This window comes from Tenebrio molitor, chromosome 1 (genome assembly GCF_963966145.1).
Source record: "Tenebrio molitor chromosome 1, icTenMoli1.1, whole genome shotgun sequence".
Lineage (NCBI taxonomy): Eukaryota > Metazoa > Arthropoda > Insecta > Coleoptera > Tenebrionidae > Tenebrio > Tenebrio molitor.
Window position 1 is genome coordinate 19,011,303 of NC_091046.1, and position 67,745 is coordinate 19,079,047.

The 67,745-nt window shown below is 31.7% G+C and overlaps 2 protein-coding genes across 6 annotated transcripts; one reads left to right on the forward strand and one right to left on the reverse strand.

Moving 5' to 3' along the window:
- Positions 1 to 27,724: 27,724 nt before the first annotated feature.
- Positions 27,725 to 35,218, forward strand: Picot (putative inorganic phosphate cotransporter protein picot). 2 transcript variants are annotated; one of them, XM_069045176.1, is made up of 9 exons: positions 27,725 to 28,206; positions 30,741 to 30,925; positions 31,039 to 31,296; positions 31,457 to 31,544; positions 33,709 to 33,929; positions 33,984 to 34,133; positions 34,200 to 34,332; positions 34,390 to 34,631; positions 34,686 to 35,218. In XM_069045176.1, the coding sequence occupies exons 1-9, from the start codon at positions 28,107 to 28,109 to the stop codon at positions 34,860 to 34,862; spliced, it is 1,554 nt and encodes a 517-aa protein (XP_068901277.1). In that variant the 5' UTR covers positions 27,725 to 28,106; the 3' UTR covers positions 34,863 to 35,218. The 2 variants fall into 2 exon arrangements, with proteins under 2 accessions (XP_068901277.1, XP_068901286.1); XM_069045185.1 differs by lacking the exon at positions 27,725 to 28,206 and adding an exon at positions 28,640 to 28,661.
- Positions 35,219 to 35,628: 410 nt separating this feature from the next.
- On the reverse strand, positions 35,629 to 60,570 carry LOC138128913 (protein kinase C, brain isozyme-like). 4 transcript variants are annotated; one of them, XM_069045144.1, is made up of 14 exons: positions 60,038 to 60,570; positions 55,990 to 56,021; positions 54,448 to 54,530; positions 54,275 to 54,386; positions 43,247 to 43,375; positions 43,002 to 43,155; positions 42,720 to 42,948; positions 40,999 to 41,130; positions 40,776 to 40,949; positions 40,625 to 40,716; positions 40,374 to 40,575; positions 39,923 to 40,111; positions 38,958 to 39,098; positions 35,629 to 38,889 (listed from the first exon to the last, which is right to left on the reverse strand). In XM_069045144.1, the coding sequence occupies exons 1-14, from the start codon at positions 60,214 to 60,216 to the stop codon at positions 38,737 to 38,739; spliced, it is 2,001 nt and encodes a 666-aa protein (XP_068901245.1). In that variant the 5' UTR covers positions 60,217 to 60,570; the 3' UTR covers positions 35,629 to 38,736. The 4 variants fall into 4 exon arrangements, with proteins under 4 accessions (XP_068901245.1, XP_068901259.1, XP_068901249.1 ...); XM_069045158.1 differs by lacking the exons at positions 54,448 to 54,530; positions 55,990 to 56,021; positions 60,038 to 60,570 and adding an exon at positions 53,040 to 53,138 and having other exon boundaries at positions 54,275 to 54,292; XM_069045148.1 differs by lacking the exons at positions 54,275 to 54,386; positions 54,448 to 54,530; positions 55,990 to 56,021; positions 60,038 to 60,570 and adding an exon at positions 53,040 to 54,139.
- Between the last annotated feature and the right edge of the window lie 7,175 nt (positions 60,571 to 67,745).

A 67,745-nucleotide genomic window follows, 5' to 3' on the forward strand; every position in this document is an offset into this window, starting at 1 on the left:
CTGCTTCCCATTATTATTATGTCAATCATTTATATTAAATGATTGAGGCTCGTTGGTTTCACTTTTGTTTCAAATCGCAGGAAATAATTTCTACTGGTGCACTTGAAAGTGCGATAGGTTTGAATAACCGTAACGACTGCGCTCGGCCTGCTTTTAAAGAATTAGCGCCCCACTTTTTGACGCGATAATTTTATTGAAATATTGACCTTTAAATGTTTGTCGATAAGGAAATCTCCAAACACCGAGAGCAACAATAACCTATAAAATTTAAATAGAAGAGTGTCGCTTAGGTGTGCGACGCGGATTTCTAATAAAAGTATGAAGACATCCGCGCAGAAAGCGTCAGTGACCCAACACCTGTTGCGCGGTGCAAACCGCGCGTCCGCAACTTTTGTACACTATTTTGTTATTTCAAATTACGCGATTTAGCTCTCAGCAGTATTTTTATAACTACTTAGTTATCTTTGGTATTGTTATTATTTACCTATAATAATTTATTGTGTTAAAACATTCCGATTGATTTTGATTAAAATGCACCAACACGTGAACGGCATGGAACTGGAAAAGAAACCCCCGACAGATGACGAACACCTAGAACCACCGCAACGTAAGTAATCATAATTTAAATAATTTATTTAATATTACTAAACTACACAAGTACCCAAAAACTAGGTCAACCTAAAATACCTTAATAACCATGTAGTCAAATGTACACGATATCGAAACAGCAATAAAATAATAAAATTTAGGCAAAACTGAAAAATAATATGTTATTCAATTTTATTTGAATATAAACAGATGTAGTAGTCACATATCAAAAATCAAAATCCTAATTTAATAATACGATGTACTTACTCAAAAGAATAAAGGATTATATGAATCGAGACCACTTTATTTGAGAAAAGGGTTTATTAACAAAACAATTTATATTTAAAAGAAATATATTTTTTATTGTTAGATTTTTGCACATAAACTCGTAAATAGTTAATCACACTAACTTAACATTGACGTTGAACAAATTGTGGTTATCCTAATGATATGTAATAAAAATGTAATTAAGTATTATTAGATACGTATTTTTTTCTTATGAATGTTATTTTGTAATGAAGAACATTATATAACTAATTTAATTAATCACTAGAAACAAGTACCATGGACAAATAAGTATTAGAAGTATTGTACAACGAGTCATACTTTTCTCTGAATAATCGTCTTAGTTATCATTCACCAACGTAAAGGCTGAACACTTACAGCAATAAATATTTCCATATGGCGTAGAGAAAACAACAGCCATTTTTATATCATTTTACATTATCAAGGTTTGTTCCTATTAAATTATAATTCATTAATCCCTTTTTTGTAAAGTTAATGGAATGTTAAAAACATTGTTAAGGTGTGGTTGTTAAATACAATGAGAGGTTTTCCTATGTATAAAATGTCAGAGATATGGGGGGACAAATAATATATGTATTTGTATATTTGAAAAAGAGTAACTAGACTACATACATTTCAGTCATATTAATTCAATCATTATCTTAACTGATACAAATACGAACAGCTCTTATTTATTTTTTATTGGTAAAATAAAATTGATAAATGATAAAACAGACGTTGTCATATGTTTTCGAAATAATTGGACTGACCATTGTTTTCTATGTGGTTTTATTCTTATTCTTACCAATCTTAATTATTTTGATACATGACACTTCAATAAATATAGTAAAAGTAAATTATTAAAAATTACTACATAGATTAGGTATTTTATTTTGGCAAATTGTGGCTAAACCTAAGCCGTCTAAAACCTATTGTTACTTGTGTAGGTTTGTAAAACAAAGAAGAAAAGCTAATAATAGTGATTTAACAACATCAAGAATTCACAGACATGATCTAACCTGACAGGCACCTCTTGGTATTGTTACATAATTTATAAAAACTGTGGCCAAAACAGGTTTGTCTTTGGATTTTAAAGTCGAATCTTGTATTTATTTTCACGTCTTTATTTTTTAAAATAAACAAACAAATTTTGTTTTTCACTTTATTACTGAAATATTCTTTTAGGTGTTTTTAAAAGACACATTTCTTAAATATGCTTTGATTTTCATCATCATCACTAAATTTCTGGTGAAATAAATGTCTAGCACGCAACTAAATTTAGTATCCATTTGGAAACTTCCTTTTCTGTGTATTAATTTATGCATCAGGTGTCCTTCAAAACAATAAATGTGCTTTCGGTATTTCTTCAAAATTCAATTCAAATTCAAATTTTTTTGTTCACGTTTCTACTTATTAATTACTTAAGCGACTATTTTTCAAATTTTATCGTACTTACTCATTTTAAAATTTTTGCTTACATAACTTTTTGTCTCTTACTTAAACTGCTTTTATTTACAACAAAATAACATTTATACAAACACATTTCAAAACCATATGTAGTTATGAAATTTTGTATGTGAAGGACAAGAGATAAAGAACATCATTTCTCCGTGAAACATAAAAGAACGAGACGTAAGAAGGCTACCGATGAATTTCTTATCATTTCGTGTTGGTAATTTACTGACATTTCGAATAAGTTACCTTCTTAAATTTGCATATATGTATTCCACGTAAACAGAGCTCTAATCAGTAGGTATATCACTTTTATGTTAAATGTTAACTATGTACATATAGAAAAATGAAAATTTTAGAAACTAAAGAAAAAATTGTTTAATGTTTCTTACAATTAATAGACTTAAAACAAATTATTAAGAGCTACTACATACGAGTATTATCACAGTTTATTAAAGTGCCGAGATTTAAGCATAAATACGTTCAAATACAATAAGTTTATAGAAAATGCAATTTAAAATCATTTGTTGATTAAGGCCCGGTTGCATAAAGCTTAGTTAACGTCGTGTCAGCTAACAACGCGTCAAGTCGGAAATTCGTCCATTTGATTGGCTGATTCAAATTCAATGTTAAATATCCCCCAATCAGATCGCTTGACAGTATGTTAACTTTAACAACGAATTGACATCGCTTTATACAACCGGGCCTTACAGTTATAATAAAAATGTTATCATCATATTTCTTGCCATTCTCGTTTTTAAAATGTGGATATTGCTCCTTCCAAATGCTTATTGGGTCAGGGCTTCACTTTAAGAATATACAGGTGTTATGGAAGTCCACGTAATAAATGTAATCACCAATAGAACTCTTTAAAGTATAAATTTTTATACATTGATCTTTTTTTAATCGAATATTATATGTATATATATTATATATTATATATTATATACACTGCTCAAAAAAATTAGGGGAACACTTTTTCCAAAACCTGTAACTTTTTAAATAATAGTTCTAGGCAAATCAAATTTGGTATGCTTTAAGGGCATACAGGCTGTTTGATGAAAAACGCCTCAACCCATAACTTTGTTATTTATTATCCGATTTCAATGAACAAAAAAATTAAAGATATGGTTTTTCAAGTGCTACAAAACAGCCATAAAATGTTTTTTTTTTGGCGTTATCTTCAATAGCTAACGATAGTCAACTTTTTTTTTAAATGGACACATGTAGTTTTTTAGGCTTGGTCTGGTAAGGTTTTTTTTCTGGATCTAATGATGTATTGAAAGTTATCATTTGGTTCATAGCTAACTGAAAAAAAATAAAACATTTTTTTGTGGTTCAGCTTATTATAAAATTTTTAAGAGTGCCGTGAAAAACAATCGGAATACAAAGTACGATAAATGTCATCTAAACGTCAGCTTAGAAGTTTTCATCTGCTTTTTTAAACTTTTTTTATTTAAGTATAAAATAACATTGTCAGTCATGCAGGATAGCAGTCATTTGACTATTATTTATGTTCGAGTGTAATAAAAATCGTAATTAGTCAAAAACAAAAAGTTAATAGAAAAAATAATAATTAAAAAAAAATATTTTTTTTAAATTATTATTTATGTTTTCCAAGAAAATAATAATAAAACTCTTCAAGATTGCACCTGAAAATTTTCAAACTCACACTTGACATTTGTTGCTATTTGTATTCCAATTGTTTTTCACGGCACACTTGAAAATTTCATAATAAACCGAACCACAATTAAAAATTTTTTTTTTTTTTTTCAGTCAGCTATGAACCAAACGATAATTTTTAATACATCGTTAGATTCAGAAAAAAAAAACTTTATCAGACTGAGCCTAAAAAACTACATGTGTCCATTTAAAAAAAAAAAGTTGACTATCGTAAGCTACTGAAAATAACGCCAAAAAAAATTTATTTTATGGCTGCTTCGTAGCGCATGAAAAAACATATCTTCGGTTTTTTTGTTCATTGAAATCGGATAATAAATAAAAAAGTTATTGGTTGAGGCGTTTTTTATCAAACAGCCTGTATATTTAACTTAAAAAAAAATCAAAAACAATTTTACAACTCTTAGTTACTTCTAAGTTACACTTAAAAATGTAAATTAATAACGCAAAACAAAATGGAAAAAATGTCATGTATGCTTTGAATTTACGTATGAGAGCCTACTAAAGATGACAAATGAATTCAGTTGTCAATTTTCGTTGATTAGAAGTAAAATGAGGCATCTTAGTGAAGTGAAGTTGCTCGTGCTGTCGCCCTCATTCAGCACGGCCACTCTATTCGACATGTTAGCAAGGACCTTCGAGTTTCCCCTTCTGTTATTCAGCGTTTATGGATCGGTTTCGGGAGACTGGCCAATATGTTAGAAGAGCTGGACAAGGTCGAAATCGAAAAACTACTCAAAATCAAGACCGATTTCTTGTCCTTTCCTCTCTACGTAAGCGTACTGCCACAGCACGAGACCTCCTAAACGACCTAAGACGAACACATGGAATAGAAATTTCTGATCAAACTGTTAGAAACAGATTAAAAGAAGCGAATTTGAAACCAAGAAGATCTGTCCGCGCACCACGCCTTACGCAGCATCACAAAGCAGCGCGAATGAGGTTTGCTCTGGATCACAGAGATTGGCAACTTCGTCACTGGACGCCTGTACTGTTTACAGATGAGTCCAGATTTCGTTTAACTCGTTGCGACGGTCGAGTACGTGTATATAGACGTCCTGGTGAACGCTACACAGCCGCTACTATACAGGAAGTGGATAGATTTGGTGGTGGATCTATGATGGTTTGGGCTGGAATCAGTATAAACAACAGAACTGATTTTGTTGTGGTTCCTGGTAGACTAAATGCCAAGAATTACATCGAAAATATCTTGGAGGACCATGTGGTGCCTGCTGCATATGGCGTCGGTCAAAATTTCATCCTAATGCAGGACAATGCAAAGCCACATACCGCCGGCATCACCAGAAACTTTTTACAAGAACGTGGAATTCAGGTCATGGAATGGCCGGCGTTAAGTCCTGACCTGAATCCTATTGAACACGTGTGGGATCAGCTTGATCGACGCGTTCGCAAGCGCCGTAATCCACCACTAACCATACAGGAACTGACACAAGCCCTGATTGAGGAATGGGAAAGCATACCTCAAGAATCTCTTCGCAGACTAGTGCGAAGCATGCCACGCAGGTGTGAGGAAGTGATTCGTACTCGTGGGGGGCATACAAAGTATTAAAGCTCACCAATCCACAGAAAACCCGACTATCATCGATACTATGACAATCGTTTCCATTTTGTTTTGCGTTATTAATTTACATTTTTAAGTATAACTTGGAAGTAACTAAGAGTTGTAAAATTGTTTTTTTAATTTTCTTTAGTTAAATATATGCCGTTGAAGTATACCAAATTAGATTTGCCTAGAACTATTATTTAAAAAGTTACAGGTTTTGAAAAAAGTATTCCCCTAATTTTCTTGAGCAGTGTATTATATATTATATATTATATATTATATCGTATATTACTGTACGAGTGGAGAAACTAAAAGTTTCACTCACGGGTGTGTCGAATTTACATACGAGGCGAAGCCGAGTGTGGAATGACACAAGTGAGTGATTTAGTTTCCCACGAGTGCTGTATAGCGTTTTGTTCATCCTGCAATTAAAATTTCAAAAGATTTTAATCATAAAATTTGTTTGAAAAAAAAAACATAGGAGGCAGTTTCCGTTGTTATGATTCTCATAAAACAAACAACTGATCTGTCAAAAAAATTATAATTTATGGCAAAAGTGTGTGCAACCCTTTAGTTCACATTACTAAGAGAATATAGAGGAAGAAGACGGATATTCCTCAAGAAGCTAATGTAGCCACATTCAATCTACTCCCGCAAAAATCTAAAGACATCAAGCAGTTGGAAAAATTTCGGTCGTGGATGAAGAATATAAACGTAAATGTTGTAACCGAAGAAGTAGTGGTTGCTTTTCCCTGTGGTCTACATTTTCGATGCTTAAATCCACCCTATTTGTTTTCGAGAAAATACACGAGCCAGTAAGTTTTATGGTTCGTAATTAATTTACTGATTGTAATATTTGTTGATGTATATTAGTGTTACAAATAAATTTTGGTTAAATGTTCAGCTTATGTACAGAGCGCCCAGAAATGTGATAGCAAATTTTTCAATTGATCCCGCAAGATGACACTTTTTACAGAGACCTTTTTTATGCATGGCAACGCCGTTATTTAAATTGAGGTAAATAAATCTCAAGAATTGTCAAACGAAAATAGTATATTAAAGTATAAGTGGATAAATAGGTCTTTAAAACACGCGCGATTTTTCGGGCACGACGGCGCAGCCGGAGTGTTCGAAATAGAGCAAGTGTTTTAAAGACCAGTTATCCACGAATTCTTTACGCTATTTTTTTTTTATTGGTACACTTTGAAATCATAAATATTACAAAAAATGGAAATAAGAACGTGAATACATTAGTGATGTACATGAATATACCTTTCGTTGTCATGGAAAATGAAAAAAACCAAAATTAATTTCCAATCCGTCACTTAATCTCAACTATATTATTCACATTCATTTAAAAGATTAAGATTGTTGAATATTTGATTAAAGCTTTTGAAACGTTTGTTAGTAGTATTTTATTTTATGTTACAAGGTACTCCTGTCAGATCAATCATTAATAAGTTAATATTTAGACGTCACGTTTCTCCGGTCCTCTCGGATTTTTGATGATGCATTGATGCCATGGAAAAAAACGCGCGTTTTTAAAAGTTCGATTTATACACGCTCAGGCGTGTTTTAAATGAGCAAAATAGCTTACCAATAAAAAAAAAGCATTCAAATTTAAATTTTTTTGAAAATGTTCAAATTGACCGCCATTATGCTCAATGCATAACTGAACCCTTCGAGCAACATCTCGACAAATTTTAGTGCACAAATCGGGGGTAAAAATTATTCGGAAAACCTCCTTAACATATTCTTTTGAAAAAATTCAAAAATTGAATGTCCCAAGATTGAACAAATTTGGCTTTTCGAAAATGCCATCTTGTGACACTTTGTGTAAAAGTTTCTGGGCGCACTGTATGTATATTGAGAAAATGAGTGAGTGTAAAAATTTTCATCCACTGCTTTCACCCACTCGTTGCTATGCAGACAGTTTGAATGGACAAAACAAACGCTTTCACGTTTTGTATCTAAGTACGAAACAGTAATTTTTCTATTTTGCGTTTAGAATAAGTCTATTCTACACCCAAATGGCGTGTTAGAATAGACTAGTAAAATTTACTGTATTGATGTTGGTAGCATGAAGTGTCAAAACTGACAGACGTCAAAAAATAAATCTCGCAGAGAACAAAGCAAATTAATAAATAACAATGAACAAAACGTTTAATTTTCATTCTGGCATTTGGACTTCTCCGGCAGTAAATTTTCTAACGTCTTTTGTGCAATTTGCCTAATTTGCAGCGGCGTTAGTGATAAACTTTCTTCAGCATTCATTTTCAAACATCAAATGCGAAAAGTTTTAAAGTAATTTTTTTCACAGCCGGCTAAAATTATGCCACATAAAAAATGTCACCGACCACCGTAAAATTCCCTACATTTAAAATTTTTATTTTTTTATTTATAAAATGGTATAAAGCGGCAAAATAGAAAAAATAGTATAAAAGATTCGTTGCAGAAGGTCCTTCAAGCACTCATTTGTTCCTCAACTCGCCGCTACGCGGCTCGTTTCGGAATTTCAAATTCGTGCTTGAATAGATGCCTTCTGCAACTTATATTTTAATATACTCTTTCAATAGCAGGATTGAACAAATACTATAACAGCACTATTTTCTGACTTCGACGCGTCCATTGAAACTTTCTGTCACTGACATTATCCAATTTTATTCTTTAAAAACAGGTGAGAGTCAACATGCGGTGATAAAATTATCATCGATTTGATTGCCTTTTCTGCGTCTTTGTTTCTGTATTTTAACCAATGAAATTAATCAAAAATGTACCATGTGAATGTACACGTGAATTATATTCTCATTTAAATATTATCGTAATGATAAGGTGTATTTATGAACAATATCCATTATAATCAATAGTTCCGTAGTTACTACAAAGCGGTAATCAAATTTTTGCATTACTATATTTAATGTTTATTAAGAGGTGTATTGATTTGTTTGATATGTATACCTATTTATCTTACCTGTACTGAAAAATCGCGTGCAATACAACCGAACTTTCTCGATTTAAAGTTTTTCATTTTTTTCTTACTACATACGGTTGGCTTAAAAAAAACGGGAACTGTCAGAAAAAGTTCTGTCAGATTTTATTAAATTTTTATAGTTTGAAACGGCCTTTTAGAATTTAGGTTAAAAAACTGTACTTATGTGTCAGAAATACTACTGTCAAACAGGCACAAATTGACATAAACTGACAAATTAAATTTCCAATTCACATTAGGTCAAATTTCATTTCCCGTTTTTTTTTGAAGCCAACTGTACATATTCAAAAATATAAAATATCTTCATTTTTATATAGGAACAGTTTGATAAAAAAAAATGACGCAATTTTTTTGGTTTTTTAATAGTGTGAAACCGTCTTACGAGAGATAGGTTAAAATTATGGTCAAAATTTAATGACATTTTTAAAAATTATTTCATTGTCAAGTAGACAATTAATTGACAAATGGACAAATCAAATTTACATTAGGAAAAGATTCATATTCCGGTTTTTTTTAATCCAACTGTACCATCAGTGGACATTAAAAGCTTGTGCACGTACTATGGCGGCGAAAAAATTTTAACCCGTAACCCCACTTTCGTTTTTTGTCATTTTGACATACATATTGTTATTCTGGCAATCAATTTAAACTGTTTAAAGCTCAGATATTCCAAAAATCCGACATGAATGAACAAAATTAGAGCAGTCGTACTATCGTCACCATCGAAATGTGAACGAATTTCTGGTGCCATAGAAACGTCTTCTGTTTTGGTGTAGATTAAATAAAACTTTGTTCAGTGGCGTACTATACTATGTATGGGAGATAAGAAAAGATTTCTAATACCCATAACTTTCTATTACAATTATTACAAGTGACAGCGATAATCAAAATTAAAATTGAGAAAAGAAGGGTGCACCAGAGAGAACTTGAGAGAAGTGCTACTACAAATCAGTTATGCTAGTGCGTCATGATCTGTAAGTTACGAAAAAGGCGAAGGAAACGCCAAACAGCTTGAAAACCTTCAGTTTGACAAACTGACACATCAGTCATAATGACAATAAATGGTCGCTTGCATTGACTTTTTTGAAATGTCAGAAATTTGCCGGCCTAAATTTATTGTCCGCCATAGTACCATAGTGGCAATACGCGACTAACTATTATCGATTTGGTATTAGTTAGCGTTTGTTTCACTTGTCAAATAATAGTATATTAAAAGACAAGTTTCATAAGACCAGTCTTGAAGCACGAATTCAAGATTAAAAAACGAGTGGTGTAGCCACGAGTTATTTTAAAGAATGAGTGCTTCAAGGTCTTATGAAACGAGTTTTTTATACTATTTTTTGTAATTTGCCCTTTTTACGTCGTTTTTAAACAAAAATTTTTACTTTCCTCGATTTAGGGATTTTTGTGGCGGTTGGTAATGTCTTAATTTTAAAAGTGAAAATTTCATCAAGTCTTGAAAGTCGCCTTTTGTTTTATCCAAATTCTGTCACAAAACACGAATATGAAAGATAATCTTTCATGTACGCCCGCTGAAATACGTGAAATTGCCAAAAATACGGTCGCGAATTTGTTGCCTGATAAATCCTGATAAATAATTCTTTGCACATTTTGTAATTTAAACTGACACGCATGACCGATCAAGCTTTGCCAACCTAAAAATTTTCGTAAAATGTTCCGTGAAATAATGGCTATAAGGACATCCCAAATGATGACGTCGCGTTCGTTAATATGTCTGTTAGAGAATCAAAATGGAGGCAAATTACAAAAAATAATTTAGAAAAGACAAACGTCAGATACATTTTTTAAGTGTGTTACGCGCATTTCCAGAAAGAAAAAGCACATAATGACTCGTTGGGGTAAGCTTTTTTGCTTAGATGTGCATCTGTGGTCCTTATTTTAATTTATTATATTCTCTTCCTAAATATAATTCGTGGTACGCTTAAGAATCGATAATTTTTTTACAAATGTCAACTCATGCCAGCCCCATTCTTTGGAAAATACAACTCGTGCTTTGCACTCGTTGTATTTTCGTCGTTGGGACTGGCATTGGTAGCATTTAAAAAAAATATATCAATAATAAGCGTACCACTTATTATATTATCCCTGAAAATATGTCACAACTCACAAATCTGACACATTAACGCACGCCTATGATTGATGTTTCAACACACACTAGGAAAATTTGGCGTTCATATTTCCATGGCGCCGATGGTACGTTCTGTGTAGTAGAAAGTGACAAAATAATTTCGAGTTTTGAAATTTACGACCCAAAAAATACCAATCATAATCAAGACGGTAATCATAATGACAATAAAGTATGGATTACAATTTTTTTTTAAATGACAGAAAATGACTGCTAAAATTTTTTGGCCGCCATAGTACCACTATCAATGTGAAATTTTATTGATATTTCAATTAATATCCGACTATCTACCTACAAAGAGAAAGCGTAAACAATATTTCTCAAGGTAGTTTATGAAATACAGTTCTTTAAATTACACAAAGTTACTTTTATTAACTATTTCTAAATAAATAAAGAAAAGTAAAAAATACATACAAAACTGTCTTGTAAAATTACATGGGCAATACGGCAACCTATATCATCTGAATACTTTTAGTTAATTAAAAGCAGTTTTTTGTTCAACACTGTCAGAATTTGAGAATTTTCTCCTGTGTGAAGGGACTTTGATAAATGTCACAACTTGTCAAAACGAAACGTCAAGCTAATTTTAAAGATTTTAAGCGATTTGGAGCCTTTAAGGGGCTCGTCGAACAAAAAACGTTGTATTCAACTCATTCGTGTGTAAATAAACTACTATTTTGATAAAACATCATTTTTAAAATGCATATTTATGGCCACTAAAAATAAAAACAAGAAAAACAAGGAAGAGACCAGCCGGTTTAGCAGAATGTTTACGTAACGCACTATTCCAAACCAAATGTGTTATACTCGTATGTATAAAAAACCGCTCCCTTCAGAACTCTTGATAACTACATATTTATCAACTAATAAGTAAGATATATTAAAAATTGTTGAAAACAACACTAAACAACCACGTTTAGGTTGTCTTTCTTTCTTCCTAGATTTTGTTTAGTTTACCTTTACCCCCTTACACGTTAACTTGAATTGACATATATCAATTCTTAACTGTCAAAATTTATTTGAGAAAGGTTTATGAGCATCTACTGGAATACTCTAGTAATTTTGCTAGCGATACCTATCGATAATATGTACTTGAAAGAAATTTTTACTTCTTGAGCCGATGAACGAGCGTTGAGTCATTCAAGGCTTGAGTATAAATGAACTAATCACTTCCTTATTTCTTTCATTTTTACTTTCATTTTATTTTTAGCGAACATTCATACACTTTAAGTTGTGGCGACGCGAAATTAAAGTTAATCTGATTGTCACATTTTGTGCTGCTCTGATAAAGTTTATTTACTTACCCATAGGTACCTCTTATGTTCTGATTATGAATATTACAAAAAAGAACAAAAACCCATTTCAACAATTAGTTTTATGTTGACAGTGTAAAGGTAAATTTTATGAAATTACTAAGAAATAAAGCACATGGTAAGTTATTAATCATTATCTCAGTTGGCTAATACCTACCAATTTTGTTCCTAAACAGCAGTGGCGGCTCCTCCGAGGAGGCAACGGAGGCAGTGCCTCCCCAAATAAAATTAAATAAAAAGAAAATAAAAAATATAAACTTTATTAAATATTATATTAAATCATATTATTTATGAAGATATTTGCTTATAAATGATAGTCATTCTTGTAAAAATGTATTACAAGAAGATTTTAGCGGTTAGCATTTGTTGCTTTTGTCGGCCGGAGGCAGAGTTTAATTTAGCGCAGCACTATTCGCCGGTAATCGAACGAAAATGCGCCAAACTAGCATCGACTCTCTCGGAATAAATCGTTTTGTGCCCGAGAAATGACTTCGGCCGGAGGCTTGCCGCGTTTACAGACGTCACGATTCATGTACATATGACCATCGCGGGAACGAACGCTGTCGGGTCTCTCGAACTGTAGCCGAGCTCTAACGAGTCTTGACTCTTGACCACGCACCGGTGATCGTTTACAAGTGTAGATTGTAGGTGCTCCGGTGTTCGTTTGTTTTTGTTTTGGATTTCGAATGGTGTTACTGGTCCCTGGTCAAAACTCCGTATTTTATTTATTTTTATATTGTTTAATAAAATGAATGAAGATATGTATATTAAAGAAATTGCGAAGATATTATTGATTACCTATTTGTTAAATCATCCATTTAATTCATTGTCTTATAACAAATTACTTGTAAAAAGTCAAAAACAGTCACAACCAAATTTAACCGGCCTTATCTTATGTGTAAGTGGAAAGCAGAAACGGTCATTTAACACTACGTGGTATCAGAAATGCACATGGCTCGTCGGAAGTGTGAACAAAAATTTGTTGTTTTGTTAGCCTTGCTTGCTATTTGCTGCTGAAACAGAAAACACGGTTTGGTCGCGTTTAGGATTTAATGATTTTAAAAATATTGCCCGTTGTATCTGTTCTGGGAAAACAGAACAGTAATAAGTTGTTTGTCAAAAAGCAAGGCTAACTGTAATAAACTTTATTTGCTTTTTTTGACAAACAACTAAATAAAATACATTTTATTTAGTTGTTTGTCAAAAAGCAAGGCTAACTGTAATAAATAAAAAATGTTAATCTAAGAATACAGTATATCAATACTGAGATTTTAGTAATACAAATGGGGGTTTTAAATGAAGCAAAAAATGTCATTCTCTGAAGTTTTTGCGTAAAATCAAAAATATGTTGTGGATAAAATGTTGTAATTACTGCCTTTGTTGATTATTATCGGCAAATAAAACTCTTGAAAATTTAAACACTCGCCCGTGCAGCCTCATATCTAAACTTTCTCGCGAGTTTTATTTTTTCCTTTTTTAAACTCAATCCGGGGACATACTGTATATACCGGTGCGCCAAAATTCGTGGAACAACTCAGTGGGACAATATCAAGTCATGTTAAGAAATTATTAGAAAAATAATTAAAAAATTCTATATCTTTTAGATTTGAAGATATGGGGGCTCAAAAGGTGCAGCTTTGATTTCGTTTATTTTAAATATTAAAAAAGATTTTGACTATTTGTTTTTTACTAGCCAATGTTATAATAATTCTGAATGATTGTGATGAGGTTCATTATTTCCAGCATTTCCAAGAAGTGATTTTATGTCGGTTTTGATTTTTCTATCTTATTTCCATTCCAAAAATGAAATATTTATAGTGTAACAAATAGGTCCATTTCTTCTACAAAAAAGAAAATTGAACATTTTTACCTGATATTTTAATGACTACTTAACAACGTACTGCTAAACTGTTCCGCGAATTTTGGGGCACCCGGTATATATAAAAAAATATATTATGGTGTATTATTAATATTATTATTATTACCATGTTTGCTCACGTTTGCCTCCTCAACAACAAAACCCACGAGCCGCCACTGCTAAACAGCAACCAACAAATTCATTTCCACATGGCTACAATTAAATAAAGTTAAAAAACCGCTTGTTTCTGTAGGTATAGTTAAATTCGATTTGGACCTCAACTTCACAGACGAATCGCCGTCCCCGTCACTGCAGTAGGTACTATCTACAGGGCTATTATAATTAAAAAATTATTGTCCCAGCGCACCCTCGAAAAGAAAAATAATGCCTTGAACTACGAATGCGCACGGCCGGATAGACTAAAAGTCTATCGTTATATCTAGGAGGTCGTGCTCATAACCGTCCCCTGCGTTGATTATAAAAGCCTGCCAAGTAGAGAATGAGACCATTATGCAACTTTCTGCCGTTACCTATATACTCGTGGCGCTAGTTATCCTCTGGTGACATTGGTGACAAGTTGAATTTGACGATTGTAAAGTTAGGTTAATATTTCATTTTGTGTTTTTCTTACAAAAAATACTCAATTTAAAACAAATCTTTTTATTGCAACAATGAATATTTATAATTTTAAAACTTTTCTGGATACTGGTTTTGACTAATTTGGCAGGTGATATTATGAACTAATCGATATTTAATACGTACAATATTATATTAATTAAATCATAATTTACAGTAGATAAATTATAAAAACCTTTCAAATTTTCGCCTGTAGTAATGCTACTTATCCACAAAAAACGCTTGTTTGTCGCCCGGAAATTCGTGATATGCGACTTTTGGATTGGACTTTAAAAAAGAGGGGATACAACAAAACATCTGTCAAATTATTACAACTCTATTGCTATCAAAAAAACAAGAATAAATAACGCACTTCAATTTAAACTACACGCTATTTAGCTGTCAGTGAAGTGATAACTAGCGCCACGGCAAAAATTGGAATTACTCGATATTTTGAAAACTTGCTTACGTGGCAGGCTTATAAAAGCCTGCCAAGTAGAGAATTAGACCATTATGCTACTTTCTGGCGCTATATGCTCGTGGCGCTAGTTATCCTCTGGTGACAAGTTGAATTTGACAATTGCAAAGTTAGGTTAATATTTCATTTTATGCACAATATCTCCAATTCAGAAATCCTCAGTTTATTTACAGGACATTGGTCTGGTATTTTATGATGTTGTAATGATCTGAAAACATTACTTTTTCCGCCAAATATTCGAACCTGCGCAAAACGGTAACAAATGTGGTCGTGATCGTCATCGAATCGGAGGAGCCCTACGTTGTGATTTTCTTTTGGCGGAAAAAAAAGGTTCGGAATGCAAACGGTGAGGGTTCCAGTTGGAAGTGTGCCGCAAATAAAACACACATGTGAGGGACGCAAAATACCTTTTATTAAAAATGCCTGTAATAACTTTGATGAAAAAAAAAAAAAGAAACGAATCCAAAAAGACAGAAACTAAGTTTAACGAAGTACAAGAAATTAACTAGTTGAGTACATCACAAAGATAAACGACAAGATGAATGCAACAATATTTAAAATAACAGAAAACGGGTACGTAACAGACAAAATGACAGGTTAAAGCTTGCAAAACAAGTGAACAAATTATGGTGCAGTTATTACAGACAGGGACGGATGAAAAACCCTCTCCAAAAAATATTTTACAATTTGATTAATGGCCAAAACAATGTTTAATTTGGAACTACGCGGTCAGGGTACGCCAACGGGAACTTAGAGCTAGAGGTAACAAACCTTCGGCCGCGAAAGGACTCAGAAAAATAATCTGAATCGTCTTGAAAGCAGCGACATTTATAGGTACTCGGGGTATCGCGTGTCGGACTACTGTGTCCCGACCAATTCCGAGTGATATAAGCGTTCGGGGTTGTACGATGAGCTTCTCAGAGTCGCGTAGAGCAGAACTTGTTCCACCTTCCCCAACCAACCGTTTACCGACAAACTCCCGAGATTCCAATAACTGCGACGGGGGCTTCACGTCAGCTTCTCAGAGTCGCATACAGCAGAACTTGTTCCACCTCCGTTATACGGTCCTACCTAACCGTCGCCCCCACGGAAATTTGACTAAACAACCCCTCCGACCTCCTGAATGTCACCTAGCCCCCATGTGATCGTACTTACAACATTTTAACTTTAACTTTTCCGAAATCTAGCAACAACCCAAAGAAAAACAAAAACCGAGTTTAATTCAATCAAACAAAGAGAAACATTCAAGGATGAGAAAATCCAGCAAAACAGAGCGCAACATTAAACAATGATAAAATAAGCAAAACAAAACGCAACATTAAACAATGATAACATAAGCAAAACAAAACGCACATTAAACAATGAGGAAATAAAAGAGAACAAAACGTGACGTTAAATAACGATAAAATAAAACGCTTTAAAAAGGAATACCATACTCGCTGGCAATATTAAACAAAAAGAAAATGGCGGGTCGAGTGCCGTTAGAAAATGTTAGTGGAAAAAACCAAAATGGACGCACGCGGTTCGGACGACGGCTCCGAATTTTCGAAATTACCAGATTGCTAAAAAAATGAACCTCCCGGGAGAAAGATAACGCTTAAAATTAACGAATGGGCGCTTCTTAAAGAAACAGCATGCAACAAAATGAAATCTACAACATACCCTTACCACGTGGTCCTGGTCCCAAAAACAAAAACAAAAAGCCAACGAACGTGGAATAAATTACCCAGGTGAATGGAAAACGTCGAATTCCTCACGGGGACACAAATATCTACACGGGACGGTAGTGAAATTGAGTCAGCTTTAACTTACAAATTTGAGAAACTTGGATCGCTCTTCGCAAGGTGTGTTCGTTTCGAAAAACTAAACAAAAGTGACCTACCCCCCTTCAACCACCCGCGCGAGAGAGCTTCAACCCCCGCTATATTTCCGCTCGCAGTTCCTAGTCTAGTTACAGCCAATATTTGATACTTTTGTTCCACCCTGTATAACAGACGAGGTTGAGATTTTATAATCAACCGAGTCTGTTATATCCATATCGGCCGTATGTTGCAATGACAAAGGTCTTGGTAGACAAATCAACGCAAACTGATCATCTTGGTGGTTCTTATAACTTGCAATTTGTTTTAAACCATTTATTATAATGTAAAATGTCAAAAATTGTTAGCGGCAAATTAAATCCAAATACAAATGAAATCAGCTGTTCTTTGTTTTCCCTATTTCGTTCAATTTGCAAAACTGGACAGATGTGTCATTCAGTTGTCAAAATTTCTAAACCACACCTTAACTACTCATAACCAAGCTTAAGTTAATTTGACAGTTTTTTTGAAAATATCAATCATAATGACAGTAAAGGTGCATTTACATTGACACTTTTTGAAATGACAATAGCAGACTGCCCAGGATTCCATGTCCCTCATTGTATCGGGCGGTCAAATGAAATCCTGGGCTGGGAAGGCATTGGAAACCGTGAATTGTTGTGCTTTTTTAAAGCGTAGCATGTTGACAGCTAACCTAAAATTTAGAGTCAAAAAAATATTTCCTTTTTTTTCTTTGCAATGTTTTATATTAAAAATAGAATAACCTAACGATTCTTATTCTCGAAGCAAATATCTAAGAGCACCCTTTGCTGAAAACAAACATGTTCAATTATGTCCAGATTAAACATAAACAAATATCACTCGTGTCAAACGGCGGGAAATTCAAACTTTACACTGTTCTAAGCGGTTTCATTTTTCCAACGCCTACTCAGCCCAGGATTTCATTTGAACACGCGATATATACGGAGCGATCAACAATTACTTAGATAAGGGGCGGCTATGACTTTGACAGTGTCAGATTTTTCGTATCTTTGTTAACTCAGCTATTAAACGTCAAACAACTGTCACGATGAATCAAATTTTAAGGCAAAAATAGTTTTTACTTCAGGACATAAAAACGAAGAACGAACATACAGCGCTGTTCCCTTTGCCTGTTTGGCCGAGTTTCGGTAAAAATTTCGAAATTTAAATTGTAGCGGGTATATGCAACCAGAAATAGATTCTATCCCCGCCGACATAGGTACGGCCGAGATTTCAACGCCTTCTTTGATCTAAATAATTGTTGATCGCAGGGTATGTAGTAGCTAAATTATTTGATAAAAGGATTAGACATTTTATAAAACCCAGCGAAGTTCTAAAATGGTCGTCCACCTTCATTATTTTACACTCGGGTTGGTGTTTTCAGTCATTATGAAATGACGGATCAAGAAACAGCCACATTATCAAATACAAAGAACGCTGAGATTTTATAAAAATTTTAATTTTCTAGTAATTTCAATTAATTTTCAATACTGACAATCTTGCAATTTATATCTACAATTTGTTTTGTTTAGTGACCTGTCAGAATCAGAAATAAAGGAGAAATAAAATCGAAATAATTAGATCAAACATTTATAACATTAACTGTTTAATCTTTTAATCTTATTTGTTCAAATAATGCGACGAATAACGTTGTATTTTGCACACAAACAAGCGTGATCATCACGAACAAATACGTTCGTTGTTTTGGAGGACAATTTTAGTGTCCATGTCTCATGTCCGTCCACCAACGAATATGCTTATGTGAAACTTATCTAACATTGTGCATGAAATATAATTACAATTTATACACTATTTTTGGAAAGTCAATTCTGATAATATTCATATCAAGTATCTTACATATTAAAATGTATTAAATTTACACTGGTGTATGATTATTTACGCTGCGAAAAAATGTTTAGACAACTTATAATACAGCGAGGTAGAACGTGTTATCTAAGCTTTAATGTGGTACAAGAATAATAATAATTATGGTATTCGGTAGGTATTACTCTAATTGTGAATTCTTATTCAATTATATACAGAATGTCCCATCACACGTATTACTCTAATTGTGAATTCTTATTGAATTATATACAGAATGTCCCATCACTTGTGTCAAGTAGGAAAATGACTTTAAAACTAAATTATATTTATATGAAGGCATTATAGATGCATAAATACTGTTCACCGCCACAAAAAATGGGTATTACTGTTTTGTTAAAATTAATTACCTAGGTAGAGCAGGCAAAAAACTATCACTTTAAAAATTAAATTTTGTTCCATGCAGTTCAAATTTAGTGTACGTTATGAAAAAATGATAGAGAAATAAAATCCGTTATTAGAATTTAATTAAAATATTTTAATGTAAAGATATTTGGTTAAACTAATTTGGGCCGTTCTACTTTACTACTTACCTACTACCTCTACCAATCCACATATCTTCAAAGTTTTCGTCTAAATACTCTCCAACAACTTGTCACCGGAACACACGCTTTCCGTATTTGAAGGAGTTTGCCGCCGACTTACGGTAACAGAATGGACTTGCCGGGTTTTCCTTCGTCCCATTGCTCCCCAATTCTGTGGAACACACGCACGATAGGAATATATATTTATTTATATAAAAGAAAATTAACTTGTGGTACAAAACCAAAAAATTGCTGTTTTTTTATTGACAGTTACATATCATTCATTTATTTTTTTTAAATAATCGTCGCTCGTCGGTGCCTAGCGTCCCGCTCCCTGGCAACAAATTCAATGATTATGTCCACCATCATGTTGATACCAAAATCTTGGCGACAAGCGATCGATAAATCGATAACAAAAATTGCAACTCATGAAGGTTATATTTCTTCAAAAAAAAAAGACCGATAATGAAGGCACAGAATATTCTACACCATTCAGTGCATTTCACGAGTGCCCGACGGAATTGAAAATGCAACCCACAATACACTTGCAAAGCTAAATTAACGTTGTAAGAAGAAATATTGGAAGAAATCAAAGCTAGACAAAAATGTTAGAAATAGGCCTATTTGGGTATCTTTGAGAGTAAAACATATGCAGCTTGAACAGCATTTTTACGGCATGGCACTCACCATAGATCCGAATCATGTTTTTTCATCGTTTGAATACATAAAAACGGACGCGGCAAAGAATTTGCGCTGAAATGGAACAAATACGCCCTGACAAAGTGTCGGTGAGTGCCAAATGGTTGGCGGGAAGTAATTTCAACATTTGCGTTAAATTTTATTGTAAACCTTAGATGTTTGTTTGTTTTTGTTTGAGGTCAATTAAAATTTTTACATTAAAAATTAAATTAAATCTTCTAAATTGTTTGATCTATTAAAATAAACCTTCAATTTTAACTAAAACCATAGAAAAAACTGTACCTTAAAAATTAAATTAAATTTTTGAAATGAAAATTGTCATTTTCTCAAAAAAATTGTTATGTAAGGTACCAATTTTTTTCACTCATCATTTAGGTGGTACAATGGTCCATCAGAAAGAGAAGAAAAAAGTGGGGGTTGTCATTTAAAAAATATATTGATGACGTCATAATTAGGAGATGAAAAGCTGTCAACATAAGTAAAGTATTGAAGAATATGTACTTTTTAAAAACAAAGTTGACCTCTTCGAGGATTTTTTTCAGAAACTAATACTTTCAATTTTATCGAATTTATTCCGAACTTTACGAACGCACTGTATAAATGTAAAAAGAAATTTTATAATGTACACATAAAGATTTAAGTAAGTTTTAAATTTTTGTACAATATGTGCTAGCTTACCTACAATGGATTTATGTTGCCTAATAAACGTTGTTGCATTGCTAATATTTTAGTATAGTTCGTCCAGCGAAAGATTGGTTGACATAGAAATCACTAAATTCTACGTAGAGAAAGTAGTACCTACCTAGCGCACGTAAAATTTGAAATATATTCTTCAAGCAATAACATTTTTGGCCTGAAATTATGCTCTAATTAATGTATTCTACTGCATTTTGTAGTGTTGGGTTACAAGCCTACAATTTAAAATCTCCCAATCTTTCGCTGGACGAAATATGTACATATATCAATTAAGTTCTTAGATGAAAATGGTGTAATAGTTATTAAAGATAAAACCCAAACGTCATGGAACACGCAGATTGTGCAATAAAAGCAAAATGTAAAACAGCTCATTTTTTCTTGTTACAACTTACAATTAATAAAACATAAGTAAAAAGTAAATATGATGACAATACAATGTTATTTTCCGAATTGCACAACGTTGAGCCTAGTATTTTATTTACTAAACAGCTAGTAGTGTTAGTACAATTAATAAAATGTATATATATTTTATTAATTACATTATATTTTAGAAAGCTAAACAGGCATGATCGGTTGATGTTTAAGCACTCATTTTTCAGCCTTCATCAAATTTATTTTATTCCATAAATTCTTTTTAACGAGAAAACATATTTTATTTAAATTTAAAAATATTTTTCTGATTGATTTATAATAACACTAAAATAAAAAAATCAAGGTAAATCATAATCATATTCATTATTAACAAAACAAGAGGCCATCGTATTACCTAAAAAGTAACACTTTTCTCCATTTGAATACATATATAAAATTGAATTGCAATATTATGAAATAAAACTCATTGTGACTAGCAAAAAAAAACTATTCAAAATTTCCTATTCAGATTTTTTGGAACTAATCTTAATGACTGACGACATCGTCAGACATACACATAGATTGACGTTTGATACCATGTGTCAGCTAAATATAAGTATCTTAATTTGATCTTATCACCGTGCTGTTACATGTAATTGATTTTATGACAATATTTGAAAATCATCACGTTGTTCTTTTTTTGAAATCTCATTTGGTTAACTACCAATTAATGGTCAAGTTTCGGGAACTCGTTAACGCATAATTGAACAATAATTTCACTTCTAAGAACTTCAATTAACATATCAAATATAAAAGTAATTTCTCATGTTAATCATTTTTTATCAACATTTAAAACTTAAATATATTAAGTTTTTTGTAAGTTACAGAGGTTCTCTGGTTGTATCTCACATTTTATTAAACACTAGTTTTTGCCTGCGGCTTTGCCCATGTATACTAACACTTTCAAGCGCCCGTAGTACATATACCACACTTTTACATTAATATTGCATTAACCGATAATACATAATTTGTACAATGAAAGCGTAATGGAATGCGACAACGTCAATGTCAAGATGAATTTTTTTGTTGAAAATTTTTCCAAAGGTTCTTTTAACTCGGCCTTAGTTGTCACTTATCAATTTCTGAAACGTTGCACAAGATAAATAAAGTAAGTAGTTACAATAAATACCAACAAATTTAATTTTCTTATCAACTAATTACACATAACAAATGAAGAAATGAAATTAATCACGAATTAAGGATTTTTTTTTTATCTTAACTGTAAAAGTTCATAAGATTTCTTCATAGACCCTTTTTGATGACATAACTGCTTCCCGGGAAGTCCATCCTTGGACCATAAAGATTAAAAGAATAATTAAATTAAAAATTACTTCTAACGTTTAAGATTGCAATGTACAGGTTATTCTAAATGATTGTAGTCGAAGTAGGCGTGAAAACTCAATGTAAAATTTATGGTTGCCGCTCCATATAAAAAAAACATCAAAATTATGTGAATAAGTGAGTACACACGGGAGTTAAATTGGGTGCAAAACAACTCAATATTTCTGGATTCAATCGTTAATTTAACAAAAATAAATAAAAACCTCATCATCGCACTTTTCACCTAAAAAATAACAGTGACAGCGACAAAACTGACAGTTCACATGAAAGCGGCAAAAATGTAATAACATGGGCATGGCCTACTTCGACTACAATCATTTAGAATAACCCTGTATAAAAAGATAAGATGTCACGCCGCCGCCGCTGCGATTGAAATCGACGAAACAAAAATAAGAGAGGCAAGCTCATATCGTTATCGTTACTACGCACCTCCCTGACGTCATATCTTGATGAAACAAAGTGCAGAATATCTTTGTTCTCTTTCTAATAATTTTTTTCTGAAGAAAGTCGATGTATTACATGGTTTTTAAGTCAAGTACTGTAGTGAATTCAAACAGAGAACCCGAAAGACAGACAGATAAACAATTCTAAAAACTGCTAAAATGTCTTCAAAGTACATACCGGGTGTAGAATGGATTTTGGTACATTGGCACTTTACGTGTAAAACTAAAAATCCTCGGATATTGGCTCCCCTAATCATTTTAGAACAAAGCCTTAAATACAAAAGTTGTAGAGTTTTAAAAATGGTTTCCAAATCTTTATCAAAATAGCAATAGCAGTGAAGTGTAACCGAGGTGAAAACCCCAAATTCTCCGTTTTGTCAAAAAATGAATTTTATTGCTGTCGGGAGTCATGGCAATTACTATTTTATCGATAGATTTTTAATATTTAATTTTTCTCGTCTAACAGGACCAGAAGGTGTTAGAAAATAACTAGAAAAGGATTTTGTTGGAAAATAATTAGGGGAGCCAATATCCGAGGATTTTTACTATTACACGAAAAGTGCCTATGTACCAAAATCCATTCTACACCCTGTATATGGTATAAGCAACCAAACAACTTCAAAATTTTGTTTAAACATTGCAATAACACACAGATACATCAATTTAATTTATATGTGTAGATATTAATAAAGGTACCTATTATAATTATTACAACAATTTCTAAACATTTTGCAATAGAATCGCTAAAGTACTTGTTTTGGAATGTAAACAGAACTTTTAATATCCGACAACTAAATAAAAGAATATAAACGTGTGTCAAACGTTGAAGATTAATTACTATTTTGAAATATGTAGACTTTAAATTCATTTTAAAATCCATGAACGATTTATCACAGGTCTCAATCCTTTAATAATAAATATACATCAATAATAAAATGTCAAATTTTTAGAACTAAATAACAATAATGTCCAAAGGGAGTAAACCCACTATTGCCTTTAGAAAACAAAACTTTGCAGTTTTTTTTAACATTTTAAATAAAAAGTCAATTTGATTCTATCCGCCTTAAGATGAAGAGTGATCGAAATCAATTTGTTTTGTAACCATTACCGAAGAAGGTAAAATAGAACTGTTGAAACGTTTAGCCATTAAAACCGTTTGTATTTATCTTTTGTCCTGATCCTACGATTCCAGACACAAAAAATAATGAATGTTTGCAAAATTCAGATGTAGGTACGTTACTGTCCTAATCCTTAAACCTAAACGGATAAGAATTTGAGTTGTTTCCGAACTATAAAGTATCATGTAAGTGTTTAATATCTAAATCAGAAAACCTAGAGTACCTAACAAGTTCGATTCTATTGCACATGTTAGGATTTATGTTTATACAGTTTGTTGAATTCTTAAGATTTTGTAAAAATCAAAAGTTGTTCAATAACCATTTACCCTCTAAGTCCGACTGCAATATACTGGGGGCCCCAGAACCCAGAATTCGCGGAACAATTCAGTGGAGCAATGTCAACTCATGTTAGAAAATTATGAGAGAAATAATAAATACATTTTATAAATATTAAAAAAGATTTTGACTATTTGTTTTTCGTGACTGTGATCAGGTTTGCAATTATTCACTTCATTATTTCCAGCATTTCCAAAAAGCATTACCTCAAATAACGTATGGCAGCATGGCTTTGATTTTTCTTTCTTATTTCCACGGAGTACGGATACAACAAAAATGAAATATTTGGGACACAGAATGTTTTTAAATGTTGCCACATTTAGTGTATCTTCTACAAAAATTGATTTTTTAACCTCATATTTTACTGACTACTTAACACCGCACTGCTAAGCTGTTTCGTGAATTTTGGGGCATCCAATATACAAGGCGATTCACGAAGCCCGTTAGTTAGAAACTTTCTGATTTCCCAACATCGTATTAATACGAAAATTGGTAGTCAGTCGACTTCTCCAAGTTCAAATAAAATATTTTCAAAATGGCGACACTTCCGGAAATACCGGAAATCGACGCCAGCTTTATTTTTTAAATGGAAAGACCCCATTTTGATTTCACATTTGGATTCTACGTTAAATTTTCAATTTAGAACGTCCTTCTGTTAACACTTATCTGTCATCGTTTTTGTCATTTTTCGCAAAAAAGCGGTGTTGCAGGGCTTCATTATAAAATTTATAACTCCTGAATTATTGGAAATAAATAATTGTTTTTTTTTTTACTGATATCTCAAAGATTTGGTCGATTTTCTACGTTATTATAGATATTTTTTTAATGTTTCATAGGCCTACTGCAATTTTTTAAAATTGATAATCAAAAAATGTCAAAAACCTCATTTTTTTAAATGGCCACTACCATTTGTGAGAGTCGATATAAATGTAAAATTTAATTTTAAGGCCACTTTTATTAACATTGTGTATACCTATTTCCAGCCATTTTGGCGTAATTTCAATTTTTTGAATAAAATATTCTTTTTTTTTATAACGACAAAATAAGAAAAAATAAGCAAATTTAAAAAAATATTATAATGTAAATGGGTGCACCGTTTTCATTTTTTTGTTAATTTGCTCGTTTTTTATTACCGCGTTGTTATCTACTACAGCGTCATTATAAATGATTGTCCCATCGCAGTTGGCGTTGGTGACGTAGTTGAATGTGCCGCAACCCTCATAACATGAGTGAGACTAGTATCGCCGATAGGTGGCGCTCCTGGCGGTAATGGAAATCAGTTTACTTAGTTAGTATAACGTTGCAAGGATGGCGGCATATCCAAAATTTGTGTGGGTTTTTAACGCCAACTACGATGGGACAATCATTTATAATGACCCTGTATTTATTGCATGCGATTTTTGAATAAAAATTCAAATAAAACAAATGCTTGATAAAAAAAAGAACAAAATATTCAAAAAATCGAAATTACGCCAAAACGGGTGGGAATATTAATAAAGTAGTCTTAAAATTAAATACTACATTTATATCTAGTGTCAGAAGTAATAGTGCCATTTAAAAAAAAAGTTTTCGACATTTTTTCATTACCAATTTTGAAAAATTGCAGTAGGCGTATGAAACATTAAATAATTACACTAATGACGAAAAAGATCGGCCAGGTCATTAAGAAATTCTATTAAAAAAAATAATTATTTAGTTCCAATGCTTCAGGAGTTATTTTTTAATGAAGCCCTGCAACCCCGCTTTTTTGCGAAAAAGATGACAGATGACAGATAAGTGTTGACAAAAGAACGTTCTAAAGTAAAAATTTAACGTAGGATTGAAATATGAAGTCAAAATGGGGTCTTACCGTTTAAAAAAATTAAGATGGCTTCGATTTCCGGTATTTCCGGAAGTGTCGCCATTTTGAAAATATGTATTTCATTTGAACTTGGTGTAGTCGATTATAGTCAACTACCAATTTTCGTATTATGTAATACGATTTTGGGAAATCAGAAAGTTTCTAACGAACGGGCTATGTGAATCGCCCTGTATACATACTTTTAAATAAAGTAAGATGAATAATGTACGTGATAATGAAGTGTTTATGTTATATGTAATTTTAATTCAAGCATTGTAATTATAATTCACTCACGTTCTGATTTCACGTACAGAATACGTAGTACAGAAAGTTGTAGCATCCAAATACAAAATTTCCGTGGAGATATTGCGATTAAGGCCCGGTTTATTCACCTTCAAGTGAATTTGTCTGGCCAGTAGTTGCTATGATTTAGAATCTGCAATTGGTAGATCCATGGTAATTACCGTTCAAATAAAGTTACTTGAAAGTGAATAAACCGGGCCTTAATGTGTATGTGTGTATATTTCTAACATATTTAATTATAAATTTTAAACTGTAGTTTTAAAAAATTCAAAAAAGGAAAAATTCCCTATTAATTTTTGCCTAGTTTACTTAAAACATGCCATTTATCTATATTTATTTAATACAAATTAATAAAACAATTGTTTCAACGTTTCAATGTCTTTAATTCTATTTTTGTTTAATCTACACATCTATTGAAAAAATTATTTTTCGTACTATGTATAATCCAATAAACCCCATTACTATTTGTGGAATGGATTGTCTAAATTTAAAATGTATTGTTCTATTATTATTAAATAATAGAAAATTTTAAACCCCTCCTGGGAGCTCAACTTTGATAGAAGGTTATATTTAATACCTTTAACTTGATTGATAGGAAAGGAGTATCTGTAATTCTCAAATGTTATTGGTTAATTTCGTACGAGTAATATAATAATACCTCCTGTAGAAAAGCAAAGCTTAACACTGATCCTCTTTATGCCACTCAGAATCTCTCATATTTTGTGCTAGGTATTTTGTGATATGCTGAGAAGAAACATTTATAATCACGCGGGAGATTATCCAGTAGTTTTATAACAATAACGTTTGTTTTAAATTGTCAAAAATGGCAGAAATATATATTTGAAAATAATCCCTAATTCCAAGTATTTCTGTTATGAGACAACCTTACCATTTTATTTTTAACTATGTTCGTCTAGGAAAATCCATTACATTTTCAAATCAATCTTCATTACATTTAATTCTAGAGAATTAAAAATTATTCTTGTTTTGAAAATTTAAAGACAGACAGAGATGTAAGATTGTAAGTGAGATTACAATGTTTTTTTTATTCCGCATTTATTCGTGAAAAACACATATCAGCCACGCAACAACGTAATGACTGGGCAATAAATTCCGGCAATAAATTGCGGCAGTTCACTTTTTGGTAAACCCGCGACATTTTAAAAGAGCCGGTACAGTCATGCGCCAAACCCCACTAGCTACATTTTTTTCTATACGTACTTACGTATGTTATCGCCCGGTCCTGACTCCTTCGTTTTAATGTGTAACTGATAAAAAGTGACATCGAGCATCGGTTCGTTCTTCCATATAAACATCCAGCAGAAGCGCGTACCATCAAAGCATTGTGTTTGAGTGTTGTGGCGAGTTACGTGTTCAAAGTTTTAAACGTTCGCAGAACAAAATTATAATGAACGTTTGATTATGGTTTTTATTTTTAAGTCATTTCTTGATCTACTACCAATAGTCTCATCAAGAAAGCGGAAGCGTCTCAAGTCGTGAACAACTCGTGTACGAATTGTTGCATTTCCGCCATTTAAATAAGAATTTATTTTTGGCGCCGCTTCATACCAAACTTATTTATTTTATTTTATCGTTGTTAACTATTTGTTTTTTTAAATCGAACATGTACCCTAACTTCGTGTAACTAGTGCTTTAACGTATCCTCGATTTAGTAGATTTAAGTGTAATTATAATTTATTGCAAAATGAAAGGCAACGTGAAAAATGGAACCACAAATAACGCAAGATACACAGTCGTTTTCGACCAAGAAAACATCAACACTCAAACGCAGAAAAAGAAGTCAGGTAATTATTGCACATGAAATTCGCTTAACATAATTGCATTGGTTGATATCAGAGTTGATATAACGTACTGCACCGACCACGTGCTCCACGTGCGGCTGCACACCGACTTACCTCCATTTGAGTGTGACTCGTTCCGCGCATGCTTGATGTGAGGTTTTTTCCCGGAATTTTGGCGGGTTTTTCGAAGGCGAACCATATTTTCATTTTGATTGTGCTCGAAATGAGCAGTAACTTGAAGTATTTTCAACGTAAATAGTTAACAAAAAAAACATATCTTATCTTTTTATCGGAAGTTTATTTTCCCGTCGAACAAGGCTAACAATGAGAAATAGTCATAAAAATCATCCAATTGTCGCATGTGCCAGTTGTGAAATAGAGTGACGCGAATGCGAAAAAATAAATAACCTTGGTTTAATTCGAAATTAGGACGTTTTAATGTTTTAGGTTTATCTAAAGTATGTGCTGTTGTATTTTTGCAAAAATCATGGCTTTGTTAGATGTAATCCGGCGACGTTTCCGTCAGTTAGTAGTCATTGATTGATTTGACAGATAAATTATTGTTTAATAGAGAGATATCACAACTGTTCCATTAATTGTTGACAGCTCTTTTCTGTAAAGTTTATTGTTCCACGAACATATTTATTCAAAAGTGTCATCTAGAATTGTGTGAATTCCATTATTTTAATCAATTTCAATATTTTCTTGGAAAACTCTTACCCTGAAGTAAGAATATTTTCCGTTAGGAGCTTTTGACACTTATGTAATATGTAATTATAAATCAGTGTTGTTAAAAAATTTTGCTTGTTATTTTTCCAAAATTCAATGCCAGCTTAAATATTGGAATACATAATATAGTTAACACATTAACAGTTCAAAGTTCAGTAAACAGTTTGTTTCTAACATTGCAATAAATAAACGTTGATTAATCTATTTATATTTTTGTTTATGATACATCGGTCACTTGGAAAATATATGTATTTTACATCTAGATTCCATTCGTTTAATTACAATAAATAATATTGTGACTGATGCTTTTCTAGTAAAATCAATAGATAAATGTTATTTTACCGATACTACAAAAGCTTGGTACCTATAGTTTCCCTATACATTATTGCAGTTTTAATTAACGTGATTATAATCACAATCAAATGCGTCTACTAAAATATTTCAACATGTGAAAGATAATTATCACGTAAATAATAAAAATCTTGTAATGAGTAATCATATATCACGCCAACTGATCATAAAACATGCTATAAAACTTTGAGGCCCTAATAATTTATTGTGCTGATCATCAGACTATAATCTGAGGTTCGCCGACTAAAGGTCAATTTCTAGGTTTAACTTTACAATAAAAATGATGACTCAGTCAAATCATGGGTACCCCACGGACCCACTAATGACAGTTTACCGACCACGTTTTTGCTTGAAAAGTATATAAATTAATGTACATTATGTACATATAAACTACTTTATTGATATTTATAGCATCAGTCATTATTTACTTAAAATTAATAAATTAGGTGCTGCGTAAAATTTTGCATTCTGTTTGCGAATTAACATGTTTCGGGTACAGGAAGTAACCACATTGATACTAGCTTATTATTTTAATTAATGTCTGTTGTCAAATGATGCAATAGGATGAACTTGGAGAATTAACAACACCGTCATTAATTTATTCTTCATCAATGAAATTTTCAGTATGCACACGTTAATTTATTACTGGAAATTCAGACGGAAGTTGTTAAATTGCATTATACTCTATGTGTTTCAAACTCGGAAAATTAGGTTTTGTAATGATTGTTACAATTCTATGTCCTCTAATGCTTTTTAAAACGCTATTGGTTTTTGTTAACAAATAGGAATTGTTACTATCCTAGAAGTATGCAAAATATGTAAAAGAAAATTGCTCAGCAGAACCATAAATTGATTACATGTTTTAAAGCATTAATTTAAGTTCTGTTAGTTGCACAGTATCATGCAAAATACTTATTCATTGTACATATTATATTATGTACTTACCTATATTTTTCTTTGATGCTTAACGACATTTTTGGGTCTATTTCGATCTGAAACCCCGAATAACAGAAAAAGGATGATTATTTTGTACGAACTAGAGGAGTTTTGCTAGCACAGAAGCAACTTGAAAGTCCTGCGTTGTTCAAAGATTTTGGTTGTAAATATAAAAATCCGGACTTATTTCCAGGAGAATGCTTATTTTACGATAAGAAAATTTTGATGAAGTGCAACAAATGTTCTATGAAGGATAGTGGGTTCTTGTTTTTCGAATTGAGGTCTAGGTGAAAATCTGACTACCAAAATATCAGCACATTTTCTTTTTTTTAAGCTCTTACATTACTGTCTCGAAATTGGTAACTTAGGAAAAGTAAATGAGTTATGAACTTTCTCAAATTTGGCACTTTGCCTTGTAACAAGTTTACGAAAATTTATTAGCGTTATAAGAGAATATTTTCTGTTTTAATCGTAATGCACTTATGTTAATTTTGAGAAAATAATAAGTTCTATTTTTTCAGGATGGTTTGGCACCAGACATTTTGTTACGTTTATGCTGTTTCTTGGAATGGCAAACGCGTATGTTATGAGGACAAATATGTCGGTGGCTATTGTTGCCATGGTTAACCATACAGCAATTGAAGCCAAAGTCTCCAGCCATGATGAACCCATCGATACTGAATGTGGGGATGTCGCAATTGATCGGGTTAGTAATTTTTTTTTTTTTAAATAAATAACAATTATACTTAATCAGAATTGGTGTCGAATACGTAATAAAACTTGTTGGCTGTTACTAAAACTATCTTCTGTCTCTTACAGGGCAACGGATCTCTTTCCGAAAATGATGGCGAATTTGTTTGGGAAACTGACATCCAAGGCTACGTACTAAGTTCGTTCTTTTACGGTTACGTGATAACCCAAATCCCTTTTGGTATTTTGTCGAAGCGTTACGGCAACATCTATTTCCTCGGCGTGGGGATGTTGATTAACTCTGTATTTGGATTACTGGTGCCCATATCAGCAAATATGGGCATCTGGTGGCTAATAGCCGTGAGATTCATTCAAGGCCTTGGAGAGGTGAGTAGATGATTGTCACAAGTACAAAGTGAGACAACACATTTTTGTTGGTTTTACATTTTTGTTTTCGTTTGGTTTTCTTGATTCAGTGAAACAAAAATTGTGTTTTCCTCTCACTTTCGTACCTTGTATAGGTTTTCAACTATACCTTTCTGGTCAGGGCCCTATTGTCCCATGCACACACGCTCTTCTGGCAAAATGGATCCCTCCTAACGAGAGAAGTCGAATGGGTGCTTTCGTTTATGCAGGTATATTTTTCTGCATTACTGAAAAAGAGACAGTGTAACGAATGATTTTATGGCTTTTTATACGAGACGGTATGTTGTTTGAATCTGATTTAGCAGTAGCAAACAGTTTGACAAAGTTCGAGTTTTGTGTGAGTATAGGGTGTTATAGGTAGACATCATCGAATGACCAAACCCAAACTAGCTCAACTGTCTTGTGGGTATAAGATACCCATATACGAATGTGTAGTGTTTCATCTCACTTTTCTTCTCAGAATATGCTCCGCAGTTGATTCTATTTCGAATTCCCCCCTTGATTCTTAACTTCTATTTTCTCTTGACTCAATAATTTCTTACTGAAAATTGGACACAATTAATTTCCCATATATTCACATGCATAATTAACTTGGAACTAATTCTATTGTGATGTAATATTTGTCAACATCAAAAAATATTTTCCTTTAGTCGCAGGTGTTTTGATAAGTAGAAAATTCAACAAACTATTACAACTATTACTCATTTTGTAATTGTTCTTGGTAAGAAAAGTACATGGAGAATGTTGCACGGCAACATAATTGTTGACTAGTTAGATAAAAGTTTATTACATTTTTTTAATGTTTAAACGAAACCGTAAGATTAATTATCCATACAATTTTTAACACTTAAAAATACAATACTGTAAACAAAAATTTAAAATCCCTGCTACGAAACTGGCTTTAGTAAGTTTTTCTTTCGAAATATAAATAAAAATTACTGGTACAGTATAAACACAATAATCGCGGCACTTGTTAATTTGATACATTTTGGAATTGTCGATTAAGTTACAAATGAAGCCAGCATCAGTTCATTGAGTTTATTGGCTAATAATACACCAAACTACGTATAAAAATATATCAGGTTTATGCATTTTTAGGGCATAGAACCAGCAGTCCATCCTTACATATTAAAGCAGTATACAATTTCACAGTCAAATATGCACGGTCAATTTTAAACCTTCTGCTGCCTTTCAAAAATTAGTTTTTTATTTTGAAAATATTATTTTGGTAATGTTCACAGAACCGGTAATTTAATAACATGTTATTTTTAACGACCATGTCATTTTTTCTTTATTATTTACATTTATATTTTACAACTAGTTGCTACAGGTTTTCAATAATAATTATATACGGCTATATTTAAATATGGAATTATCTAAGTATTGGTTCTAATCGACTCGCGATCATACATACCTGTCATCTTTTATTACGTTATGATCCTTCTCCTCACATTAAAATATGGATATATAAATACTTTTCACATTTTCGAATATTCTAATGCTTTAATGGTATTTGGTAAACAAACGTTACGAGTACTGTCAAATCGGAAAAAGAAAAGATTAGTTCAACATTTTTCTCTGATTTAGAACGAAAGTAACTGCTCAAGAGAAATGTATGTAAAAATCATTCCTTAATAAAAAAAAAATAGCTTGTGAATCTTGCTGTGATCTATTTCTAATCATAAATCACCCACGAAATTGTATAAAGACAAATAAAGTATTACAATGGAATTTCTCAACATTTATATGGGTTTTTCCATTACCACACAGGGGAAACAGCTGACAAAGAAAAAATATAATTACATATTAAATTACTTTAAAATAGAAAATTCCCGTTTTTACATATGTATTTTGGAATTACATTGTAATATTTTAGATGCCTCATTTGTACATTGTGCACTATGTGAAAAAGTAGGTAGAACTGTGTGCGTTTTTTTTGCGTTGTTTTTAATAAATATTATACAAGATGAAGTCGGTTTTTAAGGCGACAATAACTGCAACTAGTCAAGGGCTTATCATTGCATATCACTCTAAATCGTTGATACGGGATTACATATTTACTTTATTCGAAATGTAATCTCTTAGAAAGTGCCGATTCATCATGTATAATAATTATGTCACGATTATTAACAGAAAAAAAATGACTGTAACATTTAATTACTGTATATTCCTTATTAAAAAGAAGGAAAACATATTCTCTTTACAACCTGTTTGAATTGAAAGCCAAGAGTGGAATATTAAGTCGAATAATTTTGTGTCTTTTGCCTATATGTATTAGTTCTATGCTGTATTTTTTCGTCGAAAGGGAGAAAACGAAGAATGCACGCAGGTACGATACAGTTGATTTTAACTTACATTGTACTCCATTTATAGGAGCACAATTTGGAACTGTTATATCAATGCCGTTGAGTGGTCTACTATCCATATCCACTGGTGGTTGGCCGTCCATCTTCTATGTTTTCGGAGCCGTCGGGACAGTTTGGTGCATTGCTTTCTTATTCCTTGTTTTTGAAGATCCGGAAGCTAATCCGAGAATGAATATAGACGAGAAAAAGTATATTCAAAAAGCTTTAGGAAACAAAACTGGTGCTCCTGTAAGCATGATTGTTTTTTAAAATTGCCTGGATTTACGTATCATTTTTTGCAAGATTCCGCCCATTCCTTGGAAATCCATTGCAAAATCGCTGCCTTTCTGGGCCATTTTATTGGCTCATATGGGACACAATTATGGTTATGAAACCTTGATGACTGAATTACCAACTTACATGAAACAAGTGTTACATTTCAGTATTAAAGACGTAAGTTGAAACTTCTGTCAATATTTATTTAGTGGATCAATTTTCACATTCATTATGTTATTACAGAATGGCTTTCTTTCGGCCTTACCATATTTAGCGATGTGGTTGTTTTCCATCTTTATTAGCCACGTTGCCGATTGGTTATTAACCAAACCATGCTTCACTCATACTATTGTACGCAAATTGATAAATGGAATTGGTAAGACTGGTCGAGAAGATTTAGAAATATCTTTTGATAATATAATAAATTTTATAGGTCAATATGGGCCAGCCTTAGCTCTGGTAGCAGCTTCATTTACCGGTTGCGATCGTTGGTTAACTGTTGCTATTCTGACCATCGGTGTGGGTTTGAACGGTGGAATATACTCCGGATTCAAGGTTAACCATCTGGACATTTCACCTCAATTTGCAGGAATTTTGATGGCATTCACAAATTGTTTAGCTAACCTCGCTGGTTTGCTGGCTCCAATATACGCTGGAAACGTAGTTTTGGGAACGGTAGGTCGTTGTTGTCCGTGTATTTTTCAAATTTAATCGTGCAAATTTTTATAGCCCAGTCAAGCAAAATGGCGCATCGTGTTTGTTACGGCTGCAGGTGTATACGCCGCCTGCTGTACATTCTATACTTTGTTTGCTTCTGGTGAACGACAGCCTTGGGATACGCAAGAAGAACCAGATAAAAAGAAAGAATCAGATACTGATCCCGAGATTGTGACAACGCGTACTTGATTAACTAGAAAATACTTTGTGATTTTTTCTTTTAAAAAAATATTGCCTATTACTATTGCAGCTGTAAAGTGTTTTATTTGTACTGTAGGTTACCTATGAAAATAGCAGTACTTGTTAGAAACCAGACATTTTTGAATTGTGTAAATTTAAACTTGCAGTATGAATTACTTCATTCACACCACTGAGATACAGATTTCAAGGAAAAAACTGTATTTGATACTTGTTAAAACTGCAAATGTTTTTTAGAATTTTGTTGTTGATTTATTAATAATGTGAATTTGATAGTTCTAATAATTATTGAAATACTTTTTGAATAGAATTGTTGTAACTTAGACCACTAAAAATTATTTTTTTTACATGTGTTTTGTTTATATCCTTTTCTTTAAATAAATAATTACTGGAAAGCTAATGTGATACAATTTTAAAAAATATAATAGGAAAATATTACATATCATCGGCAAAGAATTTGTGACTACGAAAGAATAATAAATTATTGTTTTGATTTAACTGTGTAATAAAAAACGATAAATTTAAAAGTATAATAAAGCATTCGCCATTATTTGTGTGACTTTGTTTTCTAAAGAGTAACAATAAACGTCCTTCAGTTTTCGCCTTTGCAATAAAGAATTTCCTACAGTTTAATTACTGACAACAAACCAAAATACTTTTTTTTCGTTAAATGCAAACCTTCCGTCACGCACCACAATTGCTAATCTAGATGAAGACATTGTTTACGTTGTACTCATATATTTGAAAAAAGAAAAGATTTTTGATGTATAATTTATAGTACATGAATAAGTAATGGTTACAACAAGAATAATACATATCAGATTCTAACAGTAAACAGATTATATCAAAAAGATCACTTAGACCATACATTATGCGACTAGATAGTGTTTTATTATAAATGACTAGAATGTCACATGCACTTAAAGTTAAAGCCCATTACACCAATCCTTTACGTTATATTAACAGAAACAGATTTACTATTTATTTATTTATTACTAAAATTAAAGCGGTATGATAGTAGTCGTAGTCTCACAATTTTTTTTAGCAGTTTTTTGTCGTTTTTGATGTCAAGTTTCATAAATATTATTTCAAATCTCGAATTCGTCAAGTTAAAATTGAATTTACAGTTGTGAAACTAAATTTCATTTCAGTTAACGACTCTACGACTATACATATTCGCTTTTAATGTAAATAAATTGATCTGAAAAGATGTCAGCGTTAGGATTCATATTTGATTTTTAAACAGATTGCTCACCTATTCTGAGGGTGCTTCAATCACTTACTTTACTTTTGTGTGGGAAAGGGGTGCAAATCGCATCAATACAAAAAAAAGAGATATACAAATTTTGACTCCGAGTAGAGCAAATGATTTAAAAAAATATAGATTGACTATTCGTCCAATGACATCTTTCCTTATATCTGCACCAATTATTTACTATTTTAAGAACAACATATAAAGGGTAGGTGTAGTGTGACAACAAGAAATACGTACATCTGGTCTTGTAATAGGTTTGTCAGTTCAAAATTTAGAAACAAGTAACAACCTTTACCATAAACCGAAACCTATTGAAATTACAATTCAAATTATAGATTACTATAAAAATATACGAAAAAATGTATATTAAGTGATAGGTAATTAATGGTTTTAACTTTTATAATCAAATTCCATATTATACTCGCATAAAAATAACATTTTTGACGAAATCAGTAATTGATACATTTACTCAAAAACATACCTACATTTTATTTGAATGTTGTATGTATTTAAAATTAGCTCTTAATTAGTGGCTTCCCAGTCAAGACTAGTTATAAAATGTTAGAAAATTACTTGTCAAAACAAAATGACTTCACTGATGTGTTGTTCACCAAGTTTTATTTGTTTCGCCATTTCAACGCTCAAACGACCATTTTTCTCTAAAAATGTACTTAAGCGTGATTCTGAATGATAGTAAAAAGGAGTACTTTTGACAAGTAATTTGCAATTTCACATTTATTCACATAATTTTTATCGAACCAACGCGGTAAATGTTGAAAAACCTTTATAAATTACACGACTATTCATTAGTTTTTAAAAAACGATACACCAAACATTATTTTATTACTTAATTTAAAATATTTCAATCCGTTTTTGTCTTTTTTTTATAGAAAATACTCACATGTACCAAACACTGGTCCCAAACAGCGTACCTGGCGCCCGTTTGCCATGCTCTACATACGACCCTGTAGCAAGCATATTGCATTTTTCTAAATAATGATTTCTCACGCTACCTTAAAAGAAATGTTGACATTGGTCATTTGGTGGTTCGTTTTTTAAATCGCAAATTGTAGAAGTTGTTATGAATTGTAGACAATTTATATTCCAATATAATATGCATATATACAGAGGAGTTTCTCACAAAGAAATTATACTATAAAAATGTAACAGTACGAATAACACCTTTACTGAAGGTTTTATTACATACAATAGCTTCACAGACATGAAGACAAAAGAAGGTGATTATTTAACAATCGAAATCTAGCACTCTGGTCTACAGCTCGTCACTAATTGTTTTTATTAGGTCAAGTCTGAATTCAGCGGTTACATATTTTTTCTGCATTTTGGAAAAATGTACTTAATACTTATTTTTAGTTTTTGTAATAGAGAATATTTGGAAACACCTCTTAAAACCAACAAACGATGGTTAGGTAGGTACTCCTTGCCACTATTTTCTAAAATATTTATTCTAAAAAAGTTGAAGATGATGTGGCATTACTTTTACGTTGATTTAGATTAGTTATAACCATTCATTAGAGAAATAGGTACATATTTATAACGATGACGATAATTATTTAAATGCATATAAATTTACTACATCCATAAATCACGCCATTTTTAATGACTGGAAGAACTGTAATAAGAAAAAGACGCGTGAACAACAATATTGTTTTACCATTACAATAATTACAACAACAGTTCTAGAAGTGCCACAGTTGTCAAGAGTAAAAACGATATAACTTTATAAGCAAAAACTACGGAAATTAATAACAATTTGCATATCAGTCATTCTCTTTAATTACAACTAAGGGAATGTTGATGTAAAAACAAACAAAAAAAATCGAACCAATTAAATGACCACTTGGAATGCTTAAAATTTACAATATTGATAGTTGTTTTTGAGTTAGATTGTCAATTTGCTTTGAGAATCACAATTCATTTTAAATTTATAAAAAATAAAATATTTCAGTAGGTACCTACCTAGGTATAGGTACTGTACAAGTAATGGCAGGTAAAAAAAAATTAAATCATACTGTAGGTATTTGAAATAACACAAATTTTGCATAATGGTGACAAATAACAAAAACTACTTTGTTCAACTAATAAGTAGTTTAGTAATGATAGACAAAACATGTTTTGATAATATATCTAATTGTTATAACATTTTATAATTACAGGTATGTAATTTGATATGTTTCAAAATTGAACAGCATCAAGAAATTACGATAATATTTACTACGAGTAGGTATATGTACATTTTGCTTATATATAATCAGTATTACATAGATGAACGATTTTCATATTATATACTCGATTTCATCATTATTCCGCTCTTAATGATGATAAATCAGTTAATTTTTATTATCAATTTTTGGCACAAGCATATTTCTAGTTTTTACTTTAACAAGAAAACTTATTAAAAAATATAAATAAATTTATACAATATAAAAATAAGTGTATACTTCCAATACAAAAAGATATGGCTTTTGTGAATGACTGAAATGCAAATTATTAAATAACTACATTAAAAGGAATCTATTACATAATATCCTAAAATACTTCTTACTGAAATAAATATAGGTACTTATTTTAAACATGAATGCAACTATATTAAACATGTTGAATGAATTCTGGATTGAGAAAAGAAAATCCCATAAATTCCGTTTGATCCAAATTCATCATGAATAATTTATCTGTCGGAGTTAGATCTGTTTTTTCAGAGGTGAATTGTTTATCGAAGTTGCTTACATCTTTACGATGTTTCTGAAATATACACCAGCAAATAAATATACTCAAATGTATACATATAACATATATTCCTAATTACTTACGATTTTTGGCTTGAAAGGTGGTTGAACTTCTCTATTTTCAATTTTATCCCAATCAATACGTCTAAAAAATGCGTGAGCACGTACATCTTCTTCACCATGAGCTCCACAACCCAATCTTTTATTAGGGTTTTTTGTCAAAAGCTGTAAAGAAGATAACAAGACGTGAGTGAGAACATGTTATAATATTGTTGTATTATATAAAATATTCCTATTCGAAATAATGTTGTATAATACTTTTTGTCATTTAACTATAAGAGTGATTTAACATAAAGGAATATTTCAAATAAAAAATAATGGTAATTTTTTGATAATTTTGACTAGATGCACGAATCTTTGCTGCAATAGAAATCTCACGAGTGGACGAAGTCGAGTGGGATTTCTTAATATACTTCGTCCAGCGAGAGATTGGGAGATTTTAAATTATTATTATTATTATTATTATTATTATTATTATTTGGTATGTTGGTTAACAGGTTGTACACCCAAACAAAAACCAACAGTAAACAGCGTTATACAATGCAACAGCTCAAAAAGCGACTGTGTACCCGTTACGGGAAACGCCCCAATTAAACCTCTGAAATGCAGGTAATCAATCTCTTAAATTGTCCAAGACTAATCACAAAAATATCGCACTCACTACAGTTGCTATTAAATAATGTGCAGGCAGTATAAAGAGGGGAACGATGCAGTATATTAGTAACTGCTCGCGGAATATAAAAAAACGACCAGATCTAAGATTTGCCCGAGGCACATTGAAATAAATTTGGGATAACAAGAAGGGAGAATTAATAATGCCGTGTATGATCTTATATAGAAATATCAGAAAACTTGTATTAAATTAACCCAACACTACAAAATGCACTAGAATACATTAATGAAATTAGAGCATAATTTCAGGGCTTGAAGGATATATTTCAAATTTTACGTGCGCTAGGTATTACTTTCTCTAAAAAAAAAATACTTACCCCTTTGCAAACATCCTTGGATTCTTTGGATAAACCCTTTGGATAACTAACATTATGATCTGTAATCGCAGCAAATAATTCTTCTTCGTCTTCACCATCAAAAGGTGGCTGACCAACTAACATTTCATACAACAAAACCCCATAAGCCCACCAATCAACAGATTTTCCATAGGGTTGATACAGAATGATCTACAAGAGAAATTAATCATTCAAGTATACCGTTAAGTTCCTCACACTACATTAGACTATGGGCCACTGTTAAAATGTAGGTACTTAATGCTAAAATCTAATACCACCCTCTCAAAAAAAAAAAAAAAGTAGTTTCAAAATCTAAGCGTAGCACTTAGTCGAGATGACGTATTACGAGACAATTTTGGTAAGTTAATTTTTTTTTCTGTACGGTGGAATTTGACCAATAGTCCAATGTTACGACAAAGGTAAAAATCCAGACCTCTGGAGCTATATAATCTGGAGTACCACAGAAAGTTTTAGTAGTTTTGTCACCCGTAATTCCTTCTTTGCACATGCCAAAATCTGCGATTTTTATATGACCATCTTGGTCTAACAATACGTTATCAAGTTTCAGATCTCTATAAACTATTCCACGGCTATGTAAAAAAAATAAACCAATAGCAATTTCTGCAGAGTAGAAACTGAAACAATTAAACTAGATGATAATTAATTAAATTTATAATGTCTTACACCGCAACAGGTTCTTTAAATTTGCCACATTGTTGAATTTGAAACATTAGATCTCCACCATTTACATATTCCATCACAAAATACAGACGGTCCTAAAACAACAATAAACACAACAAAAACTTAAACTACTACACATGAAAAAACTAAATACCATTGTTTGAAAACATGAATGAAGTTGAACTAGAAATGGAGGCTTATTGGAAAGAGCTAAAACGCGTTTTTCAACCATAGTACATTCAACATCGTCATCTTGAATTATAATATCTTTTTTCAAAATTTTTATTGCATACAGTTCATCTGTTCCTTTTCGTTCAGCCAACATAACCTTGAAGTAAACAGTAGAGAAAAACGATAAAAAATTATCAGTACATTACCTTTCCAAACGAACCTTTACCTAACACCATGAGAAAATTAAAATCGCTTGCCCTGATAATGTCTTTCTTGCCCATATTATGAGGAACATCTTTATCGGCTGTTATAGATGGTTTTTTTGTTATTGATGTTTTCTGAAACAAACACACAATATCCATCGTTAATAAATATGTATAGGTATTTGCTAAAAGTGGGGTACCTATAATTATTATAGCATACATACTTTACACCTAGTTACAAATCTGACTTTCAACAGTAAAATAAACCAGTTAAGTACAAGGATTTTGAATTAAAAAAATCTTAATGGCACTTTGATTTTTATATTTTTTTTCTAAAAATCTTTTAACGGTAGATATTTTATAAGCTATAAATGTCAAATAACAACCACTGCTAATTAAGTATTAATTTAATGAAAGAGTAAACAGAAAGCTATAAAATAGTATAACGGGTGTTTTTTTTAATTTTGGCGTCGAAGTAGGCGTTGAACTGTCGATTGTGAACGCAGTATACTACAGGTTACGGATCACGGATCAGCTGTTTAAATCTTACGTTTTTACACGAGTGGTGCGATCTCAATCGACTCTCCAATGCCTACTTCGACGCCAAATTTAAAAAAAAAACACCCTTTATTATGATATCTACAAGTATATAAATATTTAAGGAAGCCTTTAAAGCACGCGCGACGAGTTTAAGAGCACGACGCGTAGCGGAGTGCTTTTAACGTCGCAAGTGCTTTAATAGTATATTAAAGAACGAGTTTTATAAGGGTTAATTTGGCGCACGAGTTCCAGGTGTAGAAAACGACCTGTAGGGGAGTTTTCTATGGGACGAGTGCGCCAATTATTATTGTTATTATTATTGTTATTTTTTAGAATGTGCACCCTTGTAATTTTTAACAAAAAAAAAAAAATTTTCAAATTCTAGGGAATTTCGTATTATCTAATTGATAATTCAAGCTAACGGATGCAACTACATCTGCAACAGATGTTAAAAAGTAATACGTTTATAGACGTATTATAAACGCAAATTCTAAAAACAGGGATTATGATTCAGATATAATAAAAAAATAATTCAAATGACGATGGACATTAAACATTAATTTTTACACAAGTAAACAAAATGAGCTTATCTGTCAACACTCAACAGATAAAGGTATAAAAAGGCGGGACCGAGCATATATTCTGTGGCGGTCGTGAAAAAGTAGGTAAGTCGAAAATGTTAATTTTTCAGGGCAACGATTCAAAATTCCACATCATTCCTAAAATCCTGTAATTAAATAGAAACTTCTTTCTACCTGTACTTGCTTTCAATATAAGTAAATTTTAAACTGTGAAAATCTGAATTATTTAATTCCATGATTTATTATTAAGGTGTAAACATCGTTAACTCATTTTTGAAATTATTTGACTTACCTACTTTTTCACGACCGCCACAGTATGTAATCCATCAAACTGGCAAGGCCGGATCAATTATTTGCAATCAAATTCCAACGTATTGGGTATTCGTTGGCGCGTATTTACTTAGATTAATTTACATTAACAACGTTTCGTTGTGTTGTTGTTGTTTAGAATTAACCTAATGTTTATGAGTTATCAGCTAGTAAAACGTCTAAGAACATATTATCATAAAAATAAAAGTTTTTTTCGTATCAACTGACTTAATTTCATTCGAGACTTTAAGATCGCTAGATAATAAAAATATTTGAAAAAATAGATACCCTTACCCTCATCTGAGTTTTGATTGTTGCTAGATCGACACCCTCTTCAGGAACTGGAACATTGTAAAATTCACCTTCTTCTTGAGTTAAAAGTTTGAACCAACCATCTGGAGGTGATTTGATAATTTCTGAAATGCCAAACGAGAGCGACCCCATGAAATCATTGCGAGATGTGCGATCCCAATCCCATACTTCAATTAATAAACGTCGATCCTTATCTTCCGCCTTTAATTCACTAAGATTTTTAGGAATAGAATAAATGAAATTAAAAAACAATAAAACCCTTACAAAGTTAGTGTTTCGTTCCAAACTGGATTCAAATTTGATCTGATCGTTTTGGTTTTTTTTTTAACGTTGTCTGAGTCAGGAATGAGTTTGATCTTAACATATGGATCACTTAAACCGTTCGGATCCATTGGAATTAAATTACGACCTTCTACGACTAAAATTAAATATTGTTTTTAACATACGTGTATATTATATGCATATTATATGTATATTATATACATATATACAATGCATGATGTACAAACCAATGACACTAAGTTTATGTCCAGTGTAGGTCATTTTCAATTGGATTCTTCCTCTTCGTTCAGTATGATCACAACCACACAAATTAGGAACACTCTCCTCACATCTCTTATGAACATTCATATCACATGCTGTAACGTAAAATATTTATGTGATTATTTACGTTTCGATAAAATTAATCTGCCGTTTATAAATTTTGAATACTTAATAAAAACAAATAAAAGGGTTCCAAAAGTGAGAAAATCTGTTTTTAATGGAATAAAAATGTGGTAGGATAGAAAAATACCAGAGCGAATATACTTTATGAAAGCTTATGTGCACCTTTATTTTATTAGTAGCAGCTGTTGGCTAGAGAAGCAGGCAACTGACCCAAAGCAAAGAAAATTTTAAAATTATTCCACGAATTGATGAATTAGGTAGGATGATGTTTATCATATACATCATTAACAACTATATACATTTAAATTAATAAAAAAAAGTATCTTAATGAGTACAGTTGATTAGAATGTATTCATATGACAAAAATCTGGCAAGTGAAGATACGTTTGGTGTTTTCTTAACATTATTTCTTTCAGTATATTCATGAAATACGTGCGTACGTATAGCAAAAAATTGTTTAATATTTGGTTAAAATGATAAAATCCCACAATTTTTATTTTTTTTTATATAAGAGTTTCTATAAATACGTTCGCACTGCGTGGGGAGGACCGGTCAAGATACCTCAAGTTAGGAATGTAGGGGGTGATCAAGAAAGACTGTTTAAGTTAGTAACACTGAATTGAATTTTAAATCGTATAACAGGAGTAACTTTCGGTTGTTGATGGCTTGTCGTTGTTAATGCTATACCTACATCAGATATTTGTCAAATAAACCAACAAAACATATCCGGTTGCAGTGTTATAAATAACGGAATTAAAAAAAATTCTTAATTGTACTGCCAACTTAAACAGTCCTTCTTGATCACCCGGTACAATAGACGGAAATAGCGTAAGGGACCATACTGACTGTGCCAATATTTTTCCCAGGTCTTTACAAGAGACTCGGTGGTTGGTACACCGAAATTAGATTTTCCCCGACATCCTGCAGCTTTTACTGCCATAGAATTTTCTGAGGAGCAGCAAATTAAATTAAATCTTCGAAATAAAAATTGCTATTTTCTCAAAAAAATTGTTATGTAAGGTACCAATTTTTTTCATTCGTCGTTTAAGTAGTAGAAGGGTCTATCAAAAAGAGAAGAAAAAAGTGGGGGTTGTCATTTAAAAAAATTGGAGATGACGTCATTGCGCAAAAACCAAGATATCTAGCAAAAACCAATGACGTCATTTAAACAAGTTGTACGTCACAGGGTGGCATTTTTCAAAATAAAATCGACCTGTCCCAGCAATTTTCCAAAAAACATCACATAACGCTACTATGAATTTTGTTCCAAACTTTATGTTCACACTGTATATACAGGGTCTATCAGAACTGGCGGACCAAAATAATACGGTGAAATCATCATCTTCTGGGAATATTAGGAAAAATATTTAAAAAAATCCATCCTCGGATTTTAAAATAAGAACGTTGTTAATTGACCAATCGCGTGTAGATATAAAACTACCTTAAAAATTATATTAGTAACTATCGAAACAAATTTGATTGTTGCAAAGACATAATAATTGAATATACTATCCCACCTCCACCCGGCGGCACGGCAATTTTGCCGGAGTACATACACTATTACGGATATTACTATCAAGTAATAGTGCAGTGCTTATCAACATAATTACCGGCGTCTCGCCTCCGCATTATGACTTTGTTGTGTATTATGTTCTGTGTCAATGTTAAGGAACTTCCTCACGATGTGACATGAGTATAATAATATACCTTTTTGAATTTCAACTACCAACGTGTTACCTAAATCCAGAATTTTTAAATTTTTAAAAAGAGATTGCGGTACTATTCCCGTTGCTGAAATTACAAGTGGTAAAATCGAAATTTTTTCTAAACACCAAAGATTTCTCATAGCAACGGACAGCTCTAAATATTTATTAATTTTTGTGTTATATGTTTGTGTTATATTATGTGAATTTGGAACAGCTATATCTAAAAGATATGCTTGCTTTTGTTGTTTATTTAAAATTATAATGTCTGGTCTGTTATGCTTAATATGAATGTCAGTTAAAATTGTTCTATCAAAATATAACTTGTAACTTATTATGTCATAATAAATTATTTCTGACAATCACAAAAGTCATTAAAAACGCTTAATGTTCACTTCTTCAGAATATTTTTATATGCTTGTCTTATATGGACAGTGTGATGAGAGTGCCACAGTTGCTGCTCAGGAGTACTTACGCAGTTCGTTTTCCCAATTGGGAACATCCTAGCAGAAATACTATAACCTGAAAAATACTATAACCTAAAAACGTCCGTCATTGCACAAACAATGCGGATACAAAACAGTGCATATGCATCATTTGAAATTGAAATGCATCCATAGTTACAAATAAAGCAGGAAAACTAATTTATAGGTAACTTAACATCAACAACAGGATTGGTCAGTTTAAATTGCTTCTTTCCTAATCACTATTTAAGATAGATTTTTTTGAACATTTTTCCTATTATTCCCAGAAGATGATGTTCGCCGTATTATTTTGGTCCGCCAGTTCTGATAGACCCTGTATACAGGGTGTTTTCGAAGTTGAAGCGTTCCTTGTAACAGGAGGTACTATACAATATTCTTAAGAATTTTAGCCTAAATCTTCTTAGTAAAATGTTTGTATTAACGGAGATAATTAATTGTATATTTTTATTGTTTTCTAAAATTTTGAGTGCGGTGTTGAACCACCTGCATTTACCTGTATATTATCAAGAGCTAACTAACCGGTGACGAAAATTCCCCCATTAAGCACCTCTTTCCATTAAACGACGGGGGAGAACTATACTTGGGCCAACCAACAGATATAGTAATAAAACCGCCCCCTAGTACCCACGTATTTTAAATAGCTGCTTCCAATTGGCTTATTCAAAACGTGCGCAAATTTTCGAAAGCCTGATGTACATTCACAAAAATTACTTGACGGCATCCGGCATCTCATTCGTTTTAACCTCGCTTCGGGAGTTTGACCACCTCTTTATGTTTGTTTGTTTTCCTTGTCGTTTTTCGATTTGTATTACCAAAATAGTTTTTTTTCAAGACTTTTGTTTCTCTATTTGAATGACAAATGGCAAAGAACCTGCTTCATTGTGAAACAGGCTTCGGCGTATATCGTTCTACGCAACTAGGCCACATCCCCCTTTTTTTTTATTACTATATCTGTTGGTTGGCCCAAGTATAGAAGGCATGATCTGAAGTTGGCAAAGGACAATTTTCGCACGAGTGCTAGGCAAAATTTCATCACGAATCGGGTTTTCACGTATGGAACTCCCTACCTGAGGAAGTAATTTCCAGCAAGATATGTATTATTCCTTTGTTGTTTACCACTTATTCTTTATTGAATTTGGGTGTAAATTGTTTACATACTTTTTACTGTTTGATGTCTGTAATTTAGGTGTATAAAACTTTAAATGACAGTTATGTGGTTTCGATTGTGGTTTACTATAATTTTGGACGCGTGGGCGTAACAGGCTTGGCCTCTGCCCGAATGCTTATTCTAATAATAATAATAATATTTCTTTTAGAGCTTTAAACATCAAATAACAAAATAGAGCAATAGCAAATCACAGTCCGAGAGGTACACCAAACTATTCATTTGCCAAATCAGTGGATGTTTTTCGTAAAATAGGGTTTTAGCAATAATTTATCAACGTTATTGTAAGATTTTTTCCAACTCTGTCTTTTGTGTTCGAAAATTTTATGATTATCGGAACACAGTAATTGTTGGTTTGGTATTTAGTATGTAGCGAATACGAATTGCGAACAAGAAGTTTTTTTACCAGTTTGTAGATTAAGGGATACTACAAATGAAGGTCCTTGATCTTTCCAGTCTAATTTAATCGCTATACAGATTATAATCGAAATACACGGAATAATTTTATCCACGAGTTACTACTGACTTCATGTAGAACTCAGAAAAATGTATGTATTTAAAAATTCTGCCAAAAAATAAATTATTTTTGAGGTACAATTTTTTATAGTTGCTTTTAGTCTTCTACGTTGTCCAACAACCTCGTAGGTAAAATTTCAGCACATTTTTACACCAATGCGGTTTCCTTGTTTTAAAGCATATTTCCTAGAGGTTACGTTGCATTGGCGTACATTTTATAAAATATGATATACAAGGGTATATTTTAAAAATGTGCCGAAATTTTACCTTCGAGGTTGTGGGACAACCATAAAAAATTGTACCTCAAAAATTAAATATGAATTTATTTTTTGACATAGAATTTTTTAAATATTTTTTCCGAGTCCTACATGAAGCCAGTAGCTCCTGGTTAAAATTGGTTAATTGCGGAATTTCCTCCAAGAGGTACTCCTAATTCTGTTCTTTATGATATGGCAAATCTGCGTTCTCTCAATATGAGACGTAATGATAGCTTTCTGATATTTCTATATAAGATCATACACGGCATTATTAATTCTCCCTTCTTGTTATCCCAAATTTATTTCAATGTGCCTCGGGCAAATCTTAGATCTGGTCGTTTTTTTTATGTTCCGCGAGCAGTTACTAATATACTGCATCGTTCCCCTCTTCATACTGCCTGCACATTATTCAATAGCAACTGTAGTGAGTGCGATATTTTTGCGATTAGTCTTGGACAATTTAAGAGATTGATTACCTGCATTTCAGAGGTTTAATTGAGCGTTTCCCGTAACGGGTACACAGTCGCTTTTTGAGCTGTTGCATTGTATAACGCTGTTTACTGTTGGTTTTTGTTTGGGTGTACAACCTGTTAACCAACATACCAAATAATAATAATAATAATAATAAAATTATTCCGTGTATTTTGATTACAACCTGTATTTTCCAGCGTCGATAACTAACTTTTACAGTTGTCAAGCAATCTCAATTTTAACGACATTTTTGTTCATTACAAAATCATGTATACAGTGGAAGAACTCGCCAATTTATGAAACTTTTCTCTATAACATTTTGCAAAATTCGCAAAAGTTTTCCAAAATTTTTTGCCCCATAATTTTTACCAAACGAGTCTTTTTTGTGATTAACTAGTCTCTATTTTTTTGTAACCATGATTAATCTTAATAATCTATTTTTTTTAACAATGTACCTTTTTTGGCAAGGCTCCGTTTCTATCACAACATAAAATGTTAGCGCCCTTGTCTACAGGCGGGTATACATTTTGATGCCACGTTTATTTCAAATTTTAAATCAATTTGTAACGGTTTTTCGTAAAAATTCCAATAGAAAAAAAAGTTTCATTTAACAAACTCTGCTACATGTTCAAATTAACACACGCATTTGAGATACACCCTGTATGTCAGCAAATGAAAATCCAACTACATATCAGTTTAGCAATAGCAACAGACAGCTTCAACTGTGTTGCTCAAGGAGGTTGATATCACGTTTCTTTCGACTTTTACACTACAATGACGGTATTGGATCAAATTAAACTGTAAAAATCATTGTACCCCTAATTTGCCCTGGCGAAAAAAAATTGTTCAAAATATGTTCGATCAAAGTGGAAAATTCACGCGCAATTGATTGGACTAACTTATACCTACATTAGAAGATGAAAAACAGGAAATTGATTAATCTGCAGTGTGGGTGACAAAATTTACCCGAGTTCTAAAGCTTTTATACATATATTACGAATCGCATCATGACAATCGATATATCAGTCGAAATGGCTTATTAATAATACATTCTGACCTAATTAAAACACTTTCAGGACTTACCAGGTTTTAGCAGTGCCAGACAACTTCTTAGTTTTACATGTATCCGCTTATGTTTTCTTTTTGGCAAATACGAAGGTTTTTTATTCTGACAATAAGTTCAGTGATGTGTAATAAGTCACTTTACTGCACACATTAATTGTCAGTTATTGAAAAATATTTTTAGAAAAGGTTTTACGAAACCATTTGAATAATTATTTTTCAATTAGTTGAAACAATAGGCTGAATTTATAAATTTTCAGCAGCGACATTTGCGTGATTTAAATTACTTACTTGACAAATCGAATTTTAATATTTTATTCATCTGTAGTTATTGCAATAACTCATTCATACATAGTTATAAAAGGAAGCAAAAAAAAAATTAATTTAAATAAAATGTCTTATTGTTCAATAACAATAAACATTATTTGGGCAACAGCAGAGGCAAAGTGGATGACTAGTACTCACGCTGGTCTAGGGTTTGGGGAATTACTCTTGCCTCACCTAATTATTTATTACTCGTTATTACTTGGTAGCAATACCTGTAATTAAGAAATCCAACCTGATGCTCCTTTATCAACCGGTCAGTGCAAAACATAAAAAAAAATAATTACATTACTCTTAGAATACCAATCAAAATGTATCCATTCACATTGCAGTTTCTTTCCCAACGCTCATTGTTACAGTGACAAGTCAGATGAGAGAAACTTCTCGATATGTAGGTATTCGTATTTGAGATTCGATCAATTAAAATCTAAAAAGTTAAAATCTTATCATCATATGAATCGGTCCAATTTCCAATTTCTCTTAAGGAAGTACGTATAGGGCATTCATTTTAAACGTTGGGTAAAGTTGTAAACTCAAAACACCATAACTTACGAAAGCGGCAAATTTTCATTGTATGGGTACCGTAAAGTAGGAATCCCTCTGTTCATATAAAACTGGTACCACGTCGTACTTTCACTATCTTATCGACGAGAAAAAGAAACAGACGTTAAAATATCCACAAGTAAAAAAAAATTAAAACACATTTTGTGATCAGTGACCAAAAAAATGTAAAGAGATTGTTGATTTTAAATAATGTATTTGACAAATAAGATTACTTAATAAAGAAATAAGAGTATGTACTTAGTAAAGTATCCATTACATGTATCTTTTAAAGTAAGTAAAAAATAAATAATAAAATACGTAAACAAATAAAAAATTAATCGTCATCTGAATCAAATTCACTAGATGATTCACCAGTATTGGCAACAAATGTTAATGGTTTCACTTGGTCTTCTAAAAGTTGATCTCGATTCCACCATTCTTTAATTTTGGACCCGAATATATTGAACGCAGTTTTAGATTCACTGAGTTTCGGACAAGTGTCAAAGCAGGCAAGTTTTATTACAAAACCCAACATTTAAAATGAATGCACTATAGTATGTGAATCTTCACCAGTACAGTAAAAATTGATCCAATTCGGGTAAAAAAAAATAATTTTAAAATTTGTTTTTGTTTGTTTCTGTTTTTTCTTCTTATATCTTGTTAATCATTATCAATTTTAGGAAAACATAGTGATTAGAATAATTAAAGAGCAGTTCTTTACAAAAACAAAATATTTATTTTTACTGTAAGTACCTAAATAACTTCTTTTTGGTATTTTTTTTTTAGTATTTGCTCTCATAGCAAATACTGCAAATCACAAATGCCAAATCCTCCTGCGATAAATGTGTTCCATTTGACTAAGCGAAGGCGAAGGCATCTAAAAAAACTGCATTGACAAGTTTTTAAATTATTAAGTCAAAGCTACCTGTCTCAACACTCTTAACTACTTCTGAAATGATTACCTTATCTTCATCATATTTGTTTTAATTTTAAAGTAATGTATCATTGAAGCCAGAATAAAAAACTCTTTCAGATTTGACAAAAAAAAAAGACAAAATAAAAAGTTTAAAATCTAGTAAACTCTGAAATTGTTCTAATAACAGTTTGAAAGAGCTCGGGGCGAATTTTGCGATCATATTGAGTACACAATAGGGCAATCAAAGTTGCAGTTGTTTAAAGATTCACTTATGAAGCCATAATTTTATTTATTATTTTGGAGACGCTTTTGTGTTGAAGTTATAATAAGTATCTACAAAATGATCAACAAAAAAAAAGATAAGGGACGGTATGGAAAACAAAACAAAACTTCTGAAAACATGTGCCGTCATTTTATCTCCACCACTTTAGGTTTTCTGTGAGAGTGATGCCATTTTTATTTTATTGGATTTTGTGGACCGAGTTGAATTCGGATAAATTTTGTTTTCCATAGCTGCCCCTTATTTTATTTTTTTGTTGTTGATCATATCGTGTGATCAAGAAAATTTGTAATTGAGAAATTGGAAATGTCTGTGACTGAACTGCACCCAGAATTTGTCAATGAAAAAAAATCAACGTCAAAAAATAAATTGCAAAAGCTGTAGTTTCACGTATATGTTTACTGATTTATTTACATTAGGACGATAGCCCGAAGCTAAAGGTCGAATTCGTTTCAATGAATTCGGTATCGCGGAAGATTGTTTGCATTAGGTCGTTTCATCGAATTCGCCGTATCGGCTTCGAGAAGTAAGTGACATTTTTTAGAATGGACAAAAACCATGGACCTCTCGTTCGTCCAACGACCACGAATTCGAAGATAATACCTGTATTCGGGCTATCGACCTACTGCAAATGAGTCTCTACTCATTATTAAATTTTTAGCAAAATAAAATGAATTAATTGTAAGTCTTCAAATGCCATTAGAAAGCACATCAATCGATGAAGACATGTGGTTTCATTTACAAGGCTGATTCGATTACTACAAAATTTCTTGATCACATCATGTAGTAAGTTAACATTTGGTTACTTTTACAACAAGCAACGATATTTTAAAAACATCTTACGAAATTTTTGTCTATAGTGAATCTTAACTTTCAGAAGTTAACTGATATTATTTTACCGTCATTTTGAAAGTCAACATAGTTGCAAATATCGTCAAACTTGTTAAATTTATGGGACCAAAAATTGTATTGCTTTACCTAAAAAATCTTTACATGATATTATTACTAATTTCACACTAAAGAGAATATTAATGAATCCCTAAAGCTCGATAATGAATAAATACGAATTATGTACGAATATATTGAAAATAAGAAAATCTCAAGTGACACAAATACATCAAATTCATATTGTACATTAAAAAGCAAATTATTTTATTACATTATTACGAAATTAATTAAATTTATTAAAAACTAATATTAAAAAATTAATTTATATTGTTAATTCTCCGGCTTGAATGGGGTAATAAATACAATAAAACAAAACTTATAAAACGCCCAAATAGTAAGGAAATTCAGCATTCAACCAAATAAAATAGCTATTTATAAGCCGATGAGGTTTGTTCAAATGATTGATATCTATACTGAACACTAAAGAAAATGAATAACAGTAATAAATAATAATATAAAAAAACAAACAATTTTCATATGTATAAAAATGGCGATAATAGGTACCGGTTTAAACTCGCAAAAAAGCTAAAACACCTGCGTGAATTCGTGAAAGTTTCAAGTCACATTTAGCTTTCATAAAATAGAGAAGTCGTCAATACCATGCCCTTTAAATTGAATTATGTACTAGGAAAAGCTCAAGCTTCTAAATAAATAGACAGTACCGAACACATAAGCTTCTACAAGGGAATAATTATTTGCAAATTTAAAGTATCAGGACCAATCAAAATGCAAAAATAATATAAATTCAGGAAGTTGTCGTTAAGTACACAAATTTTTGTTTATATATTTGTTGATTTTACTTAATTTTCCTTCATTTTATATATTGAGAGACTCACCTGACTGAATCTTAAAATTTATTGTAGAAGAGTGGACTTAAAGATCAAATAAAAACAAAAATTCTCAAGTCATTTGTTAACCTAATAACCTAATGAATTCTGGATATTAATTAAATTTTGAATTGGATACCTGTTGTAGTTTTCCTGTCACTTCGGTCGGTGCAACCGGCTACCAGCTTCGGTCAACGTAGCTAAGTCATAGTTTTCCATTCGATTATGAACTCTGGACCTGCGATCAGTGGTTGTACAAACACTGTCTAACTTAAATTCGAACACTAAGAATACTAATGATGCTTTGGTTTCGAACATTAAATATCAGTAATAAATAAGTTGTAATAACCACAGACATTTATCCACCCTTCTTCGTATGGAAAGCGTGATGACTACTAATAATACATCTGCATGAGTCGACTGCATGTTCTCTCAATAAATTTTAATTTAATGCATGCTCTTCTTGACTCATTAAAAGTAACACAATTATGTGTATTGTTTATTAGTTCATTTAATATTGTATATAGTTAATATTAATATTATTAAGTGTGTATACAATTTGTTAGTGTAGATATTAACATCAATAAAATTATCTAAATCGATACACAGCAGAGCATGCATTAATAGATATTTAAATACTTTATTTATTGAATTAAAATATTTATAAATAATTACAGCGTGACACATTCCTTGTTTGTATCTACAAAAACTTTACTACTAGCATGAATCACCCTGTAATATGGTACACAAGCCATTTACAATGCAAGCCAATGAAAGTGGTGTACATAGTTGATTTGTTTTTAATTTTTTGTTACTGACTATAACACAAAATTACATCTAATGTTTCTTTTGGCGAAAGTAAATATAATAACTCTTTTCTAATTATTAACGACATTTATTTGTCGAGTTAGAGCGTTAGAGACTTAGGTATTTAATAAAAAAAAATTGTGGACAGCAACAGCAGAATTTATATCTTTGTTATGTTTTGCAATTACTCTTGTTAGGTTTAAATTCCGAGCGGGACTTAAAAAAAATTATTCTCAACTGAATAAAATCTTTGCTTAAATGTATAGATAAATCTTCCTAACGGTGATTTCCTATGCACACCAAATTATTTCAAAAGAAACATGAGATTTAAATTATAAGCAGTAACTTACTTCTCCGTAAACAATTACGTTACCTATAGCTGCTTCAATAGAGACACACCGTAGATCTACCTTAATAACTTGTGTAGTGTAATAAATAAAAACTTCATGCAAATAAAAATGCAATGCATGCAACGCAAATGCTTAATGGTTTGTTGATGTCTCTTTCTGGGATAACAATAAATCGTTTAAATAGTCAAGTTAAAGTTACAATTTTACAGAACATTACCTGTACACTTCATGCCTTGATGAATCACTCCATAAAGTAATGATCCACAGTGATCACAAAAAGTGGGAGATGAGTACGTATGAGACTTAAAATTATGACGTGTTCGAGTATCCTGTAACGGCAAGAACAAGGACCGTTTTACTTTGTTTATTATCTGTTGAAACAATACTTACATCAGAATCAGCACCTTTGTCGGCACCTGGGCAGGTAAAGGTTACGTATTCGTGACATCGCTTGTGCACAACGAAACTGCAAACTAAATAAAGAGTTAATAACAAACGTTGCTATCAAAAACATTTACAAGAACACCAAGCATACATTTTGTTGTTGATGGTATATTTTCTTAGCCAAAATAAAATAAAGTGAATTAAACATCCTGTTTTAGAGCGAATTGTTGATATACACTTTAATCCTCAGAAATCTATTATACGTATATGTATTGAATTTAATCAAATAAAGCTAAAAATATGAATACTTTAGACATTCAATTCTTCGAAAAAAAAACGAAGCTATTTAAATATTCAAACGTAACAAAAACACGTTATCTAAATATCACAATATTCAGCCTGGAACACGGACCTTTTATTTTATTAACCTACTGAACCTTTTAGTTTTAATTCGTTTGATTCTAACCATCATCAACTCATAACAAAAATGTAAGTACATATATGATATCAAGAATACTTTATTAGATACAAAGTGGCAAATTTTTGTGATTTGATCAGTGATTTTTGCACTATTTTGCGGTATGTATTAACCAAATACACGATATTACAGATCCTTAAATGACCAGTTTTAAAATAAATTAGATTTAAAAGTACCTTCACAAAAAATACTTAAAACTACAGTGTGGAATAAAATGATTTACATCTAGTTACCTTTGCATTACCCTTGTAAAAATACGTAAAGCCGCTCTACAAAAAAAAAGAAAGCCTAACCTCAAAATATATATCCAAATTCCAAATGTGATTTATTGGGAAGGGATGATATGAATGCAAAGTTGAGATTGAAATTAAAAAGGAGCTAACAAAAGCAAGTCACAGCTAGTGTTGAAAGTGGCCACCAACGGGCACCAACGTTTGTTAATTCAATTTAGTAAATTGTAGCAATTGTCAATTCGATTGATGACATTTATTGACAGAACTAATAGTTCGGCACTTCGCAAAAAAAGTAGAGCGGTACAGGAAAATTTACAAGTGCATAAATTCCAAAGGTAACTAGATGTAAATCATTTTATTCCACACTGTATTTAAGTATGTATGTATCTATATTAAGAATTTTTAAGAGCAATTATTGGAAACGTTAACGTCTTTGTTTTGGTTAAATCTACGATTTTAATCGTAAAAATTAGCTTGTATAGCCACCTACGTCAGTGATATTTTAATGGTTACGACATCAAAAGAAAAAATAAGCTACAAAACTTAAGTAAACGTGGTTACTTTAAAGCGGTATTTACAAAAGAAATAAGTTAAATTCTCGTTACACATTTTTTATCTGTAGTAAATGTAGTAGGTATACAGCCGAATACAACCCGGAAGAATTACGTAAAGTATACGTACTTAAATCATTTTCTTCCTAAACGTAATTCTTTTGGATTGTATTTTGTGGAAAATAAGTATCAGAAATACTTTGATGCATGTACTACTTTTTTATAAAACTTTAACATGGTAATTGTGATACCAAATTTATAAAATTAAGATATTAAATGATTTTACCTTGACATTGAAATCCTTGTTTTCCAAAGCCCCTGAAAAAGAAGTGAATTAACAATCCGCATATTCTTTTAACATGTAAATGCTACAATTATAAAGCAAGTTAAAAATCGCATAATTTCTTTTGGCGTTGTATTAAAGGTTTTTCAGAATCAATTATGGGAACACTACACAATACAGGTGTTGTGCGAATATACAGGGTTATTCTAAATGATTGCAGTCGAAGTAGGCCATGCCCATGTTATTACATTTTTGCCGCTTTCATGTGAACTGTCAGTTTTGTCGTTGTCACTTGTCATTTTTTAGGTGAAAAGTGCGGTGATGAGATTTTTATTTATTTTTGTTAAATTAACGATTGAATCCAGAAATATTGAGTTGTTTTGCAATCAATTATTCTAAAAATATTGAGTTGTTTTGTACCCAGTTCGACTCCTGTGTGTGAACGGTGTGTATATACTCACTTATTCACATCATTTTGATGTTCTTTTATATGGAGCGGCAACCATAAATTTTACATTCAGTTTTCACGCCTACTTCGACTACAATCATTTAGAATAACCCTGTATATGTAGTTACATTTCATGCTTATCGGAAAATTAAATTTAGTATCCATGTCAAATACAAATTAAAAAATTCTTGGGGCAGAAGTAGAATTTTTCTTCAAAAAACAACTTCAGATTACTTAAGTACTCCAAAAGAATGTTGTTAGTTTGTTTTCATATGAAATTATTTCTGAAACATGAATACATATTGCTAATCAAAATTTCGAATATAACGAGTTGTAAGTAATGTTATTTTCCAAGATATCTTTTATAGTTATTAATTTAAACAAGACTTAACCTTGTACGCACACATGGCATCACTATGACGCCCTTAGTTTTTTCTTTAAATTATTTTTTTTATGATCACAGAAAAGATAATATTTTAGCAGCTGCGTTTAAACAAATCAAAATTTCGCTCATTCTTCAAAAATAACTTTAAAAGTATTTGCACAGAGTTCACAATCAAAAATTGCCTCAAATATTTATTTATCTACATGTTTAACGTGTTTTGTTACATAGATATACCTATAACAACAAAACAAAAGCAAAGTTCCACTTGAAAATAAACAAACTAGTATTATGAACTTAAGATCACGAAGATCAATAAAAAATTAATCAAAATGGTTACAAAGTGTTTCAATTTATAAATAATCTCCAACAATATCAGTTTTTCTTCAGTTAAAATACTCGTAGCTTACCTAATATTATTTTCTTGAACTACTGCCTCCTGGTTAATTTTATTGGGTACTAGTGAACTGCATCTTCTGAGTATTACGTAGATCTATTTTTATGTATACTTTATGAAGTTGTTTAACTAGACTATATTTATAAGTATTCATTTGATTGCTTTTATTAAATAGCAAAACTCCAACGAAACATTCATGAGAGCAATAAAATTTCTGGGAACATGAAAACTATGTAAATTTGGTTGGTAAACAAACACTTCTATTTCATGTTTAATACACAGCTAATTCCATACGTTCATTTTAATGAAAACTATTGTAATAAAATTACTACAAATTATCATTTTTGCGCTAACAATTAATATCACATATTTTAATGTATTTTCTATTTTGTCAAACTTGCACTATAACATATGAATGAAATTAACTGATTTCTCTTTTATCTGTGTAATTGTCATTCCTGGTTATTATTACAAAACAAAATGTTTTCCTGCATAAAATAATAGTTAATAGGTTTATTATACGTATGTTATTGTAATAAACAATTCCTAAGTAAAATATTCGCAATACTAAGGTAAATGGTTCCTGTTTAAATGCACCCTAATTTTTAATGTTTTAATTCTCATATTTTGACTCTGTAAGACACACGGAATAATTGCATAACGCAGTTAAATATTTGGTGGTATTAAAATAAAATATTATTAAAACATTTCTGAAATATGTAAAAGCGGAATGTGTCATTGGTTGCTTATTTTATTTTAAATGTTTATTTTCTATCTAATCCTTAATATAAACCACTAATGCTCAATGTCAGTGAGAATTGAGAATCTCTTCAATCACACTTTAAGTTAAAAGCAAAATCCAAAAAAGAAAAACTTGGCAATTGTAATTATATGTATAACTCAGATTACCCGTTTACATCAATTGCAGATGTTTCTAATCCACTAAAAGTAAACTATATTTTTAACTATGAATTTCCTCGTAACATCTTTAGTAAAGACAATAATTAAATAAGCCATATAACTTGACATAATCCGTTTACAATCTCCCATTTACTTCAAACTTGTTATCGCTAGTACTGTTCAACTTGATAAAAACAAAAATTAGTCTTCCAATGTATTTTACACATCATGCTTCTTAAATCTTGAAGATATACCAAAACAGAGACTCGTTTATTTATTATTGCTTTGAATTAGAATTCAAGGCTTCTATAAAAACAATTATGGAAGTCGCAGAATTAGTTCCAATTAAACTACAAGTGAAATACAGTGTTAAAATTAAACAGCATCTAACCAACGGAATTCTTTACCAGAGCTGCCAGTAAATAATAACTTCCACATTTTTTGTGAAAAAATGTACAAATGTAACATACTAATAGTTTACGAACACATGAATAAAAAAATCTGTTCACGCTAAACAAATCCTAAGATGTTTTGGTATTCGGTAGCCGATATTAATGGAACAAATTCAGAAAACAGGTCACATTATGTTAAGAGATTTTACTTGACAAGTGACATGGTCGTAATAAGAAATTTACTCGTAACCATAACTAAAAGAAATAAGTTAAATATTAATTTTAAGTAATGGATAACTGATGAATTCATTTATTTTGATGTTTCCTTGGAAAGATCTTACCACAATTTAACAAACCTTCAAAACTGAGATTAAAGATAGAACTAAACTATCGCGTCAAACACGTGATTCAGTTATGATTACTCAATCGGTGTACAAAATAATAATAACAAAACTTAAATGAATGAATTGCCATTACACCTGGGAACAGTTTATGGAATAATCATACATTTATGTACAATAATTTTAACTTGAATAATTTAAATATAACTTTTCATGTTTTTAACTCTTCTGATACTTATACATAATATGTAGTTAGAGATTATAACACTAGATAGAAAATATCTTTTATAATAAAATATCCTTCCTTGAAGTAATATAGTAGAGCGATTTAAACTTCTTCAAAAAAAAACTTATCTTGGTTTTTCTTATCTGCCACAGTGCTTTATCGCCTTCTGACATACCTAGTTACAAAATAATACATACACAAAAGGGTTCTTTATTCAAAATTCAAATAACAATTTTTTAACTGTAAAACGTTAAATTACACATCCACTTGCGGAGTACAAATCTCGACAAACTTTAATAATACGTTTAATAATACGTTTTCTATTGTTAAAAATTACAAAATAGACGACGACTCATATCTACCATCTTACCTAAATTATATTATTAATTGACACTGCTACATGAATTTATAGTTCTAAAATGTGAAACTTTACCCATTATGTATGCGAGTGAGATTGTACATTTTAAATATTTTTTAAAATATATGTTTTGCATCACGATAAACTTTAAAAAGTACGAGTGTCAGGAAGTTAATTTCTGAATGCGTTCACAACCGCCCAACCACAAGCATATAATATAAATATAATAAGTATATATAAATACATATCACTTATAATTTCCGCTTAATTAGGAACTACAATCTCTAAATGCAAATTATACTTCTCTTTAAATAAACGTTTGGCTGCTGAATTATAATGTAATCTAATAAAATTACCTACTTATTTTGAAGTCATAAAAGGTGAATAAATTGTATTAATCGGAAATTGTCTTCAAGATCTGATTAAGCTTTCAATTAAAGAAATGAAATCCATTATTAAAAAATTACAGAATTCAAAACGAAAAAAAAAAATATTAAATAGCTCTTTGTTAATGTTAAGACCTGTGCACTTGAAAAATCTGGGTTTGATATTAATTAATGCAACATTTCAAGCAACTACAAAAATATCATGAATTAAAAAAACTTACCATATAAAATCCTTGCAATGTGAACAGAATGTTGGTTGTTTAAAAAATCTGGGCATGAATCTATGGCCTTTAACGTTATATACATTTTTCTTTTTGAGAGCACCTTTCCTCCCCCGCAAACGCAGACCAAATTTCGTATTTAGATCACTTCCTTCTTCGTTAAAATCTTCTTCAGCCATATTTTGTAACTAAATCAAATAAACAACATATAAAAATAGTAATAGAACACAGAACACTGCCCGTCAAATGTCAATATTCAGGTGCCTATATATCTGTTCTATTGAAGTATATTTAGGTGCAACAGTTGTGTACGAACGTCCGTTTCGCTGTGATAGGAACTCTTTCTGGGGACACCCCACCCATGTGCTAAACGAAGCTAGAGAATGGATGTCGTAGCAAGTAGCGTTGCGCAATCGCATTGATTACTTTTCCGATTGGAACGAACCATTACAGTCTTACCTTACCCTTTATCCCATCTTTTTTTGACTGTTTTTCACCGTTCTTCAACATGGATTCAAAGTACACCTATTCTATTCAATTAGGATTGGGGTTAGATAAAGTGGAAAACACGCTGAACATACCAATCTCAACGATATCGTACTGAATAGAATATCAACTATTTATATTTATATTAAAAATCACCTTACTAATATTTACCTACTGTTACTATTTACACAAACTGAAAGGTTAAAATTTTTCTTTTACTAATAAGTAATAACCAACAACCATCATTGACCATCAGGATTCCTAATATTTACCTAATAATATTTGTTTTAAATTTATCCCGGACACATTAAATTATTATTAAATCATCCGGATGTGCTCAATAATCATTAACTTCTTTACATAGCAGAACTCATGTTCATAAACGATTTTGTTTCTTTTATTTTTAAAGGTTTTAAATCATTTTAGAACGATGCAAAAAACATTTATATTTCATTTTGTGTAATCCTACCGATTTAACTGGTTCATCAACTTTTATATGTACATATTTTAAGTGGAACTCTACGTGTATTTTTACATGATTATAGCGTCGTATCACCAAAAAAAAAAAGTTTTTTATTATTCATTCAAAATAAAATCCCCAAAAAAGGCAGAAACGTAACTTCAAATTGAAGACCCGCTAGTAAGAAAAACGAAATAAAAGTTAAAATGTGTTTATAATAAAAAAATATAAGAATATTTAACATTACGTATGGGGTATGCGTATGGTTGATAAAAGTAACAAAACAAAACATATTTTGAAAAAGTTTAAACAGAAATAAAAATATTAGTTCAACAAAAGAGAAAAAAGAGAAAAAATTTCAAAAATATAGGTACTTATAGTAGGTATACAACATCAATACGAGTATAAAAATGCTTCCTCCGTACTGTATGCGTCCATTTTCTTCGCCTTCAATTGCCAGAAGTATCGCGTGTTCAAATGAAATCCTGGGCTGAGTAGGCGTTGGAAAAATTAAACCGTTTAGAAAGAACAGTGTAAAGTTTGAAATTCCCGCCGTTAGACACGAATAACATTTGTTTATGTTTAATCGGGACATAATTGAACATGTTTGTTTTCAACAATGGGTGCTCTTAGATATTTGCTTCGAGAATAGGAATCGTTAAGTTATTCTATTTTTAATGTAAAACATTGTAGAGAAAGCGAAAAAGAAAGATTTTCTTGGCTCTAAATTTTAGGTTAGCTGTCAACATGCCCCAATTAATCTACGCTTTAAAAAAGCACAACAATTGACGGTTTCCAACGCCTTCCCAGCCCAGGATTTCATTTGAACGCGCGATACTGTTTTACTTGTTTAAACTGCAAAGATGATCGTTCAGCACTTTGGATTTTACTGGCAGGATGAGAAAGAGAATTAAAAACAAAATTACTTCAACAAACCATATGATGTAAATATAGATACAAATTTACTTAATACAGTACTTATATTCTTATGTATGTATTTTAATGGGTAGTACTGCTGGAATCTCGATTTTATCAATTTTTCAAAACGACAAAATTACACAATTGCACAGTAAGCCGATTAATTTTTAAACACGAATGTTAATAATACAGGATACAGGGTTATTATAAATGATTGTAGTCGAAGCAGGCCATGCCCATGTTATGAGATTTTTGCCGCTTTAATGTGAACTGTCAATTTTTGTCACTATCACTGTAATTTTTTAGGTGAAAAGTGCGGTGATGAGGTTTTTATTTACTTTTTTTAAATTAACTATTGAATCTAAAAATATTGAGTTGTTTTCCAACCGATTATAAAAATGTTTAGTTGTTTTGCACCCAATTTAAAAAAACACTTTATATGTATATCTATAGGTATCTCAGCTAAGACTTTCGAGCCTAATATCTCGGTTATTTTCCAACGGATTTTTGTGAAATTTAAAATGCAGATATTTTAGACGGTGAAGAGTAAAACCTCATTAATGCAATAATCCAAGTCTTAAAAACGTAATTTTAAATGTCTTTTTAAAATGTTGAATCACTTAAGATTTATATCAAAAAATTGATCGTCAATAAAAAATGCTGTAAGGAGACACTCGTTCTTGAAAGACGTCTGGTTTGCAAGAAAAAAGAAAAAAATTGTGTTAAACGTGGCTGCAGATGCAAAAACGTAGACGCGTATGAAACAAACGCGCAATATCGCCTAATTTTGGTCACCACTCACCCCTCTTCGTACAGACGTATTGACATATTTGACGTTTATCTTTCTAACCTTACTTACAAAGTTAAAGACAACATTTGGACGTAATTTATTATACTGGATGCTTTAATTCTTCCATAAAAGACTAAAACACGACCGGGATATTTTAGCAAGGTAATTTAGTTCACGTACGCTTCCTGTGTCTTCAAATAAATTGACGACTGTCTGAATCTTTCATTTTGTAAAGCCTACATTTGGATAGTGAAGAAAACGAACTGTGTCGTTGAAATTCTTACGACACTCTCCATAGGCAAAAATTGTTTCCTTTTTCAACAATATTGAAATTTCTGCCATTGTAGTCTATTTTTAGAGTATTTTCAATAAATTTACACAATTTGACATTTCTAATAAAGCGCGCCCACTATTGACAGATTTTAAGGGGTGTACAAAATGTTGCTTATAGCAACTTTTCATAAATTGTTTCAAAAGGTAACTGCTCAAATACCTTCAAAATTTAGATTAAATTTTTAACAACAAAATCTAATCTTTTCGTTGAATCAGACGAGTGATTTAGTTAATTGTTTGTGTTGACAACTATTTTTTAATGTTTAACAATATAATAATAATTGCGCTTAATTTTCAATAAAGGAAACATGTGTTAAAAATACATTTTTTAACTTGAGATAATTCTATTATTACTAATTGAACCTTCACCGTCTAAAATATCTGTATTTTTAAGTTCATAAAAATCCGTTCGCAAATAACCGAGATATTAGGCTCGAAAGTCTTAGCTGAGACACCCTGTATATTTATTTAAAATTTATATTTTCGTTTTAAAAAAAATTGCTCGAGATAATAACTATAATCCTGATCTTGCACTGAAAATAAGTACATACATAGTTTTGTTTCAATTTTAGAATAATATGCTTTTTAAAATCTAGGTTACTTAATCCTGTTAGTTTACTTATTTGTATAAATCAGGTCAAATTGTAGTTTTATGACTTCCTATAAAGTCGATTTCTTTCCTTGCAAATAAAGAAAATGAAAAAGAGATATACATATACGGCCTAACATTTTTTTATTTAACTTACTTTATTAACCATCCTACGGATTTAACAAGAGTTTATAAGGCATCTACAAGTAACAACTTTGTCCGAACAGTGCTAATTTACTATTATCTAATATATAAAATTCTCGTGTCACAGTTTTAGTTATCATACTCCTCTGAAACGGCTTGAACGATTTTGTTGAAATTGTGAAGTGATAAGGGTGGTCCACCCCAAATTTTTATTTTTTATTTTTTGGACAAAATTGTTTATTTTTATTTTTTTATGATGTGGCATTAAAAAATACATACAACCCTAAATTTACACCCTTCTACCATCAACCCCTATTTTTTAATAACGATATTGATCGATTGATCGTTCAGTTAATTCAGTGATTTCATATAACCTCAAAAGTACTCGACATGTGTCACGAGCTCACACCAATGATTTTTATTGTGTTACACATTGTTGGATTTGTCTCCGCCCCGATTAGCAGAATAACTACATATTAAAACATCGAATAACTAACGAAAAAAAATTTATGAGGAAAATTCATTTTGAAAGGTTATGTCATCTGTCATTGTGCGCGCATTGACAAATTGAACTTAATTGAAATTTAACGTCAGCTGAGTGTTGACACCAAGTGTGATCAATGGTGATCAACACGTATTACTCTTACCTACTTTTGCATTGTACAGGGTGCGACAACATAACTTCCTTTTTTGAAATGCGCGCCACTCAGACTGTAATGGGGCGGGAGTGGTCTCATTCCGAAGCCGTGGTCCCGTGGTTTTAAAGATTTATTCCCTATCCTGTCAGCTGCCATCATGCGTCGGAAGTATGGAGGTAGTATTAACAGGAGGGAGCACTATTTGAAAAAAGCGGAAATGCTGCGTAAATGCGCACTGCCATAAAGTGGTACTAAATGCAGAGCGCACCATGTGGAAAGATCCCAGCAGAGGGCCAGTCCCAGCAGTGTCACTAAAGCTTAGATTATAGTGACCGGAACGCTTCCGTATCCCGAACCGTGCCCTTCCCCGCAATCGCAACGTCCCCGCAAAAATGCGTTGCTAGTTATAGTGACCCGTAACGTTGCCGTACCCCTACCTAAGGTATTGACAGATTTCATGTTAAATATTGTAGGTTATGCTATTCCAATTCGTATTTTGTTGAGAAGCCAGAGAGATCCCAGAAGACATAAAGTAATATTAATAATAATTTATGTAATACCTATTTAATACCAGTAAATATTTGACAGATTTAGCAAAGCAAATAAAAATGTTGGGAAGTGAAAAACTTCCAGGAACAGATATAGAATTGCCGTATGTCATTGTTGCTGATGAGGCGTTCCCACTAAAATGTTATATTCAGTAGATAAGGTCCTTCCTATTTCGTCCCATGCCTGTTCTCGCATAAAGTCCATTCAAAAAACATTTGGACTGTCAAAATCAAAATTGCAGTTGTTAGGTTGGTTAAATCACTAGTTATTTTCATATTGCCCGGTTGATATCTATTATTTTTTTGATTTTTCAAACTATTCATTTGTTTAAATAGACATTGTCAAATAAATTGCAAAATTATTTAAGTGCATTTTGTAAAAAGTTTAAAATGGAAAGTTCAAACGAACTGTGGTGGTTCTATTGGCGCGAGAGAAAAGGGCCATAACAAATTATTATACCGGGTGATCAAGAAGGACTGTTTAAGTTGGCAGTACAATTAAGAAATTTTTTTAATTCGGTTATTTATAACACTGCAACCGGATATGTTTTGTTGGTTTATTTGACAAATATCTGATGTAGGTATAGCATTAACAACGACAAGCCATCAACAACCAAAAGTTACTCCTGTTATACGATTTAAAATACAATTCAGTGTTACCAACTTAAACAGTCCTATTTGATCACCCCGTATTATAAAGCCATCCCTTCAACAAAAAACGTTTCTGATTTTAAACCAACTGTGGAGAAACAACATCTTTTCATTGTGGAAATGAAAACCTAATTAAAGCTGATTGGATCCCTAAATCCTAGGGAGTAATCCATTTTTGACACGAGAGTATGACAAATTCTAAATTAGGTACAAAATATAGTTTAGTTTAGTGATATAAGTGTTAAAAGTAAGATTTTATTTTGAGAGAAGGCAAGATTTCGGAACGAGCGCAACTAGATTAATCAATGTGCCCAGGTTTGGTTGTTCTATAAAAGTTAAAAAAAAACGTAAATAATATAAGATAATAGATTCTAACAATATTGCCACAATTTTACCACGACTCATGTTAAATTAAAGTAACCTGCTTTTTTAGTTATTTGTTATAGCCACAAATATACCTCGTGGCAATAAAATTATTTTTTGGTTCAACACTGTCAGAATTTGAGAATTTTCTCCTTTGTGAATGCATTTTGATAAATGTCACAACTTGTCAAAACGAAACGTCAAGCTAATTTTAAAGATTTTAAGCGATTTGGAGCTTTTAAGAGGCTCGTCGAACCAAAAAAACGTTGTATTCAACTCATTCGTGTGTAAATTGGGCCTTTTTTGGCACTCGTGGGCCTTTAAAACGCTCGTTACATTCGCGTTTTAAAATGGTCCACTCGTGCCAAAAAAGGCCCAATTTACGCGCGAACTCATTAAATAAACTACTACCGGGTGATCAAGAAGGACTGTTTAAGTTGGTAGTACAATTAAGAAAATTTTTTAATTCGGTTATTTATAACACTGCAACTGGATATGTTTTGTTGGTTTATTTGACAAATATCTGATATAGGTATATCATTAATAACGACAAGCCACCAACAACCGGAAGTTACTCCTGTTATACGATTTAAAATACGATCCAGTGTTACCAACTTAAACAGTCCTTCTTGATCACCCCGTATTTTTGTTCGACACTCTCAGAATTTGAGAATTTTCTCCTGTGTGAACGGATTTTGATAAATTTGACAACTTGTCAAAACGAAACGTCAAGCTAATTTCAAAGATTTTTAGCGATATGGAACCTTTAAGGGGCTCGTCGAACAAAAAAACGTTGTATTAAACTCGTTCTTGTGAAATTTTGGCTTTTTATGGCACTCGTGGACCTTTAAAACTCTCGTTTCACTCGAGTTTTAAACTGGTAACTAATAGGTTACTGGTTACTAGGTTAGAAATTTTGACGGGAATTTCCGATGTCAAACAGTTTACCCTTTGTTTCTTTAACAACTGTCGGGCTGTAGGCTGTGCTGTCGGCACCATAGGACAGATTACTCATTATATGCCATAGGCACTGCCACTCCACTCTCACATTCTGCATTCTGATTGGCTATTTGTTACAGCTCAAGGCCATTTTCGTAGGTACCCGTCCCATATAAGATAAATGTTGGCGAACTTTCATACGGTAACAATACGATGCGGCACGGTCTGCGGCCACTATACTAGCTTTCATTCCCTGGCACAGAGTTTAACTTTACGGTACGGAAAGCGGATGCGGCTACGGTTCTGTTGCGTTCAAAAAGTTGGCGAAATTTCGTACGGTAACAATACGATGCGGCACGGTCTGCGGTCACTATAATAGCTTTCATTGCCTGGCACAGAGTTTAACTTTACGGTACGGAAAGCGGATCCGGCTACGGTTCTGTTATGTTCACTATAATCCAGGCTTAACGCTTGCGCGTAGTTTGAGAAGAGTCATAAAGTGCTACCAGAGAGTGGCCGACTGATACCGCATCTAAAGCGTTGACGGTATAGGGCTATAGGAAATGCTCCCTCATGTTAATACTACCTCCATGGTTGGAAGAGTGGAGATGGAGACCCTGCGTTTGCCGTCGAGGTCTACTTCTCAAACTGATATTCTGTGATCGCTTCAATGTTGGGTCGTGTCCCGAACAAGAAATCAATTGTTACATGGGTCACTACGTTCAGACAAACCGGGAGTGCGACAAGACGAAGAACTGGAGTTTCACTTCAATAAGGGGCAATTTGTAGTAGAGAACTCGCTTGCCAGATTTGGCCCCTTGCGATTTTGTTTATGGGTTTTTTTGAAAT

Coding starts and splice junctions, on each gene's coding strand:
- Picot (XM_069045176.1), top strand. CDS start 28,107: ATGAAAGGCAACGTGAAAAATGGAACCACAAATAACGCAAGATACACA. Junction 31,545..33,708: donor GGGTGCTTTCGTTTATGCAG/GTATATTTTTCT, acceptor CTCCATTTATAG/GAGCACAATTTGGAACTGTT. Junction 34,134..34,199: donor TACATTTCAGTATTAAAGAC/GTAAGTTGAAAC, acceptor ATGTTATTACAG/AATGGCTTTCTTTCGGCCTT.
- LOC138128913 (XM_069045144.1), bottom strand. CDS start 60,216: ATGGCTGAAGAAGATTTTAACGAAGAAGGAAGTGATCTAAATACGAAA. Junction 39,099..39,922: donor CCAAGGATGTTTGCAAAGGG/GTAAGTATTTTT, acceptor TCTTCTTTACAG/CTTTTGACAAAAAACCCTAA. Junction 38,890..38,957: donor CACCTTTCAAGCCAAAAATC/GTAAGTAATTAG, acceptor TGTATATTTCAG/AAACATCGTAAAGATGTAAG.